The sequence below is a fragment of the Leptinotarsa decemlineata genome, unplaced genomic scaffold (genome assembly GCF_025532065.1).
Source record: "Leptinotarsa decemlineata unplaced genomic scaffold, Ldec_3_MD MMD2_P_RNA_scaffold_2, whole genome shotgun sequence".
Lineage (NCBI taxonomy): Eukaryota > Metazoa > Arthropoda > Insecta > Coleoptera > Chrysomelidae > Leptinotarsa > Leptinotarsa decemlineata.
In genome coordinates, this window is record NW_027412529.1 from 23,561,493 (window position 1) to 23,622,440 (window position 60,948).

Here is a 60,948-nt window from a genome sequence, read left to right on the forward strand (position 1 = left end):
AACCCAACAGCAATACAGTTCCACAGAACATTTAGAAAGTTGCAATGCGTCAACTTGCTTAATTCAGGTACAGAAAACTGTGAGGCAGATTCTGATCAGATGCTTTTAAGGGTTTCTGACTGCAAACACGATTTTGTATCTCAGGAAACGGATAAAGTACCCGAACAAACAGACGCAATAAATAGCATGCATTATTCAAATAATGAAATGTTGCAAAAAAAATTTATACGGTACGTGTGTGGGTACCTTTTAAATAAAGCGTTAAAAATCCACTCTTGTGATATTTGCAATACTTATAGTAAAGACCATGATGAACTAGATGATTCATCTTTTTACTGTTTTCTTAAGGCATATGAAAATGCGAATAAGGACACCTTCGGAAATTTGCAAATGCCTAATGACGAGTTTCTGGAACTAATTTGTAAAATAGAGCAAATATTTCAAGAAAACTTTGAAAAATTCGCAACTAAAAGTAATATTTGCAATACTCTTTTAGATATAAGTAACCATTTGTCTTTTAACCATCCCTGTAAATATTTCCCCAAAGAATTTGTAGTAAGATTATATTTACGAGTTAGAATATATTACACTTTAAAAACAATAAATGGTAATTTTAGAAATATCAACAAAAATAAACTAATAATATGGAGAAATTTGTAACATATCTGTAGGTACTTTTATTGCTACAAAATATATTATAATTTGTTGTCGTAAGTTGTAATTAAATTTTTGATTTTATTTTTTGTCTATTGAGTTTTTTTTTATGTATTAATGAATGTTGTATTCTTTATTACTGTTAATAAATCATTAGTATTATTAATAGGTAAGCATTTTTTATTTACTTTCTTTTCCACCTGTTAGTTTTCAATTATTGGACAATACAACTTATTAAAAACTTAACCTACACAACTTCATTTTATTATTATTTTGACCTTCTCCCTAAAAAACTGAGATTATATTGACTGCATCACTGTGCGCCTGTCACAAGCAATAAATGCAAAATTGTAAGTACTCTGTCGAACATTAAAATTCAGACGCGAAAATCTTAATTATTTTGCTAGCTGAGAAAGGACCTTAATAATGACCTAGCATTCAAGAAGAATAGCTAAAGCTAAATCCTTAGGAACAACATTATTGCACAATCAACGACTTTCATAAATCACTATTCTTTTCGTAAAGTTACAAATAACAACTCTAATATCGTAATTATTCTGACCATAATTTTATAAATCGCTCCTTGTCGGCCCACACCAGATCTTTTAATCTATAACAACGAAATTTTATTATTTTCCAAATCAGTTTGAGTAATGTATTTTTTAATAATCCTTATTAACTCCAAATACAAACCTAGTTTTATCGTAATATTAAAATTAAGATTCAAAAAATCATAATCCGATCCTGTCAGGCAGAAATTAAAAATTTTACTTAAATAAATAATCGTTTTAATCAGGCCCTGACTTTTCCCCTCTGTGCGACAGAGAAAGCAATACTTCTGTCTCGCTTACTCGTAGACTGCGACTTCAAAGGTGCCGCCGAGAGTGTTTCAGTTGTATAGTAAGTAAGCTGTGATGATACTATATACAGTAATCCCACTTCGGGTGATTTTTGGTTTGAATTTTCTACACGCAGACCCAGGAGTTGCAGTCTCAGGTCTGCGCAAACGACGAGTTGAAGACAGACACGCAACCTTTCCATAGTTGTCAAATTTCATGGGTTTCACCCAACCTACTGTGAAAGAAAATATATTTTGTCACGTTTGTTTGAAGGCGATTGACAATGTTTCATGATGAATTTCACTAGTTCGGACTTCCATTATCTAACACAGTGGTCGCCAACCTCTTCAATGTGTTGAGCTACTTTGTTAATTTTGGAATAAACAGCGAGCTACCCACACGGAAGTCACGTAACGTAACGTAAATGAAATAATCCACAGTTAATTTATCATTATATGTATTTATTTTTCTATTTAACTGGTAATACATAATACATAGGTACTAATAATAAACATAATAACTAATATTACTAGTACATACTTGTTCATAGCTACATTCCTACCTATCAAACGAAGGTGTTTGAAAAATAAACACAAACTTTTATCCAGTCACAACGGCATGTCACGTATGATTTAAAAATAGTTAATAATAACAACAAAAGAGTAACGCACTATCATGAACATAAACATTGAAAAATAAAAAAGCACCTTCAATGAGAAGGCTGACACTCAGACTCATCGATAATTTTTTTAATGTTTGCAGTATAATTTGATGCAGCCATTCGAATACAATTATCCAAATGTTCATCTGTAAGTCGATTGCGATATTTGTTCTTAATAAACTTCATATTGGAAAAAGAAGATTCATACAAATAGGTTGAACTGAATAATGCTTTCACTTTCAAGGCAACACGGCATAGAACTGAATATTTGTCTTTACTTACAATAGGCCAGATACACTCAGTACTTGAGAGTAACGATTTTGAGGCTAAATCATTTTGAAACTCAATGACTTCCATTTCTGTTGCAGCGATGTCTTCGCCAAAGTTCTGCATAACACAAGTTGCAAACTGTTGGATATCAATTTCCATAAAGGGTGAAACAACAAACTGCGCTACTAAAGCCATTTCATTGAAATCCTTAAAAAGATTTTTGAAGTTATTCTTCAGGGTAGAAATTATTTCTACATGATATTTGTTGTCATAGGGTTCTAATGGATTTTGAGATATTTTTTCTGAAAGAATAGGAAAATGCTTGGCATCGCTGTTAATTAGGTTTTGTTCCCAAAACTCCAGATTTTTGATAAATGCTTTTATATCAGAAATCATTTCCGCTAGTTCTTTGTCTCTCTCCTGAAGCTGCAAATTAAGTTCGTTTAATTTCTCTGTAATGTCCACGAGAAAACCAAAATCTCTAAGCCAGATTGAATATTCTAGTTCCGGAGTTGGTTCATCGCGTTGTTTGAAAAATTGAACTATGCCAGATAGGACATCATTAAAACGTTTCAGCACCCGTCCTCTACTTAACCATCGGACTTCAGAGTGAAGGAGTAGGTCCCCGTATTGACAGTCAACTTCATCGGCCAAGGTTCTGAATAATCTTCTTTGTAACGCTTGAGCTCTAATCTTGTTCACAATTTTTACCACCAGTTTCATAACGTTGTTTAGTTTCAGGAAATGTCCACATAATGCTTGCTGATGGATAATGCAGTGGTAACAGAGAAATTGCGGAAAAGTTTCATCTTTACGACATAACGCCACCAGACCCTTATCACAACCCAACATAGCTGGAGCGCCATCGGTTGTCAAGCCTACCATTTTCGATATTGGCATTTTCTCGGAAGAAATAATATTTTTCAAATGAGAAAACAACTCATGTCCAGTAGTGTGTCCTTTCAGTGGAATGAACTACAAAAGATCTTCTTTAATCGTAAAATCACTAAAAACCATCCTGACGAACACGGCCATCTGGGCAGTGTCAACGACATCTGTTGATTCATCCAGTTGAAGTGAAAAATAAACACAGTTATCTAAGTCAGTTCTTAACTGTAAAAAATTATCATTGCTCATTACTTCTACACGTCTCATCACTGTATTAGCAGAAAGTTTCATAGATTTTATAGCTGAAACTATCTCGTCTTTATTTCTTAAGTTGGCAAATAACGAATCAGCAGCTTCTAAAAACGCCTGTATTATCATTTCCCCGTCTTCATAAGGTTTTTTTTTTGTGCAATTATCTGGGACACACGGTACGATGCTTCAGTTGCAGCCTTATTTTTGTCGACTGTTCTTAAAAATATTGATTGTTGTCCAATTAACTGCTTTTTTAACTGTTTCAGTTTCTCCTTTCTGGTGGCAGAATGTAGTGGGAATGATTTTTCAAAATTAGAATGTACAGTTTTATGATGTCTCTCAATATTTCCTTTTTTAGCAACGGAGACCGAAGTATTACATAACAAACACACATTTTTATCTTTAACTTCTGTAAAAAAGTATTGTTCTTCCCATTCCGAATGAAAGTGGTATGTCTTTACCTTTTTACAACTGCTCGCCATAATATTATTTTTGTTGTTCTCTACTAACCCAACCGCTGGACGTTGGTTACGCGTTCAGTTTTAAACTAAGCGCAATGTCGCCGCGCCGTGCGTATTTATCCCGTTCAAAGCAATCCAGATCGTTCTCGAACACTAACGCGCTGGTCCGGCTGGTCGGTTCTAGCCGATTCTAGCTTGATGGCGTCAGCGGCAGATCGCTCACCGCAACGTTGCCGCTGTTTATGTTTAATATTATGACAATTAGATTTTTTTGTGGAATTTTCGGAAGCTTCTCTGATTTTTGCAGTTTGTATTTTTTAAATTAAAATCGTTGTGAGAGCTACCAGAATTGCCTCCGCGAGATACCGGTAGCTCGCGATCGACAGGTTGGCGACCACTGGTCTAATATATAAAATGATTTGAAATCCCCGAAACGACTGAAAGAGAAGAATTAAAAATAAATAGCTGGAAATAACAATTATTTAAGCAAAAATAACCTCAAATGAAATAATAGTGAAATAAAATACAAGTAAATTTGAAACGATTCAATAAAAAATAAAGAATCACAAATAAATATAAGTAAAAAAAGTTAAGAAATCCCAAGCCACATTAGTTCACGACGTTTCGATTGTTAGTATCTACAATCGTCTTCGGGTGATGACTGGACTGGTTCCTCCGAGAGATGACTATTTATGGGTCGTTCGAGTACTTTCACTTATCCCCACTTTCCATTTTTCCGCTTCACTGGTTCAGTGGGAGATGACCGTTTGGCGGGAGTTGGCCATTTCCGCTTGATGATGGTTTTCCATATGTTGCGTATCTCTACGCTAGCTTGGCTGAATACGTTGTTGGACAACATGTATGCGGTTTCCTTGAATTTTCTCCTAAACCAATGTTCCTCTCTGTGCAAGATCTCGGCTTGGAACCACTCGATGTTGTGTTGATGGGTCCAAACATGGTCTGCTATTCCTGATTTTCACTCGCTGGGTGTGTTTTTTGTGTTTGGCAATGCGAACATTCAATGTCCTCTTAGTTTCACCAATATAGGATTTTCCGCACTCACAAGGTATTTGGTAAATGCAATGCTTGGAATCGCAGTCCGCGTTTGGTGGTCTGCTTTTCGTAAGGCTGCTATGGATAGTGTTACCAGATCTGAAGCAGGTTCTGATGTTGTACTTGGAACCAATTCTTCTCATCCTCTAGGAATAATTGAATGGATCGAATGATGAGTTTTGATCAATAATATGTGAACAACAAAAATGAAGATGAACCAGTTATCAGCCGTAGGCGAAGGGATACTCACAATCGAAACGTGGTGAAGTTAGTTTGATTTGAAATATTTATCCTCATTTTCTTCTTTTTTTTCCTTTTTCATCATTCATGTCCATTATTCTATCTCAATATTTACTGTTCACATTTTTTTGCAAATTTTTCAAAATATTTCCATTTTCAACTAGGTCATCGAAATATTTCGGTGTTGGTTTTCTGAATTTACGCCCTCTCGCGGTAAGAATTTTCGAGGTTGCCCTCATTCCGAAATAACAACACTGCTTGACAGGTAGACGAGACGACGAAGTGTCAAAGTCAAAGACAGTTTTGAAAAAATTTATTACATTAAAAAAAGTAGGACGTGTGGCTGTGATAAACTCATTTTATTTTATAGAATATATATAAATTATATAATATCCATAGTACAATACAAAAATGTCAAACAAATTTGATACGTAAGATTATATATATATAGTATCTTTCTATTATGTTTATTCTTTTTGTTTATTTTTCAGATTAAAACACCATGTGGATAATTCCGACAGTGGAAGTGGCGATGAGGATTCTGGTCCAAATATCACTGACTTAGGACCTATTGAATATCCACCCGGGGAACACCGACTACAGCATTCATATTGTCTCTGGTTTTCAAAAAGACCATCTCAGATACAAGGTTCCCAGGTAAGAAAGGTCTAACTGAAGGGTTACTGTTTTATGATAATGGTGAGGTAACTAAGTAAACTATTTGGATAACAAACTTTTGTTTAAGGTGAAACGTAAAGTAGGGTAATATGTAGTGACGGGAAGTCAATACCTTTTTTGTGATCGATACTTGATTCTTCTAAGTACTGGCTGTACACGAGAACTGTTAAGGAAGTATCTGAATAGTCTTGTTTTTGAATGTGATAATGTATTGGTATTGATGAACAGATCTTCAGTTCACATAAACCGGGAATAGACTGATTTCGGTTCTTGGTACTTGTTCTGAAATTAGAATAGAAAAAAAATTGACATAATAGTAATCAGTTCTTTACTATTCTATGACATCTAAAACTGGGTCATACTCTAGTTTCTAATATAGTTTTAGGTTTTGGTAAAAACAAAATGTAATGAAAAATTTATTCTTTGAATAATTTTTTTTGTAGTGTTTGAAAAGTAGTTCCAAACTACTAATTGGTTAGCACTTGGTTCCATATTAACCTCTAACTGCTCGCGTTGGTGTATTTTATTCATCACTATTTGAAAATGAACCATAAGTTTCCACAAACTGTTCAGACTGGGAACACTGCACTATCTAACCTTCTACTGGAGTACCCTCTGTATTTTTTCTCAATTATCTACGAATTGCCGTTCGAGTAGTGTAATTTGAATATTTGAGCCACAAATCATTGTAGTGAACAGAATACACCACACTTGCAATTATGTAAGTTTTTGAAACAAATTTTTAGTTTTGGTTAATGTCAAATTATTGCGTTGAATAAATCGAGTAGTTATGTGTACATATTTTCGTATATTTATAATTCACAAATGAGTTTTATATGCAATGTTATCCACACAAGACAAAATGGAATACATTCTTTTATGTGGTGAGAATGTGCCATATCGAGATGTTGTTTGTATTTTTGATCAACGGCATCCAGAAGAAATATTCACGTTAGTACCGTGGGAAGGATATTGAAAACATTCAAAGAAACTGGCTCTGAGGACAATCGTTTCAAGAAACCACATAACCCATTGAAGAAGAACAATGTTTGCTTGAGCAGTGTTGAAAACGAAAAAACTAATATCAGAAGTATTAGTAAAGATACAGGGGTTGGCAGAGAAACTGTGAGAAGGATTTTGCACAACAATAAATTCCATCCCTATAAGCCAAAGATTATACACACTCTTGAAGAAATAGATTTCGATATTCGAGTAGAATTTTCATTTTGGTTCCAAGGGGAGAGAGAAAATAATATCGCATTACCCAGACGAGACAACTTTCACATTGAACAGAACAATAATCCAAATTTTGTAATAGAATGCTGTGACCAATATTCATTCATGACAAATGTGTGGTGTGTCTATTACATAACCAAATGCTTGCACCATATTTTCCTAGAGAAAATTTGAACGCAGGTATGTACAGAAATTTCATTATGAATCAGTTGTCTGAAGTTTTCGATAATCTGCCTCTAATTGTTAGACGAAATTTGTGGTATAAGCTAGACGGTGCACTGATCCACCAAATGGTAGAAGTGAAACAGTGTCTCAGTCAGATGTATAGGGGTAAAGTGATAGGATGAGATTGGGAAGATCATTGGCCACCAAGATCACCAGTCTTATCTCCGATGGATTTTTTTCTATGGAGTTGTCTGAAACAAAAAGTGTATAAGCACAGACCATTTGCAAATGAAGAACATAAGAGAATACCATCCGAAAGTGTTGTGCTAATATAAATCCCCTATTTATTGAAAATGCCACGAAGTCTATGAATGAAAGGACTAATTTGTATAGAACGGAAAGGAAGGCATACTGAATGATGTATTCGGGTTCTTTATAAGATTATTGAGATAAATCAATGAATGTTATGATCTTTTGTTGTGAATCTGGTTATTTTGGTTTAATGTTATTCACACATCTAATAGTGAAAATATCGATTTATGAAATTAACTCAAGAAGCGTTATACACGGTGTTTCAAATTCGATCTGGCTTTATTTTTTGAAGGATTCGAAAATAAATTGCACTTCCACATTGCCACTTTTTCCCTGCTACATAATGGTGTTTCCAGATTTGCTATGCGATGTTTCGTCTTCCGGCCACCATCATCAACTTTATTTTTCTTATGGGAGCTACATTGGATTCATGATGTATCATAAGTTATCATTCTTTTTCAAAAAATTGGAGATATTGAAAAAAGTTAGTTCTTATCATAATAGGCTATGACTTTGATGTTTCTAAATTTGACTTTAAATTTTTTACATTTAATGACATTTCGTTATTGTACAAGTCATTGAATTTTTGGTGAAAAATGGCTTTCACGAATGAGGAACTGGCCGATACTTGATAAAAATCTATATTAAAAAACTAATTAATACAGTTTATTGTATGATTTTCACTATACAGTATGTATTTAAACTTGTATCCCGAAAGACGACAACCACATTGAACTATGTTCAAGTTATTGGGTCAAAATCTCACCGAGTTTGGTTCGTTTGAAAAGCGAAGGAAAAAAATACGAAGACAGAATGGACCAGGAAACTGAAGAAAATTTGATAAATGAGGTATATATGAGGTAAGTTAGACATTGTGTCCTTTTCAATGAAAATTAATAATTTGCAGATAAACATGACCCCGGGAAAATCTACACGTCAAATTTCCTCCGAAATGAATATTTGTCATACAAGTGCTTGGAGACATCTCATAAAAAGCGGTTTAAAATGTTACAAAATACACATATGTCAAAAAATGCCGAGATCTCAATGGTGTGGATCGAATTTGAAACCCCCTGTATATGCTCGATAACTACATCTAACAGTCACACTATTGGGTGTGAATGCATCAAAATATTTCAAACTTATCTGTAGCCAATGGGATACAAATCTGCTAAAAAAAGGAATACGAGTGTAATAAGAATGAAGAGAAATATGTTTATTCGACTACTGACATAATAATGCCCATACATTGAAAATCCGAATCAGTTTCACAATGAACTTTGCAATAACAAAGACGAATTTCTGGAGGCGTATTTATTTTTTCTTCTTGTAACAGACCAACAACGGGCATTTTCTGGGCAAGATATAACGTTGAGTCTCGTATTCATCAAAATTATGAAATTTGAATCATGTTTCGGTAGAGCGAAAGATTCAAAAAAATTAAAAAATTGAAGAAAAAAGTCGAAGTGACAGAGAGTCCAAGTTTCGAGCAAGGGTAATAAAATTGAAAACTGAGTAACTTTTTCTTTGGTATATTTCGGAATTTCAAAAAAAGAACTGATTTTTTGAGGATTTTTGAAAAAATATCAACTTTGACAGGTTCAAAGTAACACGTGACAAAAGGAAAAAAGCTGTTCTTGACTAATTTTTCAGTAAAAAACGTGTGTGACGCTATGTATATTTATATTTTTTTCGAATTTCAGTTCTGATTCATCTTTTTTTTTCGGTGCATTGTTATAGTTATGTTATATGTTATAGTTCATTTTTGATTTATGTTTTTTTTACCTGCTATAAACATTGTATGTTTCTTGAGAAAATAAATTATTATTATTAAAATAGTAGTTATTCATAAATAGACATTCATTTTCTCATTTTTATATCTTGTAGCATCATAGATTTTCATTGATTTTTCTTTTAGGAAGTTCCATATTATTTTAATTGAAATAAAGAAGTTTAATTATTCTGTTCATTAGATGGGTTACTATGATACATTTAATTTTTCTTTAGGGTTACTCGCAAGTCTTACGATTAGTAGGTCAAATAGGGACAGTGGAACAGTGGTGGGCCTTATATTCTCATATGGTGAGATTGCAAGATATTCCTTCTCACAGAGATATTCACCTCTTTAAGAAGGGTATAAAACCGATGTGGGAAGATCCAGCAAATAAAAAAGGAGGAAAATGGGTAGAGTATTTTTATCATCATTTTCTTTGTGATAATGGTTAGTTTTAATCAATGTACAGAAAGAGAAAAAACTAGTTTTCTTGAAAAATAAATTCTAAAAGGTTTGAGTTCAAACTTGAAAATTAATTAATTATATAGTAATTAATGTAGGCTTTCGCGACTGGCGTCAATGTTTTGGTTGGTTTCCTGGTTTTGCCGTGGTCTTTTTTGTTTACAATCTCCAAACGTTTCAACTGCAATTGCGCTGATTTGAGTGGGTCTCGCAGAAAGACTGAGACAATATTGACAAATTAACCCTCAAAACAATTGATTCAACCGTACAGGCATCCAATGAGAGACAGAAGAGAAAATTCAACCAGATTCAGAGAAAACAGCCAAAGAATCCCAAAACTAGACATTAGGCTGTTTGTTATCAATAAATCCAATCAACCACTCACCAGTGACGAAACAAGTTTACTAGCTGAAGGGTGAAATTTCAGCGTAACACCATCGACAATACCCACAGAAGAAATCATCGTTGACATAGAAGCCGGAATTGAAAAACTACGAAGTGAATCTGAAGAATTCTAAAAATCCAAACCTCTGAAATACAACATTTCGAGGGGTGAAAAGGCCGCCATAAGAAGTCTCAATGCTGATGAAAATGTCATTATTCTGCCTGCTGACAAAATAAGAGTAACAATGGCCTAAAACACTTCGGACTACAAAAGCAAACTAAATAAACTTGTCAGTCAAGAGACAAACAGAATATTACAGAAAGACCCAACAGAGAAAATCTTGAGAAAGACCAATCAACTAATAAAAGAATCTTCATTACCACCAGAGACACAGTAGAAACTTTGCAGAAGCATTACCATCGAGGCTCTATGGATTACCGAAAATTCACAAAGATGATGTACCACTGAGACCGATATCAAGTGCCATTGGATCACCGACCTACAACCTCGATAAGCATTTGTCGAGGTACGGACGTACATCCGAGACTCCAGTGATTTCATCAAACAATTGAAAGGCATCACCTTGGAGCCGACAACATTCTAGTTAGCTTCGATTTTGTATCCTTACTCACAAATGTACCACTCGAAGAATCCCTCAGCTACATAGAGGAGATCTTTCCACAAGATATCAACTTATTTCGACATTCATTAGCGACAACTTATATTCAATGGAATAAAACCTTTCATGAACAAGTTGTTGAAGTCGCCATGGGCAGTCCACTTAGCCCAGTAATAGCAAATTTCTACATGGAAAAATTTGAAGAAAGAGCTATCCAAACCTCAGAAAAACGACCAAAGCACTGGTTGAGGTATTTAGATGACACGTTCGTTGTTTGGAGCCAATGAAAAGATGAACTTCAGAACTTTTTAAATCATCTGAATAGCTTTCATCCAAATCCCATTCCTTGAATTTTAGTCATCAAGGGAAGTAATCAACTAGTGCGTAAGGTGTACAGGAAGAAAACACACACAGATCGATACCTACATAATGAATCCAACCATCATCCAAAACAGAAACGTACCGTCATCTGAACAGAGCTTTGAGAATATGTGAAAAAAGATACGTCGACGACAAAATAAAACACTTAACAACTGTGTTACAAGCGAACAGCTACGACAGAAAAGACAATCCGCGCTACGTGTCCAAAGGAGAGGAGAAACACCAGTGAAGATCAACTCCAAGGCACTGTCTATCTGCCATACATAGAAGGTGTCACCAACCGAATCGGGAAAATTCTAAAGAAGGAGAAAAATCAACACCGACTTCAAACCAACGAAGAAAATATCGGAGTATCTGAGATCAGAAAAAGACAACAGAGACCCACTCAAATCAGCGGGAGTTTACAGGATTTCATGTAACTATGGTAAAGTCTATATCGGTCAGACGAAAAGAAGCATTGGTACCCACCTAGTCGAGCAGAAGCAGAGTTGCCGATTGGTACAGTCCGATGGGGAACACAGGATCCTATTCCAAAAAATCGAGAGGTTAGCAACGTCGAATCATTATTCAACAAGAATGTATTTAGAAGTCAAATAAATATACAAACACCAAGAGAACTTCAACAGAAAGGAAGAGAGAACATATCTACCAAAGATGTGGCACACAGCATTGAAAAGCGCCAAAATGAAGCAAAGTTGTCCAAATCGTACAAGAAATATGTGCAAACCCGCCGATAGCGAAAGTGCGAGGAAGATCAGCACTATAAATGACACGGAAAAAATGAGAGCTTCATTTCAGTTGACACGTCAAGAAGAGTACTTAGACCACGCACTGGAGGGGACTGCCGCAGTTGCAGTTGAAACGTTTGGAGATTATAACCAAAGAAGACCACGGCAAAACCCGGAAATCAATCAAAACATAATTGTAATTTTATGTGGAAGACAAAATTAAAGAAAACTTATTATACCTCATCCTAGTCGTTATCCCAGTCAATTATTCTACAAAATTAACTTTTCTAATAAAACTAAACATTTCAAACTGTGCATTATTATTTACTCATCTCAGTGCGTTATTAGTATTATCTCGGAATCAAAGCTTATTTGTATTGATCATTATAAGTTATGATTCAGCAAGGTGTGAAAATAGAGTTTTTTAAATCTGAATATGAGATAAAGTAGATGTGTTCATTTGAAATATATCTGAGGGCTCGATTAGCTTAATTCTCTCAGAAAGTGTTCGATAATTCAAATCTGTTGTTCCTGTTACATCTGCTCTATGTTTATTATTTACAAGAGCGAGTTAAAAAATATGATTGTTATCTTCGATAAAAAACATTTGGATAGACAGATTTTTTAGTTGTCATTTGCCATATTTAAAGGAATCAAAGTTTTAGGCATTTTTATAAAACGATAATTTTTGGTGAAGTTTTTGGATCTTGTTCTGCATCTCGTCCTCAAAGAAAAGTTCACAACCCATCCTCATTGACATAATAATGCCTTGTTCCACACTAGTCATTCTTATATAGTTGAGAAATGAAAATAATAAATTACAGTTCTGTTGTAGAAAATAAACTTCACCGATCATATGTAAAAAAATCAAGGTTAGATGTTTTATAATGTCAACTCGTAACTCCAGATATATAGAATCGAGCGTTCTTTGAATATATTTCTCTCTGTTTTCTCTGTGATCACATGGTATTAAATCTGCATCTGCTCGCTAGGCTCCAGATTTTTAAAACCAACCATACCTAATATGACTGAGTAGTGATTATACAGTTTTCATGTGACAATAATTTGATTGTAGGTTATAAGACTGAGGAAGGAGCAGGCAGGAAGGGCGTGGGAAAACTTGTGCCTAGCTATGTTAGGGGAACAGTTTATGATGGTAAGTCCATATACAAAGTATCCCAAGAAAAACATTCCCCTCTAAAAATCTTTGTAAACATAGTTTCTTGTCAAAAAAAAAGTATGAAACATGTTATACTGGAAAGCTGTAATTTGGATCTGGCAAATTTGTGTACAGTTTCCAGTACCCCCTTCAAGTTATTCACATACTTTGAAAAAGGTACCTCTTGAGATTCATCGGATGAACTGCCACTCATTACATCTATCAGAAACTTCAGTTCTTGACCAGTTAACAACATGAATGGTGTGTCATGTTGGGAGCTCCTGTATGCAAACGGAAAGAGGAAAACCAATGTATCCCAGTCTCTTATGTTTTCAGAGACAATCATCGAGATGTAGTTATTTATGGTGCCATTATGCCTCTCGACCATTCTGTCGGACTGTGGGTGAAGAGCGGTTGTTCTTGTATTCTTTATTCCCAACAAAGTCATAATTTCCTTCCATAAATCTGATTCGAAGTTGCGGCCCTGATCCGAGTGCAATTCTTGGGGTATTCTTTCTGCAAATTACTTCAGGTCATTTGGAGAAATGATCCATCACAACCATAAGGTACTTGTTAAGAGATGTAGTCATTGGAAGTAGCCCCAGAATGTCAACTGCGATTCTCTCGAAAGGGCACCCACTAAGGTACTGCTCCAACTTTCATCTTTGTCTTGTCTTCGTACCCTTTATCGAAGAGCACAGGTCACAGCGTTTACACCACTCCTCCACGCCTCGGCGGCAATTGATCCAATAGTATCTCTCACGCACCCTCGCTAGAGTTCTATTTACTTTAAAATGCCCTCCAGTGCGATCATCGTGGGTGCTGTTTGAGCATATTCGGGATACACATCTGTGGAAGGATTTTCTGAAATTTATGGGTGCTTCTGACTGGGCTTTCCCATTTTAGAGTGAGTAGGTCATTTCGAATACACATCGAGTCCCATTAAGGTGCGTATTCATTTGCAACAAAACAGTCCGAACGAACAAAGCGCGCGCGCCCTCTGCAACAAAATTTTTTCCAGCGCGCGCCGAACAACCTGCAACAAACATTTTTGCGCGGAGCGTTCCGCCTGAGTTGTTCGTTGCGATTATACTTGTAATTTCTGTGTTTAGTACTCAGTCTCTTGGTGTTTAGGATGGATGCAAACGATATTGCCGTAGCCGCTGGTGCTTTCTTAATTATAGAGGCATTAACGGAGGCTAACAAAAATAAAAAAAGAAAACAACGAAGAATGTGGGCGAGGCGCCTTTTTTTGCGTCGTCAAAATATGGCATTACTTAATGACCTAGATCATATGCATATGCAAAATTTTACAAGGATGGGTGCAGAAGATTTTGAAAATCTGATATGTTTAGTAGGTCCTAAAATAGCCAAAAAAGACACAACTTTTCGAAAGGCAATTCCGGTGCAAGATCGTCTGGCAGTCACACTTCGCTTTTTAGCAACAGGGGACTCGTACAGTAGCCTACAATACTTATTTAGAATTTCAAAACAATTAATTGGCGTTATAATCATTGAAACCTGCGAAGCACTCATTCAAGAACTTAAGGATAAAATAAAGGTACGTAAATACATTTGTATATTTATTACATTTATTTTAAACATTATTCAGAAAACAATATACTATTCAAAAATATTTTCCTCATTTTCATTTAAATGGCTTTGAGAAGTAGGGGCTAGGTTGAAGAAGGAAAGTTGTGAGTGTGGCACTGAGTTTTGAGTAGAAATTAAATTCGGGGACGGCTGGTCTGAATAATTGGATTGTGATTGTGGGGAAGGACTAGGTAAAGAAGTTAGGTTAGGGGAGGATTGATGAGAATAAGTTTAAGAGTATGAAGGGTTTGGCACAGAAATTTGTATGGGCATTGATTGATTGGAATATTGAGTGTCATAATGTCCCATATCGGCACTAAAGATAATATTATTTATGTGGTGCTGCACAATAGCTTTGGTTATTTTATTATAGCTCCTTAGCTTATGAGCCACATGTTGACCAAATACTCCACATTCGTCTCTAAGGTCATTATTAGCTGCTGCATTTTTAAGAAAGCCTAGAGCTCGGTCAACTTTTGAAGTTCCTACCGATGGCGATGGTTCAATTGATCGTTTACGTTTTTGGATTTGCTTCACAGGAATAGCAGATGTACGTGGTTTTGGAGATACCGGCGCATTTTCAGTTTGTATTTCGGTTTCTTGTGAGTTGGTGGTTTCTGTAGATACATCTCCTTTATCACTTTCAGAAGGTGGTGCATTATCATTTTCCTAAAACACAAGATATTGTTAAGACAATTCGTCTGATTTATACTTTAGTCGATACAGGATGTTTTCAAAGTTGAGTCATTCATTTTAATGGCTTGTAGAACTCGTCAAAAGAAGTTGAAAGACCAAAAATTACCTATATAAAAATTGACAAATAGGGGAGTTATTTTACGTTAAAAATTATTTTTAGATGCCTAGCAGTTCCGAAGAATGGTTAAAAATTAGTAGACAGTATGAAGAAAAGTGGCAATTTCCTCATTGTGTTGGGTCAATGGATGGCAAGCATGTTACAATACAGGCCCCTTTTAACAGTGGAAGTGAATTTCATAATTATAAATCGAATTTCAGTATAGTTTTACTTGCCCTTGTTGATGCCGACTACAATTTTATATTTGTTGACATTGGATGCCAAGGAAGGATATCAGATGGAGGAGTATACAAAAATACAATACTTTATCGAAAATTAGAAAATAATGATCTAGGTTTGCCAGAAGATTCTCCGTTGTCCAATTCGAATAAACCAATGCCCTACGTTTTTCTAACAGATGAGGCATTTGCTTTAACGAATCATATTATGAAGCCCTTTTCTGGAATACACGAAAAAAGAACTCCTTAAAGAACATTTAACTATCGACTAAGCCGAGCAAGAAGGGTAGTGAAAAACGTTTTTGGAATTTTATCAGCAATATTTAGGGTCCTAAGAAAGCCAATATTGCTTAGCCCTGAAAAAACACAAAAAGTGGTAATGGCGGCTTGCTGTTTACATAATCATCTGAGGAAAAGCCGCTATTCCAATAATATTTACACTCCTCCGGGAAGTTTTGACCAAGAAGACGATCAAGGCAATTTTATCCCTGGCAGTTGGAGGCAGGAAAAACCTTCAGAAACATCACTATTGCCTCTTAAAAATATTCCCAGAAAATCGGCATCTACAGCTAAAGAAATCCGTAATAGCTTTGCTCAATATTTGTTAAAGAATTAGTTTTGGAATTGAAGTATATCATTTTTAAACATGACTTGTGATTAGATTTACATACCTCAACCGAATCTATTGTTTCTCTTGGTTTATCCTTATCTAACAAAAAACCCATACGTTAGAAAGCATACCATTTTGATATGTATATTTCCTCTCTTCCTACAAAAAAAGATAATATTTACATACAGTGGGTAAAAATTACATTTTAACAAAAAATTGAATCTATACGTTACTATTAATTTAAAATATCATTAACTGTTATTGAAGATTTTGAAATTTATGAAACACCCTGTATATACAGAGCTTTTTATAAAGAGTACCTTTCTTATAAAACTAATGGAAAAAAGTTTTCCATATTAATAGCTAAGCATCAATATAGACATATTTGCATATCAAAAGTTTTAACTTTTAAAATAATATTTAAATTAAAAAAAGTTTGAATAAATACCTTTTCCGGTTCCAATGGATTCTGTCCCTTTTGCTTTTTTCCGTCGAAAACTCGATAGAAGACTTTCCATTTTAGTTTTCACCTCTTTTGTGGTACACCCCATTTTATTTGAAATCGCCACCCAAGCATCATGCTTTTTTATTTTATTATAATGACAATTATTTTTTGGATCCCATAACACGAGTTGTCTTTCATACTCATCTATCAGTTCCAAACATTTTTCCTTACTCCAATCCATATCAATTCATTTTAAAATATTATTTGTATCAAATTAATAATATAACCACCAAAAACTCACGAAAAAACCACAAACGCGCGTGATGCTCCTTACTCCCGTACTAACTAAAGACCGGCGAACGAATAAATTTCCTTTGTGCAAATCGCATTTACCGACAAATCTCGGAAAATGTTTGGCGCGTTCGGCGCGACGTACTCACTAGGGGAATTTGTTCTGCGCGCGCTGCGCGCTTTGTTCGTTCGGACTGTTTTGTTGCAAATGAATACGCACCTTTAGAGCCAGTAACCTTTTTCCTGCTGGCAGTGCTTGGAAATCTCTTACCATTCTGGCCTCGCTACTTTGTTAATCCATTCTCGTACAGTTTTCAAGACCGGATTCCACTTCTGACACTAAATGTTACATTTCATTAATTCGGACTTCCATTGTCTAATATGATATAAATTGATTTGAAATCCCTGAAAGAATCTGTAAAAATTAAAAAGATTAGCTACAAAAAATTACAAATATATTAAGCAAAGAACTGAAATTACAATGAAACAAAATACAAGCAAAAATTAAAATTAAGAGATTTCGAACCAAGTCATTTCACGACGTTTCGATTGTTAGTATCCTCAATCGTCTTCGGGTGACAGTCATCACCCGAACAATTTTCAATTGTTGCTTGTGTTTTATTTTATTGCAATTTCAGTTTTTTTGCTTAATATAATTGTAATTTTTTTAAGCTTACTTTTATTGATTCTTTCAAGGATTTCAAATCATTTTATATCATATTATACAATGGAAGTCCGAACTAATGAAATTCACCATGAAACAAACTTTTTTCTGTAGACAGGTAACGAAATATGTGGTGTGGTAATTTCAACACGGTATCATCAAGAGTATGTTCTGAGTATTTGGAATCGAACAGCATCAGATCAAGTAACCAATGGTCGAATCAGAGATGCTTTGAAAAGATTATTGAATATACCACCAAGTGCCACCATGGAGTACAAAACACATAATGATTGCCTTAAATATGGGTAAATGGTTGAATAATATTTTTTCAAAACTGACCACTTAATAAAATAAAATTTCAGGGCTTCAAAGGTTATACCAAATAACGCATTGAAAAGTTGACTACACTGAGCTATTTCGAAATATGTGTTAATGTGTTCTGTTAATAAATTTTGTCAGAAATATGATTGTTTCATTCTATTTTTTTCATTAAAACTCAAGAAATATGAAATGCCTTTATATGTACCCTTATATTATGTATTTTCAAAAAATTAAGTACTTATTAACTGTTTGAAGTCTTAATGGGATTTATTTATCAAATATCGTGTTCATAAAAATTTTGTGGAATGCAATAAATGCAAATAAATTGCAGTCACTGATAAAATATGATGTTTGGGAAAAAAATAGTGTTGCTCCGATTGATTCAGTATTTAGAAAACAATTTGATTGCATTCAGATGACTATCCTTTGGATAGTTGAAATAGTTCCTAATTTCTAGGAACATTCGTTGAACGATCGTCGACAGTCGACGAACTATTCCGAAACCGGTAGAGAATTCCTGAGAAGTCCATCGAAGCTGGAAGAACGAACGCGAGCTCTCGTCGAGTTGGGCGCGGTCTTGGCCACGTCACAAATGTCATATTCACAATTTGGATTCAGAGACGGAAAATCTACTCGAAATGCCCTAATGAATTCAACAGATTATATTTACAAAGCACTGGATAAGAGCGAGCTCACAATAGGTGTTTTTTAGATTTATTGAAAGCATTCGATACTGTTAACCACTCGATTTTGCTGTCATGTCTAGAAAACATTGAAACTAATCAAATCATATCTGGTAAATGGAATCCAGAAGTAAAAATCAATAACGTTAAATCAACGGACACATAATAGAATGTGGGATAACCCAGGGAACGGTTCTGAGACCAATATTATTCTGCACATATTTGAATGGAATATTTTTAGCAGACTCATCTGGGCACATTATCAGTTTTTCAGATGATTCTGCTACAGTAGGTAGAAAAGGACCTAGAAATAATCAAACATTGGTTTGATTATAGACAACTGTCTCTGAACTTCAATAAAACTTGTTATCTACCATTCGGAAGCTACGATTCAGAAGTCTTTAAAAATAGGCGCAATACGCATCTTACATATTTGAGATGGGATTTCCACTTGAATAATTTAACGAAAAAATTAAGATGCACTTGTTAAATTTCTACAGCTCAAGGAAATTCCTAATTTGAAACTGAAAATATTGTTTATTATTCACTAGTAGGAAGTCATTTAACATACTGTATAATGGGACCATTATGCAGTATGTTAGATCAGTGTATCAAAAACCTACCTTCGTCCACTGGAAATAATTCATAGGAAGTTCTTAAAAACAATTATGAACAACCCCCTCCGTTATTGTAGTCATAAACTTTATGAAGAAAGGAAATAAATAGATTGGTTAAGCGAGCACAATACACGCAACAAAACTGAATATGGTGTACCGTACACTCGTAAGCCAAAAAAAACACAAACCGTTCAGTGTACTGGGACCGATTGTCCACAACGTTTTACCGGATATAAAAAAACTCTAAATCATTTCCAAAAATTAAAAGTCACACACTTTATCTCTAGTCTAGAAAAAAATTTTTTGTTCGTGGTCCCTGAAGCACTTCTTAAAAATAATTAGATTCATTTTACAATATGTGTTGTGAAAAAAAGTTCACTGTTTATTACTTTTATCCTAGACATGTCCGTGACTAAAATCAACGTAAAATGCAAATATTTCAGAATTGCTATTGGACATTTGACTATTACATTGTTTTCTTTTATTTGCTTGATTTTATGAAAATAAACACTTATTATATTCCTTGTTATATTTGTAGTTATTTGAGGTATGTAAATTTATAGACTTTATTCAATATTTCCGATGTTAAGTATATTTTATATTTCAGATTTTATGTTTAAGAACATGTTTTTCACTACATACAAGACTCGCCTGATGCTTCGTGGTTTGTTTTATATTTATTTTCTAGATGCAATTTTTGTAAAACTATTTCACTACAAATGAATCATGATTATGAAAAAATAAAGCAGGTGCTCATTAATGCATGTTTTGTACAAATCAGTTTCCATGTGCAATGTTTCCAAAATAAGCTAGACATTTTCAGTAATCATCATTATAAAAATCGATTATCAAGCATTGTTTTTTAGCGATCTTCAAAGTTTTTCAATATAACAGAAATCGTTTTTTGGAAAAGCTTTTTAGCTTTCTACTTCTTCATGAAGAATTTTTTATTAGTTGTGTAGCGTTCCTATGAATTATATATGTTTCAATTCCATATCGAATGTTCAAAGTAAAAACTGAATGGGAAAAAGTGATTTCCTTGCAATTCATTATTCATATGAAAGTAGTTGTTTCGAAAAGGTTTTTCTTCCAGTCTGAAAGAATCTTCTATGCATATCATATTTCCCGCATTTTTTGTTTAATGGACTGGTAAAAAGGAAAATAGCTTTTTTTTCAAAAAATATCCTTTCATACTGAATGAAACAAAACAGTTCATTTAGGTTGTTGATGAAAGACATGGAAATCTAATAATATCCAACCATACCCTAGAAGTAAACTCCTAGGAATGTAGTAGTAGTAGTAGTAGTTTATTTGACCAGATTATGTAGTTTATACATTTATGGCAAGTCACAGCAAATTCAGTCATATTAGTTAAATTAAAATTAAAAAAAATATATATATAATTAAAAGAACAATTTACGTCTAGTAACAGATTATCAATATATAATATAAGATTTAAAATTTAGACATGTGCAATATATATTAAAATACAATAAAAGATCATGATTAACCGTACTTATGATAGCTCATAAGGCTTAAAGTACCTAACTGAGTCCATATACTCATCGGTACTGTAAAAGCAATTGTCTAGTAGGTAGTTTTTTAGGACTAATTTAAATTTTTTGAATTCCAATATTTTGATAGAGTGGTGGAGAATGTTATATAGATTCAGATTTAGGGAGTTTCTGCGGCTTAAAGATAACCTGTGATGACGAGTATTTAGTAAGTCAGCTGATATGGTATTGTGGTTATGGATGTCGGAGTTTTTTTTAGTAAAGTATCTTTATTGCGATGTATTTCTAGCAGAACAGTATAAATATATAAAGTAGGCAGAGGCATAATACCCAGACGAATAAAAAATTGATGGCAGTGGTCTCTGTATCCCAGGTTAGCCAAGATGCGTATGGCTTTTTTCTGGCATCTGAAAGCAGCAATTGCGTTAGTAGAGTTTCCCCAAAGGAGAATACCGTACGAAAGTACAGAATGAAAAAGGGAAAAGTAAGATATTCTCATAATATAAGGGTTTGTTACATGTTTTAACCTTCTCAGAACGAAGAGAACACAAGATAATTTGCGAACAGCAAGGTCAAGATGATTTCTCCAGCTTAATTTGTTATCAATCGCAATGCCTAGAAACGAAACATTTGCCCCCTCGCGATAATTTGTATTTGTGGAGACAATCAAATTTTGGGTTTTTCTTTCATTCAATTTGAGTTTATTCTTCGTGAACCAAAGCTTAGCTGAGTTTTGTACTGTGATGACAGAGTCTTTCAAGTTAGTGTAAGACTTGCTTGAGCAAATAATTGTTGTGTCGTCAGCAAATAGAAAACATTTAGTAGGTGCCATGGCGTGGCATAAGTCATTTATATACACAATAAATAAGAAAGGTCCCAAGATTGAACCTTGAGGGACGCCATGCTCGATTTTTTTGAAATCAGATTTTACATTGTTTAGCTCAACACACTGAAATCTGTTTGTAAGATATGAACGAAGGAGTTCCAGAGTACTGCCCCTTATGCCATAATAACTTAGTTTTTCAATAAGTAGGGAATGTGAAACGCATAAATAAATCTCTGTCCTGGGAGCCTTATATTGATCATGTGTGTTAAAATCAAGATAAAGCGATATTTGCAGTGCGTCAGATCATAGCAGTACTTAACTTAGATGGTGTCAAAGCTGTATACTAATTATTAGCCTACTCGCATATGGGTCAAAATATATAAATTTGGGATTTCTCTGCGGAGCAAATTCAAAGAAGGTGGTTCGTTAGCATTTTTAACATTGCCCCCAGTAATTGAATATTAAGGCGTCAAGCTGCCAGAATTGAAATGAAAAGATTACTATATGAGCACTCCTCTCATCATTCAGAATTTGATATCAATTAGAGATCCAGCGGGCATACAGTTGTTTCGGTTGATAGGGCAGAATGACGGTGGTACTTAAATTGAGATCAAATAGTGAATGGTCGAAGGAGCCCTCATCTTTTTATCTTTTCATTAGATGAAATATAATGTACTCAACCTCAGACAGAAATTATTTGCTCACAATTATGCACCAAGAAGCAAACATTTATTAACCATTCTCAAACAAAAAACTATTACATTCAGAGAATCTCTTTGTTATAATGGCACTTATACTATTCAATACATAACTTCAATAATCAAAGACGTTCATAATATACCCTTCAAAGAACAAATGAACTACTAATAAGTAGGTAACGGATGTAACCGGAAAGAGTTTCTACAAGGTAAATGGGCTCATTCAGGCTAATTTAGATTTTTATTGAAAATTATATTTTATAAAAGTAAATCATCTCCCAAGTATCCCACAAAATTTTCCGGTTTTTATGTCGATTAACAACTGAGCAAGAGCAATTGAAAATGTGAGATCACCCGCGATACATTTTGACGTCACACCAAGCAACGAGCGTCGAGCGGTGGCAACCGAGCCTTGGATAGATTCTTTTGTTCCTCATTATGAAAAACTGGAAGATGATTAGCAATAGCTATAACGAATCCTCTGTCGGGAATAACTGAAGGTTTTCTGAGCCGCTTGCATGGAATTTCATTCTCCTGATCATCAATATCTTTCTTGGCTGAAAACTGCTCCATGAGTTGTTCAGCTACTGCAAACTTAAAATCTAAATAATCTTTGATCTCTTTTTTTGACAAACCTAGGCATCTTGCATCAGCCCTATACTGCAGCGACACTGAAATCTATGAAGTGATAAATAGCTCATACTGTCCACTTGTTTGTTCTGTATCTCATTGGATATTTCCAAATCACTCAATCAAGAAGATCTACGCCACCCATTTTGGCGTTATATTTCTCCACAATAGCAGGATGCTTCACTTGGATATACCTTGAATCGAATTTGCCTCCGACGTTTGCATATTCTCCTTCTTGTTGACAACCATGAACAGATGATAAAAAATGGACAGGTCTAGTATCGAACCATTTTACCAAAGCAATTTTTCAATCATCCCTAACCATTTGTTCATAAGTTCCCCTGTCTGATTTGTTCATTTTGTTATCGAGAGCCAATTCGATCATTCTTGGAATTCTATTTCAGACGAGTATTCCCCATCACGATCAACGGTATCGATAGCATCCTCTTGATAGGTCTCGAATATTCCTTCTTCCTCTTCATTTTCAATTGGAAGCAAATCTTCATCTATAACGGACACGTCCAGATTCAAATTATCGGCCAACTCTTGGCGTCGTACGTAAGTGAACATCATCATAACAGTCAATATGTTTGCTAACTGATTATGTCAACTGAAGACTCTATAACAAAATAGCAAATAAGTCACGTTTATTCTGTTTGTTATCCATTTCACAATCTCAACGGTTTTTACAGGTTATATTCACTCACAATACAAATCACGATACATACAGCAATCGACTGCTCGAATGTGATACCGACGAAACGTATTCTGTCAAAACGATACTGTTCATGCAAACAAATATCAAACTTGGGGTATCATCGCATATGATACTTTGGAACCGAAGAGGTTAAACTGAAAATGAGCTTATAGGACGAAACTGCAGTAATGTTGATTACAAATAAAAGTGTTAAAGAATATAGAAGATTCGATTCTCTTTTTTATATGAACATATGAATATTATTATAATATAGGTAGGTACTTAGTACCCTATTGAACGACTCATTTGTGGATGAAATCAGAGTTTTTATCGACTTTCTTTGTATATTTTCACCTTCCACAATCTGAATAATATGAACATTGTAATGAATGTAGTTTCGAAACGAAGCGAATCAGCCAAGAAAAAACTACTAATATATTTAAATTTTTCCAATTTTGTAGACAAAAGCAGATTTTAGCCTCAGAAACTTTACGATAAATATTTGTATAATTTCTTAGTCCTTTTTTTAAAAGACAAAATTATCGAATACAACATATTATTAAGTGGACATACTTGAAGACTGGCTAAAGACCAGTCTCTACTTATCTACACAGTAGGTTCATGCACTGACATTTATCAGAAAACAACTCCTCTACTGGATTTATGAAATACTACAAGTAACTGATGAATAGAAAATGTTTCATCAGGAAAAATACTTTAAATTTACACAGAAACTTTCAATACATGTATAAAATTCTCCATTACAAGTTTCATATTTTTCAGATTGTGGAAATGGAAAATACCCAAAGAAGGCCGATAAAATACTTTCTTTCACTTTAATAGTCTGTATGCTTTTTTTTGACTGTCATATGTCCGATATCATTTGTATGATCCCTAAGATGATTAAATTATTATTATTTTGACTCAATTTATTCAAAAACCATGTTGTACATGTGACAAATGGTTTAACAGTTGATATTTATTCTGAACGTTCTTCAGTTTGAACAGTAACTTCAATATTATATCAAATCTCCATTTCACCTTTCTAGAAATGTCATAAACTACACTTCATGATTTGATCTCCACTGTTAAAGAAGCTACTGTGTTAGCAAAACATGTGATATATTTCTCAAATAAAGTTTGTGGAGATCAAATGGTGAGGTGTAGTTCATGAAACTACTATGCATCTTCATCAAGTAACGGCCGAATCAATCAGAAAATTTCTAGAAATCAAAAAGGAACAAAGTTATAGCGTACTTTGCCCAAAATCATTTTTCAATCAGTATTGTAACTTTATTTTTAGATTTTTATTTCCGAAACTCCAATTGGCAAAAACTCAATAGACAAACAAGAGATAGATACCAAAAAGATTTTTTATTTTTGAGTTAATAAAAAAAATCAATTTCAAGATCTGCCAAGACTCGAAAACACACAAATTCTTTTCAAGAACTACTTCCCAGAAATAAGATTAAACTTTTGTTGGAACATCTATATTTATGAAGTATGCAATACATATACATTTAATGACACTATGAATAGCAACCCAAATACACAAAAAAAACACTAAGTATAATGAACCGTGAAGTTCTCATTTCACACTGGATTGAAGCAATTTTTCATGAATTTTGTCAATTGAAAGATTATATATAAATCAGACAAAATACATGAGAATATATCAACTAAAGCTGAAACTTCTATTTGTAATGACATCTAGAGACAAAATGATGATTTGATACAAATGAGAATTTAAAAACTACTCAACTGCCTCACTAGGTCCAGGAAGCATAAATTTTCATATATCAATATTTTCTTCGATATGTAAGTTAATAATTCTTCAGTACTTGAAAACCAGTCTGATTTTATATTATTTTGTAATATGTGGTTTTATTCACGAATTGAAATCATTTCATCTATCATAAGAGGAAATTTATTGTATGGTTTATTGCTATCCAGAACTAAAAATGTTTCATAGTGTGTGGTAAGTGACATGTATATTATTTTGGAGAAAATCCATCATCAGAGGTGGTGGATTATTGGTCCATATCGATACTTTTAAGTGACTGTGATCATGACCTGTGCCTTCTTTTATACAATGTGATCAAGACAATCGTAGAACTCTCAAAAATAGTGATCATTCAAAAACTGAAATTTAGGTCATTTATCCAAATCATCATTTTACACTATATTTATTCAAATTGTCACAAATTTATAAAAAATGAAATAAATACCAGTTGCTGGTAATGATAACAAGAATACTTATTCAAATTATAAAATTGTACCTACTGTATGCTGAGTTATCTTACTGTTGTAATCAGGTTCAGTTTTGTAGACTTGAAAAAAGATCCCTTGGTGTCATTCCTTTAAAACATGTCTAAAAGCAACAGTATATATACCCTTAGGTACCTTAACAAATTTCAAATATGATATAAAATGAATCATAAAGAAAATTACATTATTTGCATTGTAGATAACCATATATATATTTTCAATACCTGTAAATAAATTTATTAATTTTATTTGACATTATATGAAATTGATGAAGCAACATGAAATTTCCAAAATGAAGTTTTTGTCAATCATATGGAAATATATTCAGCAATACAAGTTATATCTTTACAATGATATTATTTTGGTTTTAAACAACTTAGAAGACTAGTTTAGAAAACAATATGTCTAAGTGCAAATTTATTGAGAATTAGAACAAATGGACCATAGCGGGTAACGACTAATTTGGAGTACACGCATTTTTTCTGTGTTCGCTAATCTGTGTATTCATATTGAGTGTCAGATATTTGTAGATGATGAAGATGATTGACAATGTTTCATGATGAATTTCATTAGTTCGGACTTCCATTGTCTGATATTATATAAAATGATTTGAAATCCCTGATAAAACAAATAATAAAGAAGAATTAAAAATGAAAAGCTGAAAATAACAATTATATTAAGCAAGAAACCTGAAATGAAATGATAGTGAAATAAAATACAAGTAAAAATAGAACAATTGATCAAAAAATGAAAATAAAAAGGTGAGATTCCAAGCCAAACTTCGTGATGTAACTTGGCTTGGAATTATTTTTTTATTTTTTGTTCAATTGTTCTATGTTTACTTGTATTTTATTTCACCATCATTTCATTTCAGGTTTTTTGCTTAATATAATTGTTATTTTCAGCTATTCATTTTAAATTCTTATTTTTTATTAGTTATTTCAGGGATTTAAAATCATTTTATATAATATCAGACAATGGAAGTCCGAACTAATAAAATTCATTTGTAGATGATGTTTGTAATTTATTTGCTATTGAAAGTTGTTATATTCATTTTAGCGTCCATATGATTTTGTTTAGATAACATTTTTTTGTTACTGTTTACTTGTTATTATTATAAGTAGGCATATGTAGTTTATGTTTATATTGTCCATTTTTGAGTTTTAACAATTAACAAAGTGAACAATTAACATGAAAACTGTCACTAATGACAAATACACAGCGTAGCTAACTCTTGAAAAAATGGAATCCTCATGCGATATAGTGTATTATCATTTCTTGATAATCCAGTCTATGTGGTGCACTGTTTGGAACCTTTGGTGTAGTAATGAATATTGCTGGAGTTTTATCCCAACACCAAACCGTTATTTTTAACACCTCGATATGTGTTTCAATCACCAAGCGATCATCTTCAAGAGGAAGATTAAAGATTAGTGATCATCTTCTTCTTGAAGATGATCACTTGGTGTTTGAAATACGTGTTGAGGTGTTAAAAATAATGGATTGGTGTTGGGATAAAACTTTTGTAATATTTAATCTAGTCATTGTTTAAAACGCCAACTTCAACAGAAGTCATTATGTTATGTTATCATCACTGTTTGAAATATAATAGCTCCAATAGAATTATATCGAAAAGATAGTTTCAAGTTCTTCAAAAATTTACTGATATTCTAGAAATTTAGAAACCCTTTGACATAGACACATACAAATTTAGATACAAGACAACGTTTGTGAAGAGAAAACCAATGAAGTTTTGAGGGGTGAATAGAAAATGAACAGAAACTTTATTATTCAAATCAGCCTTTCACTTAATAATTGATATCTTCTCAGAGGCACTCAAAGGTGTCACTCCATTCCTGAATACATTTTTCAACTGCTCAGATACTTTTCATCAAGAACCTGCAACTGATAACTCGAACCATTACTCACAAATTTCATTTGTCAAAAAACCTTTGGAACTAAGTCAAGACTGGTAAGGTCAGGATACCCAAGAGACCATCGACAGGGTCATGTGTTCGTATCAATTTATGATTGAACAATATCAGCAGAAGCACAACGATGTGATATGTTAACTATTCAAAACAAAGAGTTGAAAAGTTGCATTGATTACAGTAGTGTGATCAAAATAAAAAACAAGCACTTGCAGTACATTCTCTTACTGAGAAGACATTAACCATTTCGTTAATAGCAATGTAAACAATAATAAGAGTTATGTTCTACCTATCTCTAATTTTTCACTTCTTAAAGAAAGTTATAAATGGGAAATTATACACCACCAGAAAAAAAAATTACTCACAGATCATCTTATCAAACAAAAAGTTATTTCACCAAAAGAAAAACTAAAAATGGCTAGTCAATATTTTTTATTTTGCCTTAATGAGCGTGAAACATTTTTGTAGTTTGTGACTTGATTTAACTCTATCCAGAATGTCAAAAAAATTTCGGACAACAATGAATTAGAGTATTTTTCATATAAAAGGAGGCATTGAAACTTTTTAAGAACTATTTTTTGTAAAGGAAACATGTGAACCTCACAAAACAATTATTGATTACTAAATAATGATTCCAATTAAGTGTATTTCAACATTTATATGAAATGTTCTTTTCCTGTTGAGTTGTTGATTGATTTCCTTTTTCAATTCTTTAAACTGCCTAGTTATAAACTGAAAAATAATTTAAATTTTGAACAAGCAAGATGAAATTAGTTCATTCATAATATATTCAAACAATAATCAATAAAACTTAAATAAACTGAAAGACATAAATAAAACTTGTGCCAGGGAAATTACGAAAAATACATTAAAGAAAATAAATGGTAAAGCACTCTGAAAATATGCAAACTGCAGACACTCACTGAACTATTGAAAGTTCAGCTATCAAGCAGAGCTCATGAATATGACGAGTGAGACCATGCCAAAACGTTGTTATTGTATCAAAGTAGAACAAATGTACACCCGGGATACCACTTCATAATGTCCGTGAAGGACTACACAGACACATACATACACAAACAAATATATATATATACATATGTATGTATATATATATATATATACATATGTGTATACATACATATATATATATATTATTTATGCGGATTCGTGCGCGCGTGTATATATTTTTATATACATATATAAAACTAGGAATATTTATTGACTGTAACCTAATTAATAGAAAGTCCTAGATGGTGCTCTTCGTTATTTTGTCAAGTTTTTGGAGTCTTTTAATTTCTTCCTCAGGACAACTAAAAAGACGGTATAAATAAAAAATATGAACATAATCTTCAACATGAGAATAATTTTGAAATTAGCAAAATAAAGAAAAACCATACATGATATTATTACAGAATGACAAATTAACTAATGACATTATTTTGGTGTACAATATTTTGAATCATATAATACTGGACAAATCAGTATCACTACCTATTTCTTTTCGTATCATTTTCTAATTCAAATAAACATGTATAATTTTGACTAAAATATTTTAAGTCGGATTTTTCATTCAGTGAGTTTAGTTTTCTGTTTATATGAACCATTTGAAAATAACATTATTTTAGAAATTGAATAGAATTTTTTCAAACTAGTATTTCTTGAAATGCTCCATTTGAAAATACCATTATTTCAGAAATTGAAAAGAATTCTTACAAAAATGAATTTCTTGAAACGATTCATATGAAGAGGAAAACAAATTCAATGAATAAAAAATCTGATAAATACAAAATTTTAGTCAAATTTATACATATTTATTTGCATTATAAAAAGATATGGAAAGAAATAGATAGTAATACTGATATTCAATATACTGCTACCTCAAGAACACCATATATATATATGAAAAATTGATTATACCATAAAAAACATTTCGTGAAATCCCTATTATTCATTGTTTGAATAAATTTTTATACGAAACATTGTTTTTGTGATGATTATACAAGTGCGCACCCAATAATCTAGACGTATGCATTTATTCAACAAATATTGTAATTTTCAACATTTCATCTACATATTGATAGAAATTGAAGTAACGGAAATCAAAGGAACAAAATTATCAGTTTTATGAGAATGATCCACAAATCTCAATTCAAACTTCCACTTTGTATTGCTGAACATATTGAATAATAATAATCGATGTGTATTCATAAAAAAAGAACTTGGACTGTACCTTGCACCGACCCTTCCATTTGAAGGATGGCACTGGAGCTCCTCCTTCTCAGCTGTTGTGAACACAGATGGACCTACCTTTTGTTGACAGATTTCTTTCTGAAGAATACGTAATATTTTCAATGATACAAAATCACCAAAAAAGGGTAAACACGTTAGACTCATTTCAAAAATCAACATAACACATTTACAAAATTACTGTGGCAATTGTTCAATTTATGATTTCATTATTTGTGGTTGGATAAACTGAAGAAAAGGTAATAAATAAAAACATTTATTTATAATAAAACAATGACAGTTAAACATTCTGAGTGTTCACCTGTGTTCACCGCACCAAAATCACAGCTAAGTGTTCCTTATGAATATCATATATATCATTATCTCACAAGAGTTCTCTTCAAGTTCTAAAATATATATGTATATATGTACAATTTTAACGTACCTACACAAAAATTGATAAATTTATACACTTATTGCATTTTACAAATTAAAAAAATCGAATATAATCAACATGATCTTACCTAAAGAAAATTCCACAATGTTCTCTATGATGCAATAAAATTATTTATTAATTGAATACAAATTATTCATCACCAGGGGGACCAGCATCTTCTACAGATGTAGTATTGGCTTCTTCCGGAGGAGGACATTCATCAGCAACAGGAGTAGATGTATCATCTCTGTTATTTGAGATTTCTTGGTTGTCAGCTACTCCTTCCTGATCGTTAGTTATGTCTCCTGAACTGAGAACCATTTCTTCATGGATGTTAACTGTTACTTCTCCATTGCCAGGTGCTGTCTCGATGTCTTTTTCTCCATATTCATCTCCACCTTGCTGTGTTACAGCGTTATCACCTAAATATTCATCATTTTGGTGTGGTGATTCTCCTCCCCATCTACTTCTTCTGCCGCCTGATCTACTTGAGAGGGAAAAACCTCCCTCATCTGTATCATTTAAATCTGGACGTACCCAAGATCTTTCTTCAAATCCAGGTCCTCTGAATCTTTTATTAGGTCTGCCATCATCAAAGTGAGGACGTATTCTTGGACCTGGTCCCCTGAATGGTGGTCCATCAAATGATGGACCTTCAAAAGGCGGGCCATCAAATGATGGACCTTCAAAAGGCGGGCCATCAAATGGAGGACCCTCAACTGGTGGTCCATCAAAATGTGGATTGAAGGGCCCATCCCTAAATTGACCTAGAAAAAGTCAATATTTTACTTCCTCATTTCATTTTCAAGAATTAAATTTAATAAAAGAATGCCACCAGAAATTTGATATATCGATCACGAATAAAATGACAAGTGTTATACGAGCATTGATTGTTTGTAGTGTATGTATGTTTGTAGTGAATAGTACCATATTTAGTTGAATCGACTTTAAATATTTAATTCAGTTGGGACGGCAAAAGAATATACGTGTCATTGATAAAAAACCGAGATAAAACACATACTCTTCTAAGGCATCTTTTTCTTCTACAAGTAATTTCAAAGTCCATTATTATATCTGATAAATGTTAATGATTATGTGTGCTGACGAGCAATTAAAGTTGCCCGTCATACAACTCTCCTCATTTCTGATGAAAATACAGAAAACTGATCATTGAAGCTTAAAAAAAAACAAAATGTTTTCAACTAGATGGTAAAGTTCATTTTAGTTCTTAACGTAGGAGAAGTTTACTTAAGTTCTATACTTCCAAAAATGAAGATGAAAGTGATTTAACACTACTAGTGGATATTAATGCCTTTGAATGAGTCGCTTCAACAAAATTCTTAGGTTTGTATATATTAGAGGACTGTACTTGGTTAAAGCACATTAACAAAATTTGTAAAAAGCCGTTTTTACCTGTTACTCTTTTTTCAGACTGTTTGGTGTACCTAGTACCTTCGATAATATTTAAGTGGACTGTACGATTTAATAATTGCTGCAATCACTACTAATGCTGTATTATTAAAGATAACAATAATTCGAAATATTTAATGTATTCGATAGACCACCAGAAATGCTGCTGTAATTGAATTCGTTCATAATGTTACAAGCCGATTTTAGGGTATCATTAGTAGATTCTCATCCGAAATGGAAATCAGAAGGTTGACCCATAATAAAGTGACAGGGTGTAATGCGATTGAGGTCAGAAGAGTCACAAGAACGGGGGGGTGCATAGTTATAGAATTTAGGATTATTTCGATTTGCACCAAAAGTATATAAAATTGCTGGAAAGTGAGCAGAGCTTGTCCAGCAACACGTATCATATATATATATATATATATATATATATATATATATATATATATATATATATATATATATATATATATATATCTGTTCTGTTTAAAATATGTTTTTCCGTTAACCAGCTGTCGCACCCCTACGAACGACAACCCACAGAAGTCGAAACTTGTGCGAGCTAAGGATTAACGAGGTCTTACCTTTCAACGTGTATATATATAGTACGGTAAAATAGATTAACAGGGTCTCTCAGTCAAAAAATCAAAAATCAATCTCTGCTTTACTTTGCCAAGCTTTCGCTTCTAATTTAAAGCTTCTTCATGTATAACTTTCTCGTCAATTTAATGTTCAAGTTATTGTTTTTGGCTCATTTTTACTGCCCTGAAGAAGCTTCACATTAGAAGCGAAAGCTTGGCAAAGTAGAGCAGAGTTTGATTTTTTGACTGAGAGACCCTGTTAATCTATTTTAACGTACATTTCTCCAGTCGCTAAGATTATCCACTTTATATATATATATATATATATATATATATATATATATATATATATATATATATATATATATATATATAAATATATATATATATATTTTGATTTTTTTTTGAATGATGCAACTAATTTTCCTTTATTTTCAGTATTTCAATATCAAATTTTACAAAAAGGATTTGGAGCTTTATATCTTCTATTAATTATCTGCGAGCGCTTTTGACAGTTGGTAGTACTGTCATCTTCTAGGCTCTCCTCAAACTTCTAATATATATATATATATATATATATATATATATATATATATATATATATATATATATATATATATATATATATATATATATATATATATATATATAAATTTGATGATAATTTTTATGTACTTGTATTTTATATTTTGTTGACTAGTACGAGGATAATGAATCAAATTTCCTTTGACTCAAATGTGCGTTTATCGTAGGTATTCCAATTATAATTACTATCAGTTTTTCTACCTTACTATTTATCATATCGATAAATACCTAAAGGTGATTGTTGTGTTGTTTTGTTCTTTTATTTTGTAAACGACTTTGTCAATGAGAATTATGTTCTTCAGACAATAAAGTATATTTTGGTAGGTCGGTAGCCAAGCGGTTCAGCGTGGGTGCTTTGTTCACTCACTCGAATTGACTGCCGTGTTGGTCGGTGGTTCAAGCCCTAGTCTGAACGATCGATCTTCACTTGCTATCGTCCAACCCGTGTTAGGAATCACACGTTAAAAGGTAAGACCTCGTTAATCCTTAGCTCGCACAAGTTTCGACTTCTGAGGGTTGTCGTTCGTAGGGGTGCGACAGCTGGTTAACGAAAAAACTGATTTTTTTAAACAGATTTGATTTGATTTAAAAATACACTGTTAAAAAAGTTGTGAACAAGGTAAAGTACATCAAATGTAGTGAAAATTTCCATCCAAAGTATTTGAAATAGTCAAGGCGAGCAGAAAAAGAGTATATGAATGCATGAAGTAACGGATGAAGATTACCCGAGAAAAAAAATCCTACTTGGACCAATTTCGGCAGATAAAAAAGCCGTTTTTCCGTTAACTAGCTGCCGGTCACCTCCCTACGAATGACAACCGTCAAATGTCGAAACCTGTACGAGCTAAGAATTAACGAGGTCTTACCTTTTAACGTGCCATTTCTAACACGGGTTGGACGGATGAGTAATTATTCATTGCCGATAAGGATCAAGTAATTTCATTACTACAAGAGAAATAATAATTCCTGGAAGATGACTTGACGGCATTGAATTGTGAGCCTATTCAATTAAAACGTCAGAGTAACAACCTAACAAAAAACGAAGGTACTGATAAAGAGAAAACCATGAATGCAAAACGTTCTGAACAATCTTCGAATGATTTAAAACCTGTAGAAACCCTAAACATACAATGTAAGTAATAAAAGTAATGAAAACAAGCAATTCAAAAACCAAATCATTTTGGAAGACAAGGGAAATAATGGTGTTGAAAGTTTCCAACCAGTTATAAGGAATGAAAATCGTAAGAAACCCAATACTGACAGTGAAATGGAGACCAGAACATTTTCATGGCAACGAAGAAAATTCCAATAAAAAAACATGGTTATTCATCACGAGAGTCCCAGATAACATCAATGAAGAAAGTATAAAGAAATTAATGGAAACACACACTCACCTCGAATAAAATTCTGAAATGTGCAATATTGAAGTGAATCAACTACTTACCCTCATTGGGAGCCCAAACAACCACTCATTTATAGTAGGTGCAGCACCAAATTTGAAAGATACACTTTATGAATCAGATTTCTGGCCCAAGAATATCGTTTTTGGGAGTTTTGATTTTAGAAAAGGTAAACACCTCTTTGGCAATAAAAAAACATAAAATTCAAATTGGTCAGCTTCTTTTTCAGAAAGAATCTAGGCACCCAGCATTTTAAAAAACTTTCTATTACTCCAAAACATATAATCTCTATGAAATAGCATGAATTTGTTGCAGAATTTTGCAGAAGATTTGGAATGCTCAGTGGTATGCATTACAGAAAAAAGACAAATACAATACAATATAAAGCATTATACATTTCAACATCACAATTTGTTTTTCAGTCACTGTCGAAAAAATTGCCAATACTGAGGCTCAACAGAATATGAAATACTTAACAATAATCAATAATATGAAAAATATGAAGCAGAGGAATTGATGAAATACCCATTCATATATTGAAAAGTAGTGCCTGTGAGATTGTTGGTGTATTAACTTTTCTCGTTAATACCGCATAGTAACGGTTACATTCATCAATTTATTCAATCTAATACAGTTTATCATATTCATCAATGACAAACAAGATTAACGTAAGACACAAACGAAGCTCACATCATAAGTTATGCTGACAATACCAATCTGTTAGTATTACGCGCTCACTCAACATATATGTAATCAAAGATTATTTCCTGGAAAATAGACTGATCTTAAACGAATGAAAAACCGACTGCATAATGTTACACAAATTTTAGGTGGTCACATTGATGACATATTGAATTGGAAGAGTCAGATAGACAGCCTTTCCACTATACTTTCCTCGATCATCTATGCTATTAGAGTTTTAAAGAAAACTGTTGACTTTGTAGTTTCATTGGCAGTAATACTATGCAAACTTTTTTCTGCTCTACATTTTGGAATAATTATTTGGAGCAGTAATCAGGAACTGAAAAGAATTTTAGTGTATCACAAAAAGTTATTAGAAATAATTTTGAGAATAAAAATCATACTACCAACATTCAACAATAAATATTAGTAATCATATTCAACCAATATCCCTAGTCTTTTATAATGATAAGAACTAATAAGATCTAAGAACTATCACAGTTCACAGTAGTATAGGATTCCTAAAACGAATTATTGGCAAAAATGATAATTATGGCACTGTTAAACCCCCATTCTTGGTAGTACAGCAAAGAAACTGCCTATCCACCTGCTCATAAAATATATCTAAAATAAGCACTGCTTCCAAAACTAGAACTGTTACACTCTTCTTGACACACGTTTCATCAACTAAGTTGGCATCTTCTGCTATTTGGAAGCATTGCTTGTTTTGGATTCATTATATGTGTGAGACTCCAGTTCTACAGTTCAAATAAAAAATAATAGCCGAAAATATTACCTCTACCCCTGCCTCTTGGTCCAAAGAACTGTCCCCTTCCTCTGTGACCTCTGGGGCCGCCTCTCATGAATGGTGGTCCCCTTGGACCAAAATCATCTCTTGGGAAAAAGTCTGCATCAGGTGGACCATGCATTCCTCTTGGACCAAAGTCTCTTCTACCACCCCTTACATTCATTCTATCATCTCTGAAGTGTGACATATGTGGGGGTGCCTCATCTAACAAATTGTGTGGTCGGTCCATCAACATTGGAGGACCATCCATCATTGCATCTCTGTGCATATTAGGAGGTCCATCCATCATATGTGGAGGTCCATCTCTCATATTTGGAAGTCCACGTCTGCCTCGCCCTCTTCCACGCATTCTCATGTTTGGTGGTCCATCCATCATATCTGGTGGGCCATTCATCATTCTGTTTGGCATTCCATCAAACATTACATTTGGAGGTCCCTCAAACATCATGTTTGGGGGCCCACCAAACATCATATTAGGAGGACCATTAAAGATCATAGGTGGAGGACCATTTATTGTACCAGGCGGTTCAAAATGAAGAGATGCTGAACCAGTCATATCTGGGGGATCATCCATCATCATATCAGAAGGCATTTCCATTTCTGATTGTCCACCTGTTCTGATTTCTGATGTTCCATCCACATTCTGTGAGGGACCTTCAGACAATGGAACAGACATGCCTTCAACTGAATCATTAGAATCTTTCTTCGTCTCTTTCTCTTCATTGGTATTACCATTATCATCTTTTTCTGAAGCTGTTTTAGTTTTCTCAAACAAAGCAAAATCACCTTTGTTAATGGGATCAATGGCTGAAGGTATATTATTTTTGATCGAGTCAGAAGGACCTTGTTTTGAACTAAATTGTTCTTCTGATTTAGGACGAGTTGATGCTCTTGAACAATCATTCATCATTTGATCTTGATTGGTTGGACCTTTATTGACGTCCTCACCAAGCCTGTCATTACCACCTCTAATGGGTGGTTGGAACCTTGAGCCACTATCAGAACGCTTATCTCTGAATGATCGCTCCCTGTTTCTGTCTCTATTAGAATCATCAATCCCACTCATTCCAGCCATTTCTCTGAGCCTGTCATTAAGAGTTTTCTCACGGTCACGCCTATCCTCGCCCTTACTTTCCACTTCTTTATTATCTCTACGATCTCTGTCTCGATTTTCTCTATCACGGTCACCCCATCGGTTGTTACGTTCTCTACGATCATCCCTTCTATCTCGATCCCTTCCTCGACTGATATCTCTGTCTCTATCTTTTCGGTCCCTTTCTCGGCTACTGAACCTACCACGTTCTCTTTCTCTGTCCCTAGAAAGAAAATATTTCATAGACAACGTTTTACCACTCAACCAAACAGTCAACAACATAATTACAATTCCAATTACCTGTCTCTTTCCCTATCTCTGTCTCTACTCCTGTTTCTCTTGTCTTTATCATCCCTTCGGTCTCTTTTATCATCACTTCTATTGGATCTGTTGTAAGGTCCACCTGTAGATTGTTCATTAAATGAAGACGGTTTGTCCAAAGATTTTTCTGCATCTTCCATTTCTATATCCATAGTGTCCTCATGAGGGCCTGGCGGTTGAGGGACTAATCCAAAGGATTGTGTAATATTCATCAAAGATTTACTCAAACTCTGCAAGTTTGCTTCGGTGTTTACATTTGGAGCCTTATTATCAACTGGAGGAAGTTGAGGGGGCATCATACCTGGTGGTCCTTAAATATAAACGGATTTCTATAGAAATCTTAGTAATTATATCACTAAAACAGGAGTGAAGTAGAGTTTGTATCTTTGAAACATGTAAATCCAGTTGATTTGAAATTATAAAATACTGGTAAAAGCCATAAGACCACGAAACCAACCAAAACATTGACGCCAGCCGTGAAAGCCTACATTACTATGTATGTTATCATTATCAGAGATTTCAATGTCAACAATAAAGAAGAGACAACTCAATACCTTCCTGGCGAATGCTCCTTTCAAAAAATGGGAAATTCCTCCAACATTTATCATGCCAAATCACAGTGACACAACCCCAGATTTATCCTTATTCAATGAAACTTTTGAATTTTATGGAGGAATGACTTTGAGAGTCGAAAACCTAGATGTATTCAGTAAACACAGTAATTAACAAGTGACGTAACGTAATGTCAAATTCCGTTTCAAAACCAACCTCACGATAGTTTTGAATCATGATGAATATGTTTCAAATCATAGTTGATGTGACTTCGTCGTTTCAACGCCAGAATGAATGTATTTGAATTACAGACAAATAAGTCTTGAATACATGAGCACCAGAAAATGCCTAATATTACATAAGATGAGATTATTTGGTTTCATGAATCTGTGTCTCTATCATGGTTTGAAAGTTTCTTGACTGGCTGATCTCAGCAAGTTAGGGTAGGAAATGTTAAGACATTACTGAATGTTTTGAAAATGCCAGCTTCTTAATGTTCACAGATAAGGAGGTTGAAAAGTCTTACAACACAATAATCTACACAAGCACAGCTGGAGAAAACTTTTGGTACTAAGATCCAGATAAAAAACTTACCCTGGAAAGGAGATCCTATTCCTATCAACTGATTAGGCATCATATGTCCTGCAATATTGGGTGGAGGTACTCCGAATGGTATATTAGGTGCATTTGGCATGTTGGGCATCATAGTTGGTGGAACGTTCATACTAAGCAATCTACTGTTGAACTGGAATGGAGATACCATTGGTAGCATTGGAGGAGGTTGTAGCAATCCAGCACCAGGCATTGGAGGTGGCTGGCTAGTATCAATTTGAGAGGGGGGTTTTGGAATATCAGGAATTAAATAACTCTGTAAATCAATGGGAATATTCTTTTTCCCCATTCTTTCAATTTTTTCTTTCATCCAGATAGGCATTGTATCCTCATCTATCATTCCGCCATCTTCCAACATGTCAATATCTATATCTTCTTTGATTTTAACAAAGGGTATATAAGATACCCCAAGATCACCCTCCCAATAGTCTTTCAAATCTTTGCCTTTTACACCTTTTCCTGGGGCCCATGCCAACTGAAAACCGATATGGATTATATTAAAATGATTCCTTCTGAGACATGAATGGTAATCCAATAAATGAAAATATTTGTGTTGCAAACAAATAAAGATTTTTTTAATTACCGTTATAGCTTTTCCATGTAAAATGTGACCTTTCAATTTGCCTAAACAGCGAGCAGCATCTTGTCTACGAAGCATCACAATGAAAGCACATCCTCTTGGTGGTATCAAGTCTATGCTGACTACATCTCCAAATTCACCAAAGGTATTAGATAAATCATCTTGATGCACCAATTTTGAAAGGTGCCCCACCCATAAAGTTGTGCTGCAAACTATAAAAAATACCCTATGGAATACTTCTGTTTTTCTCAGACATACTTTTAGTGTGACATTAAATCATTGAAAGACTGTTTTATGAAACTTATATTGAAAAACGTGAAATTTTTGAAATTATTACATGTACAAGAAGTTTTGATAAATTATTGAGGTATACTAGTTTTCTTACATAACTTCTAACTTACCACTGAGATGATCTTTCTTGATAGCAGGTAAACCCCTTTTCTTTCTTTCTCTATCTTTTTCAGTTTCTTTCTCTTCCTTTTTGTCTTTATCCTTCTCCTTTTCTTTTTTATTCCTATCACCCCTGTCCCTTGATCTTGACCTGTGTCTACGGCTCCCAGATCTGGACCTGGATCTTTTTCTATTTTCTCTTTCTCTTCCTCTTCTATCTCTTGATCTACTTCTTCTCCTCCTTCTATATCTATCATCATTAGGTGAAGGTGAGCGTGAATCATCATGATCCAAAGTGATTACTTCAACATCTCCACTGTTATCTAGACTGGATATTTTCTCTACAGTTTGAGGTGGTGGTGGCGGCGGATCATAGTCTTGTTGTTGATAGTGAGGTGCTGGTGGATTCATACCTTCTATAAAGTATCCCCCAGGAAGTCCTCCCTGTCCACCGATTAATTGAGAGTTATTTCCTCGGAATTCACATTCCGAGGCGAATGGTAAATTCTAAAAACAAAAGCGATGTGTCATGCAACAGATTCGTTACAAAAAAATAAAAGTAAGTAATAGATTGACACAGAAATATCAACATTTCTCTCATTTGAACTAATATTATTAAACTAGGAAATTCTCGAGCTATCACTAGAACTTAATTAAATACCAAAAAGTTTCAACAAACGGTTTAGTACACCTCACAGAAGGTTTGGCCGTCTTTGTTCATTGTTTCACTGCTTGAGTGACTGTACTTGCTGTTTTTTGCATGTGTGGATTGTATGATGTGGTTTGGGTTGTGATAGTGAGCCGGATATAGGGATGACAGAACCACTCATGGTGCTAAATGACATCTCAGGAATGGCTAAATTCCAAGGTGTTTCTATTTGTGCCGAGAAGATGTATAACACTGAGCACATCAGAAGTCTTATGTATTAGTGTTCATAATTTATTTGTTACATATAGTGCATGTTCATCCCACCTTAGGTGTTGATCCACTATCATACCAAGACACTTTTTAATCTGTGGACAACCTCTGAAGCATATTTCGTCACAAGAATAACTATGTACTGAAATATATCTTTCTGTAGGTTGGTCTTCACTAGTTAGAGAGAAGGTGATAAAATTACTCTTCTGAAAATTTACTGTTAACAGGCTGTGATTCAACCAACTGTGGATGTGAGAGAGGTTTAATTTAGTACATTCATATACATTTTTCCATGTATCATCTATGAAAACAATAGCAGTATCATCTGTATATGATACTAGGTGACCATGAAAGTTTTTCAGATCAGCAATGTCGAGAAGCAATATTGGACCCAGCACTGAACCCTATGTAACACCGATTGTGATTTTCAGTGAGTCACTCTTCAATTTTTACTGGCTGTGTCCTGTTTGGTAAATCATTTTTTACTAGATTCAGTGCTGTGCCCACGTATGCCAACTTTATTGAAACTAGTTGTTTCAAAAGGGGTTCTTCTTCCAGGTTGAATCTGAAATAAACTCTTAAGCATGATCTAGACATCTTTGTTAAGAGTTTATCTTGAACATGATTGCTTTCTTTCGTCCTTCTTCTTCTTCACCTTTTTTTGTATGAAGATAGAGAAGTAGAAATCCAAGTTTCAATCCCAAAAACCAATTTGAAAGTCATTATGTAAATTAGTAATGTATTTAACAAGCATAAACTATGTAAAATTCAGTTTGTATGAAACACATTTGCAGTATGCTTGCGGTGGAATTTTCAGATCAATCAAGATATATTATTTGGACTCCACAGACTCTACCCAATCACTCAGTTAAAATGGCTGTTCTGATTATTGGAGACCTTAGTGAAATAATTCACTTTTTACTATTGAATCTCAAGATCTTTCTGTTTTGCTGCATTATAGCAGAAATGCTATAGCATTGTAGTTCAAATGCAGAAATGCTATAGTATTATAGAGAAATGCCAGTCGTGTTTCATGGTATCTACTTAGGTTCAATTATCAGAACAAGAATCTGGAAAACTGACTCAATTTACTTCCATTAACTATGAGAAAAGCAGAACTTCGCCTTCATTGTTTAGAAAATGCAAAAGCATGTACATAAAACAGAATCTAGCCAAATCAAGATAATGAGACAATAGGAATCCAATGTATCATGAGCTAGAGGATGGTCAAATGCTGTTTTATGCCTATTGTACAGTAAATAAGTCTGAAGCTGCTAACCAATATGCAGCACTGCCTTAATAGTATATGGATGCTAGTGGCCACAAACAAATCTACTGTACGCTCAGTTGTAGTCATATAGTTTAGGATACCAAATTTAATAACTTTTTTTTAAAGGAGATTGAGAAGTTCTACATATCTTGCCAGCATATTGTCTAATCGGAGGCTTCTTTCTGCAAAGGGTTGAAGTTCATTAAAAAGATAACACTGGTGCTCTATGACAGCAATAAAGTAGTTGTATCTAGAATGTATCATCACTTAAACGAATGGAATAGTTTGGTATATTGATAAAAACATTCATGAATGTTTTTATGGACGTATGAGAATTTACAAAATTATGAATTTATTCGAGATTCATTATCATAACAATCTTAGATAACACAGGCCTCCAACTCCTCTTATCTGATTGGCAAAGCATACGCTTTGATATTGCTGTATTGGTATTTCACTGCATGTATTTTTTAAACAATGGAAAATATTTTCGTCCAATCAGAAAGTAAGCTATATACCATGTTATTTACTACAGTAGTTGTTCACCGAAAAATATAAGTTGGATAAATTTCTGTAAAAAAAAAAAAAAACAAAATTACACTCACCGGAACAGTTTGAGCAAGATGTTTATCAAATTCATCCTCCTGCTGTTTCATTTCTTGTAGTTTCCTCATTTTGTCCACATCTACTTCAGGCTGAGTAGCGCTAACCATCGTTTGTTGCAAAGTTTGCAGTTGGCGTAAAACTTCTGGGTTTGTCAAAAGGCTTCAAAAAATATTTCAATTAATTCCATTATAACAGGATGAATTATTATTGTAGTTTCAATCAATCAATCAATGTACTTTATTGTCTAAGAGGAAAGACTCTTGTTGACAAAGCATGGTTTACATGTACAATACAATAGTATATGCCTATTAATTTGTCAGTGATTTATATAAAATGGTTAAAATTTGCAGATATAAACAATAGATAATACATATATCTTTGGTCTAGTTGTAAAAAGAACAAAACATAAAAATAAAAATATATAAGTAAAAATATATAAAATTAAAAAAAAATTCTTTTTTTATTTTTTTTTTTCATCTTTTTCGATGAAATCACACATAAATATAGAATACACATAATTTAATCTTATAGAAAAAATGCAAAAAGCTACAGTTAGACCAAGATACTGTCACTATAATACTCCTGCAGGCTGTAGTATCCTTTAGTTAAAAATATGCTTTTGACGGTTTTCCGAAAGATTCTTGAGCATGATATATTTTTTACTTGGCTTGGCAGATGATTGAAGAATTTTTTACTTTCAAATATGAGATAACTGGTAAATGGCAGTGAAATATGAGTTACCTGGTAACTGGCAGTATAGATTCATTTGCATTCGGTTGAGCTCTTGGGGATGGATGTATCTCATCTTCCTCATCTCCATAATCAAAATCCAACAATTTTTTATCGAAATGAACTTGTTCAGATCTGACAGAATTCTCTACGTTTTTTGATATCAGTCGTTGCAATTGTTGGAGTTGCTGGATGACATTTGGGTCAGCCAAATTCTGAAAAGTAACATAAATTAAGTTGTTTTAAACATGATTGATAATTAGAACCAAGATTTGGGCATGTCTAAATGAGTTGTCAAGTACTTTGTGTAATTAGAAATATTTCAGTAGTTACCATTCAGTATCAGTTGAACACCACTCAAATCAAAATATGTCCTATTGAAATTACTTAAATATTGGTAGATAATGTAGGCTGCTAAAATTTAGAATATATCGACATTGAAGAAATGTATTCTTCGAATTCTCAGTACCCTGATTATCAATATATTGCGGTAGAATCTGCTTGGATTTTCAAATCCATTATAAATCAAAATATTTGGAGGTATTTAATTATGCCATAGGTCCAAAGTGAAAATGCTTCAAGAAATTTAGATAAATAATGAATTCTTAACTTTTAGGATTATGTGAATGAGCACTGAGAAAAAGATTTTTGGCAGAATTCTAAGTTCATAAGGACTAAAGCATTTTGTTTTTTTTTTCTTTTGAAAATGTGAAATGTTTTTAAAATATTCAAATTCCATATACAGGTTAAATGAAACAAATTACAAAATAACAAACTTTTTGAAAAAAAGGCCTTATTCTGAAGTCAAATTCAAAGGCCCTTTTAATAAAATTTATGAAGGACCCCATCTCAGGTTGATCAAGAATTTACTGTTTACTCAACAGGGGAACAAGCTCCAAAAAAGAAAGTTACTGTTAATTAGATTTGCAAATTAAAATATATTTAATGGTTCTCAACTTTTCCAGCAGATAATTACTCCATCTTATATGAAAGATATTTGATATTCAATTCAAAAAGAAATTGGTTTTCAACGTTTTATTATTAGTGTTCAAGTTATTTGTTTTCTTTTAGTTGAAAACCTTGTCCTCATAACAGACAATTGACATTGACAATTCAATTCAATTGACATTGAATTGAATTGAAAAAAACACACTGTAGCTAGTGTGAGACAAACTGTTGGATATATTAGCAGGTAAAACTGTAATATCTAATTTTATAATTAATCTAATACAATCAATTTTTCGTGCAAGAGATCTAAATACACCAAAATTGACAAAGGTTTCGACAACCAAATTGGCATCATCAAGTGAAGATCATAACTGATTCTCTCAGATGAATTAATCTCACGATGAAGCCAACTCAGAGTAGGCAAAATGTGTCAAGAATGGTACTTTTACAGTTTTCATTATAATTTTCAACCCATTGTCTTCGTTTTCTTACGTAACTAGAATTGAATAATAAATATAATTGATTGAAATCACTGTTAGTAGATTTGACATTAATTCCAAATGTGATTTAATTGAAGGAAAAACAGTTTATTTTGACTGAAAACTGAGTGGATAATCATCTTTTGTGCCATTTTTTATTATTAAATAGTAGCTTGCATTTTAAATTTAATAATTCACTATATTCTTTGACCTAATCAACAGAGAGGGAAAATGTGTCAAGGGTTGATGTATAGTTTTGGTTAGATAACCCATATATTGTATGAATTAATGCATTCAGTCTAACTACTCTTTTTTGGCCGAAAAAAATGTGTACCTTCAATTGTGAATTGATACTCTGAAGGCACTGATATCTCACAAAAAAGTGATGAACTCCTGAACTACTAATGAATATCTTATCAACTAGCCTTTCGAACATTTATAGCATCTTTTTATAACACATTCTTTTAATTTATTTTGAAAATAATGAGTTTTCAGTTTTACACATATTGGGATTTTTTTAATGCAACTTATTCAACCATCATAATTTTTCAATTATAATTTTCACAGAATTTCAAAATCTAGACAACCACTGTAATTTTCTCATCATTCTTAAAAGGAGAACAGTCCAACAGTAATATCTAATTGTCTAATTATCCAAGGTATGAAAAAGTTTATGTTAATGAAACCTGAATTAATTGAACAAAAGGTGAACATGTATTCAAATAACACTTAATTACAAGACTTTCACTAAAAAGTTTGCAAAACTGCAACATGCCTTTCATTATACAATAGCCTCTTTAACTGAATTCAATACAAACAATTTGTCTGAAGGAGTTATATAGTGAAACTCGTGTTGGTTATGAAAACTGTAATAGCTATCTCAAAAAATAAAGTTTATTGAGAGATTTTCACTAAACAGATTTCACAACATGTGTTTCACTATACGACAGCGTCTTCATGAGTGTTCGATACAAACAATTTGTATTCAACACTTATGACGAAATCATTGTATGCTGAAACATGTATTGCGATTTTAAAAACTGGTGAAATTACTTAAATACATTTCATTGAAAATGAATAGTCAATTTTTCCTTTTGTCAATATATGCCATTTTTTTGTAATTACACTTTTCTTATATTTTTTTCAATTTCAAAGAAATTCAAATTGGTTTTCTTTTCATAAAATAAGGGGAAATGTCATTTTCAAGCGTGAAAACTATTCTAATGATTTAATTTTTAAGTCAGAGCTTTTTTTACAACTTTTTTTAACAAAAAAACAATCTATTGATGTTTACAGTTTTCTCTTCATTTGTCGAGGTATTTCAGAACCACAAATCAAAGGTACATACATTTATACAAATTATATCTATATTAGTTTTATCAACTTCTTTGTTTTATGCTATTACTCCTGAACCATCTTTGAAGTAGGCCTAATCCACAAATTGTTGGTGATTGGTTTATTGTAGTTTTGCTTTTAAGAAAATCCAGGCTGTGGTTCAATTTTCATAGATAACTGAAGGCTAGCCGTACTACCCAAACATACTATAGATGACTATAATATACCACCTGATCAAGCAATCTAGTCTTTAATTTGAAAATCAGTTTTTAGGATCGGTAGCCAAGGTCGATCGGTAGCCAAGCGGTTCGGCGTGGGTGATTTGTTCACTCACTCGAATTGACTGCCGTGTTGGTCGGTGGTTCAAGCCCTAGTCTGAACGATTGATCGTCACTTGCTACCGTCCAACCCGTGTTAGGAATCACACGTTAAAAGGTAAGACCTCGTTAATCCTTAGCTCGCACAAGTTTCGACTTCTGAGGGTTGTCGTTCGTGGGGGTGCGACAGCTGGTTAACGGAAAAACAGATTTTCAACAGATTAACAGATTTACAGATCTTAAGAGTTATTATCAGGAATTTCATTTTTAGTATCCCCATTTCATAGAAATATAACAAAAATTTATAGAAAAAAGTTGTAGATAATATTATCTATCCACAAAATGTTTGTAGTCTTTATAGTTCACGAGTTGTACTCAAAAAAATGATCACATAATTTTTTTCAAGGTGGCGGCCGAGTTACGCCATACCAGTATATGAAATGGTGACAATTTAGTGAAAATTTTACACCCGATATAAAATGGTAGGCTTGGTTCAGTCCGAATTTACTGTAGTATCAATAAAGTATGAAACTTTCTCAAAAATAATTTTATCCATCCCTCCCAAACAACACTACAGTTAAGAGTATCAGATAGATCACCAGTTGCAAAACTTGAAAAAAAAAATAGGAATAAGTTCTTTCAATTGTCGAAGTACATGATGACTGCTTATTTTTGACTAAATTAATTATTCTTAGGTATATCTGTCAACAAGGTTCAACAAAGATCCATTCAGGTAGTGTCTTGTTTCTGTGTTATTTTAGCGATCGTGCGGAATAATACATCTCGTCTAACTCAGCTACCACATATCACTGCATTCCTATCATAGATCGTTGTTGTTACTTTGTATACTGCTGATTTGAAATGTTTTATTTTCAAGGGAATTCTTTACCCACTTAAATATACTTTGTATTTGTATGTTTCAACATGAGTTTGTCATGTTATACTCAATCGATTTTTTTTAAAGCCTAATATATACCTGCAGGATTTTATTGGTTGTGCTTTGAGAGTGTATTTACTGAGGCATGTCAAAAGATTATTTACAGATCTTTCTGGTTAAAAATTGTTATATCACTTGGATGTTACCTCCTGTCAGAAAAGTTCATCCTAATTTGTTCCATATGGTTCACTTTTCTGTTGATAATCCTGAAAACAGATCATTTAATCTGAGGTTTCGTTTTGATTTCAGTCACTGGTATTTCATTACACTTTTTATACTGTTTTTACCATTTCCTTCCTGAAGCTCTATTTATGTATATTAAACTAATTATTAATAGCTTGTATTATTGATCATGTCTTAAAACTTATTTTTTGATGTCATCAATTATTTCCCTCTATAAGCTTCGAAACATTCATTTTTAACATAACATTTCATCTTTTTTACTACCAGTTGCCTTAATTCAGAGAACCCATATATCACTTGTGCTTCAGGAAAATTTTGGAGAAAAAGTCAAATATTTTTTGAATAACATGGATACTTTAGTTTAGTCAATTTCAACAGAACGTGAGGCTCATCAAAATTCCAACAGACAATTTGATAATTCTTTCAAATGTATAATCTGAGAATATCAAAATATTGATACTGAATTGAATTCGGCAGAGTCCTATTCTTCTGATCCTTAAACTTCCACCATATTCAAATTAAACCAATTATTAGACCAAGATTAGACCGCCAAATAGATAAATTATTTCTGAAAGTTTATGAATTGATCTGACTGATGACGAGTTCAATATCCTCTTTGTAGCACACTGAATATGTCTGGTCAATTTTTTCTCCTGTTATAATAAAAGTGAGTTGTTTATTTTAATAATAAACTTGGAACGATTGGTACCAAACTACTTGTTGATCCATGGACGCTGTCTGATCCTGGTTGGATTCCTTTGGTTGGTGTTCGTTGCAGAGCAGGGGAACCTAATATGAACAACTTATTTAGACATATGCCAGCCCATCGCAGCATGCCAAACACTGATACTTATACAGAAATATATTGTAGTTTCTAAAATTTAACTTTGGCACACTGCATGTAAATACAGTCAAAATAAAAAAAAATGTATACCAACCTTTGATGATAGATGCAGATGAAGCATTGAGCCCATTACTTGATTGTTGTTGCATTGAAGCATCTATTTCTTTGTAGACAGGGTTGTTTGGATCGGCAAAATCAAAGAGCGGTTGAATGACTTCAGGAGGAAATACTTGGTTTTTCTGCCACAAATTGAGGACCCTTATGATTTTGCTCTAAAAAAAAAATATTAACTGAACAAATTCATAGTGTATACATACATACATATATATATATATATATATATATATATATATATATATATATATATATATATATATATATATATATATAGATAAGTTTTCTTTGATAATTCCCATATTGATTTCAATTTAAGAGTCACCGGTATACAGCTGTTTCAGCCTATTGGGCATCGTCAGTACCGGGCAGGCGGTGCTCGATTGAAGACAAAAAGAGAAAAACCAAGAAAGTACTTTCTTGGTTTTTCTCATTTTGTACTTTCTTGGTTTTTCTCATTTTGTTGTCAATCGAGGACCGCCTGCCCGGTACTGACGATGCCCAATAGGCTGAAACAGCTGTATACCGGTGGCTCTTAAATTGAAATCAATATGGGAATTATCAAAGAGTACTTATCTATTCATTTTTTGAATTTCATGGAATTATATATATATATATATATATATATATATATATATATATATATATATATATATATATATATATAAAAATAAATAGATAAGTACCCTTTGATCATTCCCATATTGATTTCAATTTAAGAGCCACCGGTATACAGCTGTTTCAGCCTATTGGGCATCGTCAGTACCGGGCAGGCGGTCCTCGATTGAAGACAAAATGAGAAAAAACCAAGAAAGTACTTGATAAAAATAGCTGCGTAAACGCAAGCGAAACATAAGTGGAACCACCTATTGGTGTGACACCCAAGTCAACTTGCCAAGTTGACTTAAATTGAAATCAATATGGGAATGATCAAAGGGTACTTATCTATTTATTTTTTGATTTTCATGGAATTATTTTCCAGCAGCTTGACTGCATTAACCTTTCTAGATTTTATATATATATATATATATATATATATATATATATATATATATATATATATATATATATATATATATTACAATGTAGGTTTTCACGGATGGTAGAATATGATGTGTTGTTTTTCCGGGTGTTCATCCGTTGTGTTGTGTTACACCTCTCGAAGCGAAGCAGTAACTCGTCTTGATAATGCCATCTGAGATGATGGCGAAACGTCGTCTATCGAATAGTACACAACGGATGAACACCCGGAAAAACAACACATCATATATATATATATATATATATATATATATATATATATATATATATATATATATATATATATATAAAATCAAGAAAGGTTAATGCAGTCAAGCTACTGGAAAATAATTCCATGAAAATCACTATTCCGATCATTCCCATATTGATTTCAATTTAAGAGCCATCGGTAGACAGCTGTTTCAGCCTATTGGACGTTTTTAGGACAAAAAAGAACATACAATAAAAGCATACTTTGATTTTACATTCATTCATTAAAATGAAATAGATTATTCAAAAATCAAATTTGGTGTCTTTTCCTTTATTTTTTTACATACCTGAACAAATCATCACCTGTGGTAATGAGGTTCAAATAATTTCATCAAACTCATAGTTGTAAGATTTAGTGATGGTCATCTCCTGATTATACTAACGTGGTTTATGAAAAGCATGTCAAGAGACTACTTTGGTTTGATGGTGGACAGTGTTTTCAATAAGGGTAAATAGTTTCATATATCTTTCTATTTGAAGTTTAAATTGTGTAAGATGCGTGTTTGGCTGTATACTTGGTATTGATGCATGTATGTTTGCTGTATTTGCTTTTATATTCTGCTGTGTGGAGTGTAAGCAAATGGGTGTAAGTTGAAAATGGAGATTGAAATTGGCCTTTTCATTAACCAGCACTTGTCCCAATATAAACAATAAATTCAAAAATTTTGCGAGCTGAGGACTAACAAGGTCATACCTTTTCAAATGTGTCATTTCTACCATGTGAAAAATTATCAATATTCATTAGATTAGTAGTCCAATTATATAAATTCAGGACTTATCAGCACATAAAAAGCACTCTAGAATTATCAATATTAATCCATTCCAACATCAATATTAAGTGGAATAGACCTACTCAGTTTTAACCTAACTTAACCAAATACTTTTTTGCTGACAATGCTTCAGACAAATGTCTTGATGTAAACCAATGTATTAGATCAAGTATGTGTGAATTAGGATTAGTCGAAATATCTTTATCGACCACAAATATGGTTCTTTCTATTGACCAATACTTTGTTATAAATGTCAATAATAGAAACATTTCATTTGATTTGAGTTACTGTTTGATATTTTGGAAAGATTCACTTTCTTTCAACTAACAAATCAAGACAAAGTGGAAAACTATATTACTGATTCAACTTAGTTTTTGCACAAGTACTGTTTTTAACTGAATTTAGTTGTTGAAATCATTTTAATGAACGTCAATGATTATGAACCATAGACCATATTAGATGAAGATTTCTTTGTGGCACATGATTTTTTTCTGTATTGACTACTGTGCATTTGTCATCAGTGTCTATTATCATATTTTAATGATGTTTATATTCTCCATTTTCTACTTCAATTTGCTGTTTTGAAAGCCTTTCAATTGTATACAATTACCATTTTATTTCCCCAATATTCATTTGAAGTTATGTCATGGACAATGACATTTACTCAGAGTAGCCGAATCAGGAAAAATACATGTGCTCCAAATGATAACCTCACCTGTTACGGTCTATTTGTTTGAATGTGGTTAACAATGTTTCTTGATCAGACTTTCATTGGCTAAAGGAAGTTGAAAGATTTGAATGTGGAAATATTTTTTCTATCGACGCTTACATTATTTATGGATAATAGAAGCTTTATATTGCGGCATTTTCTTTATTTTTTACTTTTATCCCCTATGGTTCACTTAGTTTCTTAAAATGCTGAATTTTTTATACAATTTGGTAGTTCAAAAAATATGGTACTTCACTGGAAGTAAATGAATAGATTGATTGTGAACTAAAACTTTTCTAATTCATAGAAAGTAGAAAGAAATTAAAAATTACAAGTGAATGAGAATGCAGACAGTAAAGACATAAGTACAATTTTACAATGAGGAAATCACAAGTTGCTACTAATTTAATTATTAAAATCAAGACAACTACATGTAGCCTAAATAATAATGAATTTTCTTCATCATTAAAATAATAAGTGGATAATTTTCAACATTGAAACCCCCGTCTTTCTTTTTAGTTTGAACTTACAATAGGTATGCTTTTGATGTCCAACCAGCATTGGTAGAATAACCAAAATTACTTAGACTGAATAAATGACAATATTTTCACTATAACCTATTTTAACAAGTATTTTGAGTTACCCAATTCCTTCCCAAAATATGTTGATCGAGATAGAATTAAAATTATCAATTGAAAGACTAATCAAAGATCAGGGAAAAAATTGATGACATCATTTTGGTATTCATGTTGTAATAGTTAACAATTCATAAATTTCTCAAAAATTGAAATGCAGTATTACGATAACAAAACTTTTTACTTATTTGGTAATTATAATAACATAAATCAACAGCAAACGCTGAATTTTCATTTGTAGAAGAATATTGATTGATGAATAGAAATAATTAATTGAATAGAACTGGGCGATACTTATGAAAATCCATATAAAAACTCATTAATCCAGTTTATTGTATGATTTTCTCTATAAAGGGTTTTACAAAAATAATAGCTTTCTCAAGCGTAAAACAGTAAATTACTTCTTATTATAATAAGTAACTTATTATTTTACACTCAAAAAGCTATTGTATAGCGAAACAAGTGTTGCGGTTTTTGTAAAACCCTTTATAATGAAAAACATACAATAAACTGTATTAATGAGTTTCAAGGAGTAATTTATGGTTTACAAATAAGTCACCAACTTGTTTGATGAGTTTTTCCAAAATTATTGTGTCTACCTATATGTATGTATCGTATATTGTTAAAGTAATATTACAGTTTTTGAACAGACAGAAAAATCGACTCAAAATCAATAAGGAACGTAAAACTCATCATGGAAATTCAACCTAATGAAATGATCGAAAAATTGTTTTTCCAAGACTCAAAAAGCTGTCTACTATCTCTAAAAATTGAGATATCACAATTTATTCATCACCAGTCAACGAGTTCTACTGTAAATGCCGGATATGATATGGCTTAATAGATTGTCTTACAAGAATTCGAAAAATATTGTTGAACGTCTATCAATTCAGAATAAATTTGAAATATATCTCACCTTATCTTCGGGAGGGCATTTGAAGAGATTGACAAAAGTTTGCTGCATATTCTTTGAAAATCTGGGTGCAAACACATCCTTATCGGATCCAAACTGATGTCTCGACTGACGCACAATAGAGTCTATTACATATAGTCCAGGCACTTTGTATTCGGGTTTACACTTCAATATAAACTTCTCAACACTTTGAACAACATGTTTGTAAAATTTTATGGCTTTGATGGCTCCCCTAGTTAAAGCAGTCATTTTGGCTTTAGATATAGGGGGTTTAACCTCATAAAGAGCGGAAAGCTGTAACAAAAAAGACACTAATTAATGAAATTGTTGGAAAAATTATAATCATTCAAATTATAACATCTCGAATACGCGTCTAAAATTTTTACTATAAATTTGATGATATTTATGTAGATAGAATGCATACCTCTTGATTGAAGGATTTAACTGCATCCATAGTGTTTAATGTTTTGATTGTTTGTATTCGGATAAACTCAATTTCAACTTTTATATACTCATTTCATTCGAAACACTAAAACATTGTCATTAACAGACGCCATTATGGTGTTGAAAGATGAAATCTACTTATTCTTTGATCTTCCTTCATGACGTTTTTTGATGACGTTTCATTGAGAACAGGGTTGCCAATGTCAAATTAGCAAATTATACACCAAACTCTATAGAATTATTACAGAACTCAGAAACTAATATCAGATAATAAATATCAATTTGTGTTCTATAGAAATAACACACAAACTACAAACTGATACCAAAAGGTACGCGATCTACCCGCATGTTTCAACTAAATTCACATAAAAATGCTTGCACATGTTTCGGACATTTATTGTTGGCGACACTGATATTTGTCGAATAGCCGTATAGCATTAAGAGCCCGTTTTATAGATCAAATTTCAAACCACTTGCAGCGTTTCGCCGCTTAAGTTCCGATTATAGCAGTTATATTCATAGTTGAAAAGTTGACGTTTTTATAGGAATTTATGGACAGTTGTTGGCCGGTCTTTCGTTAATGGTTGTTCAATTGACATCAGAAGGATAGCCAGAACTATTTACATCAAAGAAATATCATGAATATCATTAACAGTATTAAGAATTTTGACAAGCACACATGCATCAAAATCATAAAAAAACCACTGCTTATGAATTATTTTCATAGAACATTACCTGAAACATGTTTGGTGAGTTGGATTTGTATATTTATATATACCTGGAGACTCGATCCTTATATGAGGATCATTATTGCAATCACATCTGGAAAACTGAGAATTTCAAAAAAATTATGTGTTACTCTCAATACTTCATCATATTCTGGCATCTTGATATATAAATTGAACAAGTTATTGCTTTAAATACTCTTTTCATGACAAGAAATGCGGTTGATTTATGAATGCCACTAAGATCAGATTCGACCAATATAACCTATATAACCTATATAACTTCCGCACGCATAAAATCTCATTATTTACAACTGGGTGCCAGAACTCCAGCTGTGATTCCAAAAAGAAATTAACATTAACGTAATTTCGAGTTGTGATAATGTACACTCAATTGATTCGTTGGTCGTTCCAGTATATGCTCAATTCGGTTCAGCAACATCATCCCATATATCAACAAGATCATGAATCATAATACCTCACTAATGGAAAATACACTGGGAAAAAGAATTGAACACAGTCCAATCACCAAAACACTGACAGAAATTATTCGAATATTTTGAATTTATACTTCTGTTTAAAAATCTGTTTTTCCGTTAACCAGCTGTCGCACCCCTACGAACGACAACCCTCAGAAGTCGAAACTTGTGCGAGCTAAGGATTAACGAGGTCTTACCTTTTAACGTGTGATTCCTAACACTTATTTCCACACATCAACTCAATAATGATCCTTAAGTGCTCGATGAAACTTTTTGGGTAATGAAACTTTTATACCTCAATCATAACAACATATTGGATTTTTTTTTTTTTTAAAAAATTTCAACAAATTCGCATGGTCCTTTCGACCACTAAACGTAAAAACATACATACATTTGGTGAAATTTCCTTCACCTACAACAATATTTTCCATGTCAGAGACTCTGACATTATTATTATTATTATTTCCTTGCAGAATACGCATGCCAACCCGATCTAAAGTTTAACTACTGTTCTATCTATCGTTTACGTCAGAGGTTAATCCAAAAAATTTTTTTGAACGAAACCTATAAAATGGCCTACTTGATTATTTTATCATATATTGGATTTTATTAAAAAAGTAGAATTTCTGTACAACCAGGGTCTCTCAATTCTCGACATCATGTGAGTATACTCACAACTCACAAGGTTTTATATTACCACACAAACACTTCCAGGCAAAAAGTAGATGGTACTCTCGAGTATGTTCAATATGTTAAGGCCCACTTGTATAGGTTCAGTATAAACCACAAGTCTTAGTTAAACTTTGGTTTAACGAATAAAGTTCGTTGTATAGGTGTTTGTGACTGCCATTCGGAGTTTAACTGTCAACGGATGGATGGAGGGGCAGTTAAACTACAAGCGTCGGTTAAACACTAAACACATGTTCGGATTGAATACTGATATGTCAATTATTTGTGGTTACTTTATGTGTATTATAACCTATAAATATTTGACGCGTCCAGATATTTTCATGTTTTCTTTATGGACATATTCGAAATAATTGAAGATGTTTTATTTGAAGAGGAAGATGAGATAGATGTTATTGTGGAAAACCCAAGAAGATCGTGACTTTTTCTATCGCGAATCGACACCATGGACATTTGGATAGACCAGGAGTTTATCAATAGGTTCAGGATGTCGAAAGCATCTGTGGGGGTATTAATTCAAGAAATTGGCCTAAATTTGCATAGGAATACGCCACAGTGAGTATTTCTTTTGAATTACAACAATGACTAATAATGATACATTATCTTTAAGTGAGCCCATTGTATTATTTCATTTTAGGAATCATACTCTTACTCCATTGGCACAAATTCTGGTAGCATTAAGGTTTTATGTTACAGGCATCATGCTCAATGTAGCGGCAGACTTTGGAGGAATTGACACTAGCACAGCATCACATGTTGTTCGTGATGTATCAAGGGAAATAGCGAGATTGTCACCTATGTATATTAGGATGCCTATGACGAATGAGGAACTAGAGGAAACCCAAACAGACTTCCAGAATATAGCCAATTTTCCTAAAGTTATTGGTGCTGTGGACTGCACCCATATTAGGATTCAATCTTAATTCCTGAGATGTGTGTTCGTGAATACAACTCCATAGTCTCTAAAAACAGAAACTGGTCAATTGAATGAAATTTTTTTTCAGGTAGAGAAAATGCTGAAAACTTTCATAACGGGAAATGCTAATTTTCAATCAATGTTCACACTGTGTCTGATGCTAACTTAAACATAAGGATTTTCAAAAACTACACCTGACGATTTGATCTCCACAAACTTTATTAAAAAAATATATCACAACATGTTTCGCTAAAATGTTAGCTTTTTCAAGTGATTCCAAGTGATTATACATAAGGAATATAGTGGCTCGCTGGTCAGGATCAGTTAATAATAGACTCATTTACAGTAATAGCTGATTGAAGGCTCAGCTCAACGGTGGGATGTATGGAAATAGTTTCATTGTAGATGATTCAGGCTATACCCTGGATAACCATGTAATGATTCCAGTAGCAAATCCAAACACTGCTGCTGAAAATCTTTATAATGAATCCCAAATAAGAACCCGTAATGTTGTAGAGCAACAATATTGAGTATGGAAAAGAAGATTTCAAGTTTTGAGACTATAAATGAGGGGGTTATTGAACACCACTTTAGCCATTATAGTATCTACGTGTATTACATAATATTGCTCTTAGCCAGAATGATCCCGACCCACAAGACAACAATCCTATTGAACAAGAAGCAGATGTGGAAGACATTAATGAAGAACTAATTCAAGAAAATGGACATTTCACCAGACAAAACTTGATAGATAATTATTGTGTGAATTTGTTGAATTAAATGTGATCGCAGCTCTCTATTTACTAATATAATAAAAAAAACGCTTTCTGGTATGATAATTTTTATTTCAACTCTGGTAATGTAAAGCATACTTTGTTTTGGCTTCTATTGCCGATATTTTCACAAATTATCAGTTTCTCAAACTGATATTCATATCAGGTGAATGTAATTCAAAAACCCTTCAATAATAAAACTTGAAGATGTGTTTAAAAAATTTGCGATATACAAAATTTGTTAGAGAAGATGTAACTCTCTAGAGCCTAGCATAAAAGGGGCTGATATATCAAACACTGTGATAATGAAAAACTGATAAATTACAGAATTTCTTTTTATTATATTTTCAATTTAAATTTTATTAGAGTCAGATTATGAACTTATGAAGCAAATTGCATATGACATTTACGTCAATGTACGACGGCAGGTCAATTTCAATTCACTTGTCAATGTTGTGTCTACGAGTCTTTAACTGAAAGATATACAAAAGATATTTTAGCAGTTTATCGGTTTAAACCTAAGTTCAAATATAAGCTTAAACCCAAGTTTAAACTAAACTATAAACGAGACCTATACAACTGGCCCTAAGGAAGATAGCTAGAAGTTGCTGTCAAAATTTAGAGTCTTCTTTTTGTAAATGTTTTTCATGAGTAAAAAAACTAAGGGGTAGCAGAATTGCCTCGAGCAAGCTGCTGCGCTCCCCACACCGACATAACCTTTATGTCGATGGCTCCCCACGAAATTGGCCAAATACAAATATACCCTAGAGGAAAGCAACAGACATAAAAAAAGAGGAAATTGTTTTTCTCATTTGTTATTAGTTATTTTGAAAACATAGTTGTTATGTGATTATGTTCAGAATACACTTTTCCATGTAATAAGTTCACGGTTTTATCTAACTCAATTACAAAAAATTCACTATATCATTTCGGTAGCAAGCAATACAAGTCTTTCGATTTGGTCATTTTTCATTATTTTTTTCTTTGCACATTTCATTTTTTATTTTTATTTGCATATTATCGACATTTCACTTATTGTTTATCTCATTCATCAATTAATTTCCACTTCACAATTTGTTTTTCCTTACAAATTGCACTGTTGCATTTCTAAAATTTATCCATGTTCATTTTTCTTCATCATTAATTTTTTAATAACCCACCCGAATATTTCGATTCATCATATAAATGATGAACATGTGATATGAATTCAAATTCTACACAATTTTTTTACATAATAAAAGACAAATTTAAAAAACAACATGCCACTATGCACTGTACCACTGATATTCACAATAATATCCATTGTGTGGTAAAACCCTTAATAATATTTTAAATCACATGGTCGGAGGCAAGTGTAAATTATTTCATGGATTCCAAAGTAATAGTCCCAGAGAGTATTCTGTGTCCAGAGGCAGAGGATAGGCCCGACCCATCGCCCGACCTGGAATGTTTATTTTACGTAATATGAGAAATGTGAATTTTTTCCATAGGTACCCTGAGAATGTCGGAGATGATTGATTACTCCACTTTTTTCTCTGGCAGGTCTCCAAGAATGTCTACAGACCTGCGAGGTTTATCTTCAATTTTATGAGAAACATAAAATCATTTTTCACTTGAAGGGTGGTGGTTGAATTTTTTTTGCCGATATTCAAGCTTTTTTAGTTTTATGAGAAATTGTTTATTTCTACCTGATGGGTGGCGGTTGACGTTTTTTCTGTCGGAAATGATTAATCTGATCAAGTTGCTTCTATGGAACGCCAGACCTGCATTTTTAATTTTATTAGAAATGAGAAATTTTTCATACCCAAAGAATGTATGGTTGGAATTGAATAATTTGGCTGAAATCATTCTCCGTCAAGCTGCAAGGTTCATTTTCAGTTTTATAAGAAATTTGATTTATTTACCTGAATAGTGGGAGTTCATATCCGATAGACGGAGGTTGGTTTTAATGTCGAAAATAATCAATCTGGTCGAGATTATTCCCTGGGAGACCAACTTGCAATGTTTTTATTTTATGAGAAACGTGATTATTTATACCTGATAGGCGAAGTTTTTTCGTAAAAAAATTATTCTGGTAGATTTATTTCTCTGGGAGGCTCGGCTTGTGAAATTTCTACCGCCCTACAAAGTAATAGGCCCTAGATACTCAGAATAACTTATTGCTGACCTGCAGACCTTTAGCATAGTTCTTCTCCAACAATGATACTATTGGGTATTCTCAATATCTCAACTAATAGACGATGACACCGTGCCAGAAGATCATCTTTCTAAAACATTTCATTTCACGAAAAAGCAATTTTGGGTATTTGAATGTTAGAGGAGACATGAAAATTTAGTTATTCAAATTTTGTATGCGAATCAGAATAGCCGTCGTGACGACGTAATTTGCCACCCAAGAAATTTGACCTTGACCGTTTTCTCTAACGTAGTCATTTACTACTTACAATTTGAAAGTGATGTAACGATCATGTTATGTTGTAGTTGACAAACCTTGAATTTTACTGTGTTTGATGAAAAAATTAAGTGTTTTGATCATATAACATCTATATTTTGGTATACGAGTCGTGCTGTGGGCACGAATGGCATGTAACATGAGAAGAACTGGCCTCAACATAACACAAAGAGAGGGAGAGGGAGACACAGAATATAGGTAAAGAAACTTGAACCCTCAATATATCTATTACCTATGCTGTGTCTATGTGCCGTCAGATGAGTATCTCTACTCTACCGTATGGTATTCTGTGCCACAGATTTATGTAATTTATGCTTGTGGCTATAGTGTCTATATCCTTCCTATCACAGCATAGTTCGCCCCAGGTCCACTTAAGTGTGGCCACATTTGGACTTAACAACAACGTTCGTTACCAACTGGCCGGATCGCCTTAGTTGCTGAGGCCACTGAATCGAAAAGAAGAAGAAGAAGAAGAATTGTTACATATGCTGTGATCCTACATTACTAAACGAGCCAAACCACAGCTATTGAAAAATAAACAATATTTTGTGCCACTGTGCCCAAACAGAAACGAAATGACTTTGGGATCGTCAACAAAGGCCTATTATGGTAAAAAGTAAGTTTTTTGGAATAATATTGAAATTTAGTGTGTAACAAAAATACAATTTCAGAAAAACTAATGTCTATCCTCCTCAAGGAGTTCGATGTCAAAAATGTCTTGAATATGGCCATTGGTCATACGAATGTACTGGCAAAAGAAAATATGTACATCGATCTTCTAGAAGTCAACAGCTTAAGAAAAGGTTAAAAGCGAAAGAAGAAGGTAAAGATATAGTCATATCCACGCCAAAATTGAAACACAAAGCTCTGGAAAGTAGAAGTTCAGACAGTGATAGTACAGACTCGGACTCTTCTACCAGTGACTCAAGTGATTCGAGCACCAGTGATAGTGAAACAAGTAGTAGTAGTGACTCGAGTAGTGATACTAGTGTTAAAAGTCATTCTAAATTGCAACAGGGTATTCAAGTAAAACATAAAGCATAAATTATACCAGCTTGAACTAATATACTGCTTAAAATTTGTTGTTGGTTTAAAGTTTTCCATCACTATAAAAGTTTAAAAAGATATTTGAAAAGATTTTCAAAGTATGTAATAATCAATAATTGTAAAAGTGATGAAGTTCACTTTTGTATTCGATTTTCTATTCATTATTCATTTGCAAATGATCTTGCACTAATTTAGCCAAAGAAAAAATTTTGTTTCTACTTATGTAAAAGTCAAAAAGTAGCCTTCCTTTCGTTTGGAAATCACGGTTTTTTTAAAGGTTTAAAGATTAACTTTCTTTTTGCGTAAAAAACGATTGGGATACTTTTACATATTTTTTTTCACCACCCTACACTTTTTTCCTCCTTGCTTCAATCTTGTATTGGTACAAAGCCTATTTTGTCAGAGCTGCTGAACAGAATCGTGTTCTGTTCATCATTTTATGTGAGTACAAACAAAATAAAAATTCAAAAGCTCCTGATGTAGGCAAACCAGATATTTACCTGATATTAAATGGAATATTTGAAGTAATTATGAATTCATAAACCAAACATACTTAAATATTATAGTTTAATAATTCACAAGGTTGTAAATTTTGAAAGTCCTGTAAATAAAATTAAAGATGAAGTTATACCGAATAGAAATAATTTTTTAGATATTCATTTTCTAATCCATAATAATTTATTGTCCAAAGAGAAACTCTTGTTGACAA

At 33.0% G+C, this 60,948-nt stretch overlaps 4 protein-coding genes across 4 annotated transcripts; 2 read left to right on the forward strand and 2 right to left on the reverse strand.

Moving 5' to 3' along the window:
* The first annotated feature begins 5,589 nt into the window (after positions 1–5,589).
* On the forward strand, positions 5,590–18,314 carry eIF4EHP (eukaryotic translation initiation factor 4E homologous protein). Its single transcript, XM_074185940.1, has 6 exons — positions 5,590–5,749; positions 5,810–5,975; positions 9,717–9,893; positions 13,134–13,214; positions 17,967–18,157; positions 18,215–18,314. The coding sequence occupies exons 1-6, from the start codon at positions 5,730–5,732 to the stop codon at positions 18,252–18,254; spliced, it is 675 nt and encodes a 224-aa protein (XP_074042041.1). The 5' UTR covers positions 5,590–5,729; the 3' UTR covers positions 18,255–18,314.
* On the reverse strand, positions 14,774–17,151 carry LOC141487153 (uncharacterized). The gene is made up of 3 exons (XM_074185948.1): positions 16,901–17,151; positions 16,514–16,611; positions 14,774–15,479 (listed from the first exon to the last, which is right to left on the reverse strand). Exons 2-3 carry the CDS (start codon positions 16,565–16,567, stop codon positions 15,042–15,044), a joined length of 492 nt encoding a protein of 163 aa, XP_074042049.1. The 5' UTR covers positions 16,568–16,611; positions 16,901–17,151; the 3' UTR covers positions 14,774–15,041.
* Positions 18,315–30,527: 12,213 nt separating the features above from the next.
* On the reverse strand, positions 30,528–53,302 carry Isha (Insulator su(Hw) mRNA adaptor). The gene is made up of 12 exons (XM_074185951.1): positions 53,141–53,302; positions 52,720–53,010; positions 48,380–48,557; positions 48,151–48,230; positions 43,255–43,457; positions 42,513–42,672; positions 39,730–40,225; positions 39,332–39,540; positions 38,731–39,223; positions 37,564–37,894; positions 36,159–37,486; positions 30,528–31,469 (listed from the first exon to the last, which is right to left on the reverse strand). Exons 1-12 carry the CDS (start codon positions 53,168–53,170, stop codon positions 30,853–30,855), a joined length of 4,416 nt encoding a protein of 1,471 aa, XP_074042052.1. The 5' UTR covers positions 53,171–53,302; the 3' UTR covers positions 30,528–30,852.
* A 6,342-nt stretch (positions 53,303–59,644) lies between these two features.
* LOC111507436 (uncharacterized) lies at positions 59,645–60,273 on the forward strand. Its single transcript, XM_023162729.2, has 2 exons — positions 59,645–59,808; positions 59,864–60,273. The coding sequence occupies exons 1-2, from the start codon at positions 59,768–59,770 to the stop codon at positions 60,234–60,236; spliced, it is 414 nt and encodes a 137-aa protein (XP_023018497.1). The 5' UTR covers positions 59,645–59,767; the 3' UTR covers positions 60,237–60,273.
* The last annotated feature ends 675 nt before the right edge of the window (positions 60,274–60,948 follow it).

Excerpts from the sequence above, each read along its gene's own strand:
- LOC111507436 (XM_023162729.2), top strand. The coding sequence starts at position 59,768 with ATGACTTTGGGATCGTCAACAAAGGCCTATTATGGTAAAAA. Across the intron at positions 59,809-59,863 it reads AAGGCCTATTATGGTAAAAA|AAAAACTAATGTCTATCCTC; the intron begins GTAAGTTTTTTG and ends ATACAATTTCAG.
- eIF4EHP (XM_074185940.1), top strand. The coding sequence starts at position 5,730 with ATGTCAAACAAATTTGATAC. Across the intron at positions 13,215-17,966 it reads TAGGGGAACAGTTTATGATG|ACAGGTAACGAAATATGTGG; the intron begins GTAAGTCCATAT and ends TTTTTTCTGTAG. Across the intron at positions 18,158-18,214 it reads AATGATTGCCTTAAATATGG|GGCTTCAAAGGTTATACCAA; the intron begins GTAAATGGTTGA and ends ATAAAATTTCAG.
- Isha (XM_074185951.1), bottom strand. The coding sequence starts at position 53,170 with ATGGATGCAGTTAAATCCTTCAATCAAGAG. Across the intron at positions 43,458-48,150 it reads ATGGATCAACAAGTAGTTTG|AATTTGGCTGACCCAAATGT; the intron begins GTACCAATCGTT and ends GTTACTTTTCAG. Across the intron at positions 39,224-39,331 it reads TACATGGAAAAGCTATAACG|TTGGCATGGGCCCCAGGAAA; the intron begins GTAATTAAAAAA and ends ATCGGTTTTCAG.
- LOC141487153 (XM_074185948.1), bottom strand. The coding sequence starts at position 16,567 with ATGGGTTTTTTGTTAGATAAGGATAAACCAAGAGAAACAATAGATTCG. Across the intron at positions 15,480-16,513 it reads AAACAATAGATTCGGTTGAG|GAAAATGATAATGCACCACC; the intron begins GTATGTAAATCT and ends CTTGTGTTTTAG.